The 72,089-nt window shown below is 35.1% G+C and overlaps 1 pseudogene; it reads right to left on the minus strand.

Annotated features, from left to right (window-relative positions):
- Positions 1-19,148: 19,148 nt before the first annotated feature.
- LOC124975366 (cyclin-dependent kinase 17-like) lies at positions 19,149-52,994 on the minus strand (annotated as a pseudogene).
- Between the last annotated feature and the right edge of the window lie 19,095 nt (positions 52,995-72,089).

Genomic DNA, 72,089 nt, shown 5'->3' on the forward strand with positions numbered 1-72,089 from the left:
ATATTAAAATAATTACACCAAATATGCCACCATCACTATTCACAAATAAAGTTAAAATAAAATATTTGAAATTCACCTAATATTGTTAATGACAATAAACTACAAGTTTTACTGAAAGAAATGGTAGGACCCCTGAATGTTTTACAGTGAATGTCAGGAAACAATTAAGCTATGACTATTTTCATTATATATAAGGCAAAAATTTACATGGCCATTTCAAAATATACCAATTAAGACTTAGTTTTTAAGATGCACTAAACAATGTTCCTTACAAGTAAACACAAAGGTTTAAAAACACTTTGCCAACACCAAAGTATGTTTATGATGTTCAAGGAGATGCATAATTAAAACTGTAATATTTAGCATCTCTGATAAATAGATAATTCCTCATAATATTTTTAACACAAAATCCTCTTAAGTTCTCATTTCTCTAATTTTAGTTTCTCATGGCTTATTTCAAAATACATGACAATTTTTAGCTGAATGTTATTGAATGTTTCAGTGAATGTTACTGAAACAGCCCCCAAATGAAACAAACTGTTCCCCAATGAAGTATCATCCTTGTTTATAAAAAATGTATTTAAGACAAGCAGGACTTTTCATCTTTAAATGGACTCATATGGTTAAGTTTGAACTAAACTGAAGCACAACCTAAAGTAGGCAAGTGTATTCATATACAAATATCAAATAACATGCAGTGGACATTTCTAAAATGAGAAATAGGTGAAAATACTTATTTTGGGGGCTTTAATTTATTGGTGTTTAATGTGACAATCCAAAACTGGCAGATATTCACTTGATTGAATCAACTTGTCACATGATATCCTAAACATAATGTACTTATCCATCTCAGCTACCTTACTTGCTAAAGTTCAGTAAGAAATTATGTTCATAAGAGTGTTCAACATGGCTCACTTATTTTACTGTTAAGCAAACTACATATACATTCCAGGAAACACTGCAGTTTAATTTTAAAAACAAACAAAATATGCAGTAGAAAGACAACCTGTGAGGAGAAATGGATGCTTTCACACCAAATACAGCCACTGCAACTTGTTCAGGCATTCAATTTTTGTGTAAATAAACAGGTAATAGTTACTTAGCAACAATGATTCCACAATAAGTAATGCACTGTGTTTCTCAGTTCTGCACAAAAAATTGCAGCTACAGTTACATTGATAGCTGTAACCTACTGTCTCTAATGGCAGAGAAGACCTTAAAAATGACTGTACAAAAAAGCATCACACCATGACAAATAGAAACACAATCTACTGTATGTCTAAAATAAAAACAGTCCACTGTGAAGAGGAGAGTGTAGACAAATGGAGATCCCAAGTCCACCAAAAGAAAAAATTGCCTCCAGATCTGAGTCCTTGATTAGTAAGAAAGGCTGGGAACTGGGTTTGACCATGGTATCAGACAGTATGCTGTGTTCTTTTCTTCCCATGTCCTAAAATACAAATTCATTTTATGAAGGCAGTTCAACATTCAGCTTTATTCTATGCACAGTATTTAGTGACTCCAGGAAGATAATATTCCCACCAGCAAAGCTCATATTCCACAGTAAGTGTGATCAGCACTATGTTAAATGACCCTTTTGGTAATGGGGTCAGTCTGCAACTCTTATGCTTCAAGTGATGACACTGATGACTGGGGAAGCACAATATGTGTCTTCTGCCTCAGGTACCAGGGATGGCATGTGCAGTGATCAAGCCAGGTCACTTGTAAAAGATCTTGTGCCATCTGCAGTCTTCAGGATCCCTGATGTGACTGACTCAGATTTCTCTCTCAAGGTTTACTGAACTGCCCATATCTTATAGAAAAGTGACTATACTATGTGCAATGTTGAACACACACAGTTGTGGAATGCACTGTACATTAGGTTTTTAGATGTATTTTTAGTTGTTCCTGGACCTTTATTTTATTTATTGATATGTGGTGCTGAGAATTGAACCCAGTGCCTCACACATGCTAGGCAAGTACTCTACTACTGAGCTACAAACCCAGCCCTGTACATTAGCTTTTACATCAATAATTTTACTCATCAACTTATAAACCAAAAGCTTGGTTCCACACAAAAATTCATAATCAACATGTGAAATGGCTTATGACATACACACCTGCCTCTGGGTAAGAAGAATTTCAAAACCCCAGGTCCTGAACAAACTCCCACAGCCCCCCACTTTCTTCAACTCTGCTCATCCCAGGCTCAGTTCAAGAGGAAGAGGAGCTGGCCTCCAGATGGAAATCTCAGGTAGGTGTCCCACCCTGCCTCGGACATGGCCCAGCAAGTTCTATTCCATGTGGCACATGTAAAGAAATAAAGTTTGGGTCCACCTGACACCCACGCCAAGGTCAGATGCCATTGGGCAGAGCTAGCTGTCCCGCTTGACCCCAAGCCGAGGTAGGACGCCATCTTGGAGGTAGTTGACCTGTTTGACCCCCACATCAAGGTTGGACACCATCACAGAGCCTGCCCTCCTGCACCCCACTGCTGAGGGCAACTGCACTTGCCTCTGTGCTGACTCAGTGCATCCTTGCTGGGGCTCCCCAGCTTCTTTGGAGGCCAGTGCAGGCATTTTGAATTATTCCTGAGTGCCTGGCCATTATCATCGGAATTGCGACTCCCTTTCTGAGATAACTGGAGACCATTTTGACAGGACTAGGGATTCAAAAGAGGAGGTATTGATAGACTCAGGACCACTTCAGAGCAGACTAGTGAGTCTCTCCCACTGGACAAGACTTTCTGGAAGGGTCAGTATTCCTGAAATGCAGTGAACTTCATGGAGTAGAGTTGCCCAGTGAGACTCCCCCACTGAAGCCATGAATACAGACAACTGGGAGCATTGTAGAGGAGCACTGCCCAGCAAGAGGCTTCAGCACAGAGCAAGGGACCCAGGCCTGGGCAGTAGGTCCAGTCCCCAGGGAACATTGTAGAGGAGGGCTGCTTAGAAAAAGAGTCCCTCGCAGGGCCAGGACTCCAGACGAGGTGGTAGTTCCAGACGCCAGGGAATGTCACAGAGGAGGGCTACCCATCAAGCATCTGAATAACAGGGCAAGGCTCCCTGGCCCAGAAGGTAGGTCCAGAACCCTGATAACATCACAGAGGAGGGCTGCCCAGAAGAGTAGTTCTGGACCAAAAGGAACTTCTCGGAGGAGAGCTGCAGAGCGAGATATCCCCACTGGGTGAGTCTTCCCCACCAGGTGAGACTTTCCCACCAGGGTGGTAGAACGAGAGACACAGGCCCAGACCAGCCATGCCCCAGCCTGCAGTTTAGTCCCCCTTTTGACTGACCATCAATCAACAAGTGGAGGTTCCTCTTCCCACCAGCAGAAATTATACCCCACCTGAAAGCCACCACCCCTAGCGGGGCAGATTCCTTGTGTATCACTGCATTATCAATTTCCTCCAAGACTTCAGGCTACTGAAGGCTAGGAGGTGAGTTGCTGTACATCTACAGGGATACTCTAGGTCAATAGAGTTTCTGTAATAGAGAGGTAGATACCTGACCAATATGAGAAAACAAGGGAAGAAAATGTCCCAAATAAACTAGATGCTACATCAATAAAATCCAATGACAGCATTGCAGAAGAAATGTCAGAAAGGGAGTTCAGAATGTACATAATTAAAAGGATCAGAGAAGCAAATGATGAGTTGAAAGAGCAAATGCAGGCTTTGAATGATCACACAACTCAACAGTTAAAAGGGCAAATACAGGAAGCAAAAGATCATTTCAATAGTTAGAGATACTGAAAATAAACAGACATAAATCCTTGAAATGAAGGAAAGAATAAGCCAAATTAAAAACTCCACAGAAACCATAACCAAAAGAATAGAAAACCTGGAAGACAGAACCTCAGACATTGAAGACAAAATATTTAATCTTGAAAACAAAATTGACCAAAGAGAGAAGATGATAAGAAATCATGAACAGAATCTACAAGAATCATGATATATCATGAAAAGATCAAATTTAAGAATTATTGGAATTGAGGAAAACTTAGAGAAGCAAACCAAAGGAATGAAGAATCTATTCAATGAAATAGTATCAGAAAATTTCCCACATCTGAAAAACAAAATAGAAAATCAAGTACAAGAGACTGAGAGGACTCCAAATATACAAAATTAAAATAGACCCACACCAAGGCACATTATAATGAAAATACCTAACATACAATATAAAGACAGAATTTTAAAGACTATGAGAGAAAAGAATCAAATTACATTCAGAGGAAACCAATACGGATATCAGCAGATTTTTCCACCCAGACCCTAAAAGCTAGAAGGGCCTGGAGAAACATTTTTCAAGCTCTGAAAGAAAATGGATGCCAACCAAGAATCTTAAACCCAGCAAAACTTACCTTCAGATTTGTCAACAAAATAAGATCCTTCCATGATAAACAAAAGCTAAAGGAATTTACAAAAGGAAAGCCAGAATTACAGAACATTCTCATCAAAATATTCCATGAGGAAGAGATGAAAAATAATGATGTAAATCAGTAAAGGGAGGAACTACCCTAAAGGAATAGCCAAATAAAGGAGAAACCAAATCATGTCAAAAAACAAAAATGAGTAAAAGATGGGGAATCAAATCATATCACAATAATAACCCTGAATGTTAATGGCCTGAACTCATCAATCAAAAGACATAGACTAGCAGATTGGATTAAAAAGAAAGATCCAACCATATGCTGCCTGGAAGAGACTCATCTCATAGAAAAAGATATCCACAGACTAAAGGTGAAAGGATGGAAAAAAATATACCATGCACATGGACTGAGTAGAAAAGCTGGAGTATCCATCCTCATACCAGATAATGTTTACTTCAAGCCAAAGTTAGTCAGAAGGGATAAAGTAGGACATTACATACTGTTTAAGGGAAGCATATATCAGCAAGACATAATAATCATGAATATCTATGCCCCAAATTTTGGATCATCCATGTACATCAAACAAATCCTTCTCAATTCCAGAAATCAAATAGACCACAATGCAATAACACTAAGTTATTTTAAAACACATTTCTCACCACTGGATTGATCTTCCAAACAAAAATTGAACAAAAAAACCATAGGTCCCAATTTCACAATCCATAATTTAGACTTAAGGAACATATATAGAATATACCATCCAACACAGAGTGAATACACTTTCTTCTCAGCAGCACACGAATCCTTCTCTAAAATACACCATATTTTATGCCACAAAGGAAATGTTAGTAAATACAAGAAGATAGAGATACTACCTTGAGTTCTATCAGTTCATAATGGATTGAAATTAGAAATAAATGCTAGAATACAACCAGAAATTACTGCAAAACCTGGAGAATAAACAATACACTATTGCATGATGAATGGATAACAGAATACATCAGGATGAAAATTAAAAATTTCTTAGAGGTAAATGAGACCAAAGATACATCATATCAAAATCTCTGGGACACTATGAAAGCAGTACTTAGAGGAAAATTTATGTCATAGAGCCCATTCAATAAAAGAAGACAAAAAACTCATCAAATAATTGACGTAATACTACAGCTCAAAGCCATACATAAAGAAGAACAGATCAACACCAAAAATACTAGAAGACAGAAAATAGTTAAAATCACAGCTGAAATTAACAAAATTGAAACAATAGAAAAGTAGACAATAGAATAAACAGTAGAAAAATAAACAATAAAGAAACAAGAGAAAAAGTTGACACAATAAATAGTTGGTTCTTTGAAAAAATAAACAAAATTGAAAAATCCTTAGCCACACTAACAAAGAGAAGGAGAGAGAAAACTCAAAACACAAAAATTCGGAATAAACAAGGAAATATCACAACAGACACAAGTGAAATACAAAACATAATTAGAAGGTATTTTGAAAATCTATACTCCAACAAAGTACAAAATCTTGAAGACAGGTTTCTAGAGACATATGAATTACCTAAACTGAACGAGGAGGACATACACAACTTAAATAGATCAATTTCAAGTAAGAGTAAGAAGAGTTCATTCCAGTACTTCTCAAAGTATTTCATGAAATAGAAGAAAAGGGAACCCTCCCAAGCTCTTTCTATGAAGCCAATATCACCGTGATACCTAAACCAGAGACATATCCAGGAAAGAAAATTTCAGACCAATAGCCTGAATGAACATTGATGCAAAAATTATCAACAAAATTTTAGCAAATCGCACACAGAAATATATTAAAAAGATAGTGCCACGTGATCAAGTGGGTCTTACCCCAGGAATGAAATGTTGGTTCAACATCTGGAAATCAATAAATGCAATTCACCATATGAACTGGCTTAAAGTCAAGAATTACATGGTTATTTCAACAGATGCAGAAAAAGCATTTGAAAAAATAGAACATCCCTTCATGCTCAAAACACTAGAAAAAATAGGGATAGTGGGAACATTCCTTAACATTGTAAAAGCTATCTATGATAAGCCAAAGGCCAATATCATTCGAAATGGTGAAAAACTGAAAGCATTCTGCTTAACAACTGGAGCAAGGCAAGAATGTCCTCTTTCACCACTTCTATTTAACATTGTCCTTGAAACTCTAGCTAGAGCAATTAGATAGACCAAGGAAATTAAATGGATAACAAGAGGAAAAGAAGAATTCAAATTATCCCTATTTGCTGATGATATGATTATATATTTAGAAGAACCAGAAAATTCCACCAGAAAACTTTTAGAACTCATAAATGAATTCAGTAAAGTAGCAGGATATAATATCAATACTCATAAATCTAATGCATTTTTATACATAATTGAAGAATCCTCAGAAAGAGAAGTTAGGAAGACTACCCCATTCACAATAGCTTCAAAGAAATAAAATACTTGGGAATCAATCTATCAAAAGAGGTGAAAGACCTCTACAATGAGAACTACAGAACAATAAAGAAATTAAAGAAAACCTTAGAAGATGGAAAGATCTCCCATGTTCTTGGAGAGGCAGAATTAATATTGTCAAAATGACCATACTACCAAAAGTGCTATACAGATTCAATGCAATTCCAATTAAAATCCCAATGATGTACTTCACAGAAATAAAGCAAGCAATCATTAAATCTACCTGGAAGAATAAGAAACCCTGAATAGCTAAAACTATTCTTATCAGGAAGAGTGAAGCAGGGCATATCGTAATATCAGAGCTTCAACTATACTACAAAGCAATAGTAATGAAATGGCACGGTATTGTTACCAAAGTAGAAAGGTAGATCAATGGTACACAATAGAGAACATGGACACAAACCCAAATAAATACAATTTTCTCATACTAGACAAAGGGTCCAAAAATATGCAATGGAGAAAAGATAGCCTCTTTGACAAATGGTGCTGGGAAAACTGGAAATTCATTTGCAGCAGAATGAAACTAAACCCCTATCTCTCACCCTACACAAAACTCAACTCAAAATGTATCAAGGACCTTGGAATCAGAACAGAAACCCTGCATCTTATAGAAGAAAGCGTAGGCCCAAATCTTCAATATGTTGGCTTAGGATCAGACTTCCTTAACAGGAGTCTCATAGCACAAGAAATAAAAGCAAGAATCAAAAACTGGGATAGATTCAAACTAATAAGCTTTCTCTCAGCAAAGGAAATTATTAGCAATGTGAAGAAAAAGTCTACAGAGTGGGAGAAAATCTTTGCTACTCATACTTCAGATAGAGCACTAATTTCCCGAAAAATAAAGAACTCAAAAAACTCTACACGAAGAATACAAATAACCCAATCAACAAATGAGGTAAGAAAATGAACAGACACTTCACAGAAGAAGATCTACAACCAATCAACAGATATATGAAAAATGTTCAACATCTCTAGTAATAAGAGAAATGCAAATCAAAAATACCCCTAAGATTCCAACTCATTCCAAATAGAATGGTGATTATCAACAATACAAGCAACAATGGGTGTTGGTGAGGATGTGGGGAAAAAGGTACACTCATACATTGCTGGTGGGTCTGCAAATTAGTGAAGCCACTCTGGAATGCACTGTGGAGATTCCTTAGAAAACTTGGAATGGAACCCCCATTTGACCCAGCTATCGCACTCCTTACACCCAAAGGACTTAAAATCAGCATACTACAGAGATACATTCACATCAATATTCATACCTACTCTAGTCACAATAGCCAGAATGTGGAACCAACCTAGATGTCCCTCAATTGATGAATGGACATAGAAACTATGACATATATATATATATATATATATATATATATATATATATAGTATATATTATATAACTTATATATATAGTTATATAGTATATATTATATAAATTATATAATTATATGTATATATATATTCATATATATTATATAATTATATATTATATATTTTATATTAATATATATTATATGTATATATAATGGAATATTACTGAGCCATAAAGAATAATAAAATTATGACATTTGCAGGCAAATGGATGACATTGGAGAATATCATGCTAAGTGAGATAAGCCAATCTCAAAAAACCAAAGGATGAATGAGCTGGCTGATAAGCGGTTGATGACACATAATGGGGGTTGGGAGGGAGGCAAGAATGGAGGAAGAAGTGTCTGTATAGAGGAGAAAGAGGGGTGGGGGAAGGAAAAAATAACAGAATGAGTCAAAAACTATTACCCTAGGTAAATATATGATTACACAAATGGTATGCCTCTAGTTCATGTACAGAGAAACAAGATGTATCCCATTTGTTGACAATAAAAATAAATTTAAAAAAACAAGGATTTTGCAACTGAATCTCTTTCAAAGTGAATACTGACACACCTAAAATGCACAGACAAAAGTCATTAGGTGAAGGTCAATATTATTAAAAACATATATGATCCAACTATAAAAGAGCATTTTAGGTTTCAAGATGGCGGACTAGAGGGCAGCTGCATTTCATGTTGCTCCAGGATGCAAGATTCAAAATAGGAGATAGTGAGAGACTTGGGACCAACTCAAAGCCGCTGGGTGAGTCTCTCCCATTGGGGAGGTGTCCTGGATGGGGCGGTAGCCCCGGAACGCAGGGAACTTTGTGAAGTAGAGTTGCTCGGCGAGACACCCCTCCCCCCGCTGGAGCGGTAAACACGGACAACTGGGATCATCGTAGAGGAGGCGGCTCAGCACAGCGCTTGGACTCGGAGCTGGGTCTCCGGGTGGCTGCCTGAGGAGGAGCTGTGTGGCGAGCTGTTTAGACCCAGAATGACCGCTTCTGAACACCGGGGGGCTGCCCAGAGGAAGAGGAGTAGCACGGCGGGTCGCTTGGTCTAGGAGTGACTGCATCAGAGCTACAGGCGGTTGCCAGAGGAGATGTGTGTCGAGCTGTTTGAACTCAGAACGATGGCTCCAGAACACCGGTGGCCTGCCTAGAGGAGGAGCACGGCGGGTCGCTTGGTCTAGGAGTGACTGCATCAGAGCCACAGGCAGTTGCTAGAGGAGGAGAAGCGTGGCGAGCTGTTTGAACTCAGAATGACCACTCCTTAACACCGGGGGGATCCCTGGAGAAGAGCAGAAGTGCAGCCGTTCACTTGGTCTAGGAATGACTGCATCAGAGCCACAGGCAGTTGCCAGAGGAGGAGGCAAGTGGTGAGTTGATTGGACTAAAAGTGACCGCTCCTGAACACCGGTGGCCTGCCTGGAGGAGGAGCGTGGTGGGTCACTTTGTCTCAGAGTCACCGCTCCTGAACACCTGGGGGGCTACCCCGAGGAGGAGGAGGAGGAGGAACAGGGCGGGTCACTTGGACTCGGAGTGACTGCCTAGGGCTACGGGCGGTTGGCGGTAGGAGGAGACGCGAAGTGAATTGCTTGGGCTCCTAGTGACTGCATCGGAAACCCGGCCGCTGTCTGGAGGAGGAGGTGTGTGGCGGGTCTCTGGGTATTGGAGCTATTGTACGGGGCTCCAGGTGGCTACTCAGAGGAGGGGCCACATAGCCAGGCGATTAGGTGCAGAGCAGGGTCCCAGAAGCTAGGTGGGTTCTGGCTGGAAGAGCCGCACAGAGACACGCCTAGGGGCACAGCGAAGTTTACAGGACTGCGGGCAGATTCTCTGGGAGAGGCAGCCTAAGGAGACTCGCCTGCGAAGGGTGAGGCTCCCAGGCCCAGGGAGTAGGTCCGGGCCCCTGGGAATGTTGCAGAGGAAGATAGCCCAGCCCAGGCAGTAGATGTAGATTGAGGGGAACCTCTAGGAGGGGAACTGATCAGCAAGACGTCCACAGCGAGTGAGTCTTCCCTGCCAGGTGAGGTTTTCCCACAGGGACGGTAAAACCAGAGACACAGGCACAAACAGGACTTGCCTCAGCCCGCAGCCTAGTTTCCCATTGGCTGACCATTGGTCAACAAGTGGAGGCACCTCTGCCCACTAGCAGGGAATATACGCCACCTGAGGGTCACCACCCTAGAGAGGCAGTTTCTTCGTGGAGCTCCACATTATCAACTTCCTGCAAGACTTCAGGCTACTGAAGGATAAGAGGGGATATACTAGCAATCTTCAGGGACATTAAAAGTCGATAGAGGAAATCTGCAATATCTTAATGACCCACCAATTCCTGAACAATATGAGAAAACAAGGGAAGAAAATGCCCCAAACAAATCTAGATGTTACATCAATAAAATCCAACGACAGCATGGCAGAAGAAATGACAGAAAGGGAGTTCAGAATGTACATAATTAAAATGCTTAGGGAAGCAAACGATGAGATGAAAGAGCAAATGCAGGCATTGAATGATGAGATGAAAGAGAAAATGCAGGCATTGAATGATGAGATGAAAGATCAAATGCAGGCATTGAGTGATAGCACCAATCAACAGTTAAAAGAGCAAATACAGGAAGCAAAAGATCATTTCAATAAAGAGTTAGAGATATTGAAAATAAACCAAACAGAAATCCTTGAAATGAAGGAAACAATAAACCAAGAACTCCAAAGAAAGCATAACCAATAGGATAGAACAGCTGGAAGACAGAACTTCAGATATTGAAGACAAAATATTTATCCTCGAAAGCATAGTTGAACAAACAGAGAAGATGGTAAGAAATCATGAACAGAATCTGCAAGAACTATGGGATATCATGAAAAGGCCAAATTTGAGAATTATTGGAATTGAGGAAGGCTTAGAGAAACAAATGAAAGGAATGACTAATCTATTCAATGAGATAATATCAGAAAATTTCCCGAATCTGAAGAATGAAATGGAAAATCAAGTCCAAGAGGCTTGTAGGACTCCAAATACACAAAATTACAACAGACCCAAACCAAGGCACATTATAATGAAAATACCTAACATACAAAATAAAGACAGAAATTTAAAGGCTGTGAGAGAAAAGAACTAAATTACATTTGGGGGAAACCAATACAGATATCAGCAGATTTTTCAATCCAGAACCTAAAAGCTAGAAGGGACTGGAACAACATTTTTCAAGCTCTGAAAGAAAATGGATGCCAACCAAGAATCTTATACCCAGCACAACTTACCTTCAAATTTGACGATGAAATAAAATCATTCCATGATAAACAAAAGCTAAAAGAATTTACAAAAAGAAAGCCAGCATTACAGAACATTCTCAGCAAAATATTTCATGAGGAAGACATAAAAAACAAAGAAGCATATCAGCAAAGGGAGGAATTACCCTAAAGGAACTGTCAAATAAATGAGGAACCAAGATGTGTCAAAAAAGAATAAATAAATAAATAAAATTTTAAATATGAACCAAATGACCGGGAATACAAATCATATCTCAATAATAACCCTGAATGTTAATGGCCTGAATTCATCAATCAAAAGACATAGACAGGCAGATTGGATTAAAAAGAAACATCCAAAAATATGTTGCCTGCAAGAGACTCACCTCATAGAAAGAGATACCCATAGACTAAAGGTGGAAGGATGGGGAAAAACATACCATGCACATGGACTCAGCAAAAAAACTGGAGTATCCATCCTCATTTCAGATAATGTGGACTTCAAGCCAATGTTAGTCAGAAGGAATAAAGTAGGACATTTCATACTGCTTAAGGGAAGCATAAATCAGCAAGATATAACAATCATAAACATCTATGCACCAAACAGTGGTTCATCCATGTATCTTAAACAAATCCTTCTCAATTTTAGAAACCAAATAGACCATAACACAATAATACTAGTTGATTTTAACATGCCTCTCTCACCACTGGACAGATCTTCCAAACAATAATTGAACAAAGAAACCATAGATCTCAATAACACAATCAGTAATTTAGACTTAACAGACATTTACAGAATATACCATCCAACCAAGAGTGAATACACTTTCTTCTCAGCAGCACGTGGATCCTTCTCTAAAATAGACCATATATTATGCCACAAAGCTAATGTCAGCAAATACAAGAAGATAGAGACACTACCTTGTATTCTATCAGATCATAATGGATTGAAGTTAGAAATAAATGAAAGAGTAAAAAACAGAAATGACTCTAACACCTGGAGATTAAACAATATGCTATTATATGATGAATGGATAACAGTAGATACTAGGAAGAAAATTAAAAATTCTTAGAGGTAAACAAGAACAAAGAAACATCATATCAAAATCTCTGGGACACTATGAAAGCAGTACTTAGAGGAAGATTTATTTCATGGAGCGCATTTAATAAAAGAAGTAAAACTCAAAAAATAAACGACCTAACACTACAGCTCAAAGCCCGAGAAAAAGAAGAACAGACCAACACCAAAAGTGGTAGAAGACAGGAAATAGTTAAACTCAGAGCTGAAATCAATGAAATTGAAACAAAAGAAACAATACAAAGAATTGACAAAATAAATAGTTGGTTCTTTGAAAAAATAAACAAAATTGATAAACCTTTAGCCACACTAACAAAGAGAAGACAAGAGAAAACCCAAATCACTAAAATTCAGAATGAACAAGGAAATATCACAACAGACACGACTGAAATACAAACATAATTAGAAGCTATGTTGATAATCTATACTCCAAAAAAATAGAAAATTTTGAAGACATCAACAGGTTTCTAGAGACATATGCATTGCCTAAACTGAACGAGGAGGACATACAGAATTTAAATAGACCAATTTCAAGTAATGAAATAGAAGAAGTCATCAATAGCCTACCAACAAAGAAAAGTCCAGGAACAGATGGGTTCTCAGCCGAGTTCTACAAAACCTTTAAAGAAGAGCTCATTCCAATACTTCTCAAAGTATTCCATAAAATAGAAGAGGAGGGAACCCTCCCAAACTCATTCTATGAGGCCAATATTACCCTGATACCTAAACCAGACAGAGACACATCTAGGGAAGGAAATTTCAGACCAATATCCTTAATGAAAATTGATGCAAAAATTCTCAACCAAATTTTCGCAAATTGCATACAAAAACATATTAAAAAGTCAGTGCACCATGATCAAGTGGGTTTCATCCCACGGATGAAAGGTTGGTTCAACATCAGGAAATCAATAAATGTCATTCACCATATCAATAGACTTAAAGTCAAGAATCACATGATTATTTCGATACATGCAGAAAAAGCATTTGATAAAATAGAGCACCCCTTCATGCTCAAAACACTAGAAAAAATAGGGATAGTGGGAACATTCCTTAACATTGTAAAGGCCATCTATGCTAAGCCCATGTCTAATATCATTCTAAAAGGTGAAAAAATGAAAGCATTCCCTCAAAAAACTGGAAAAAGGCAGGGATGCCCTCTTTCACCACTTCTATTCAATATCGTCCTTGAAACTCTAGCCAGAGCAATTGGACAGACCAAAGAAATTAAAGGGATACGAATAGGAAAAGAAGAACTCAAACTATCCCTATTTGCTGATGATATGATTGTATACTTAGAGGAACCAGGAAATTCCACCAGAAAACTTTTAGAACTCATAAGTGAATTCAGTAAAGTAGCGGGATATAAGATCAATGCACATAAATCTAAGGCATTTTTATACATAAGCGATTTATCTTCAGAAAGAGAAATCAGGAAAACTACCCCATTCACAATAGCTTCGAAAAAAATAAAATACTTGGGAATCTATCTCACAAAAGAGGTGAAAGACCTCTACAATGAGAACTACAGAACACTAATGAAAGAAATTCAAGAAAACCTTAGAAGATGGAAAGATCTCCCATGTTCTTGGATAGGAAGAATTAATATTGTCAAAATGGCCATACTACCAAAAGTGTTATACAGATTCAATGCAATTCCAATTAAAATCCCAATGATGTACCTTACAGAAATAGAGCAAGCAATTATGAAATTCATCTGGAAGAATAAGAAACCCAGAATAGCTAAAGCAATCCTTGGCAGAAAGAGTGAAGCAGGGGGTATTGCAATACCAGATCTTCAACTCTACTACAAAGTAATAGTAACAAGAACGGCATGGTATTGGTACCAAAATAGAAAGGTGGATCAATGGTACAGAATAGAGGACATGGACACAAACCCAAATAAATACAATTTTCTCATACTAGACAAAGGGTCCAAAAATATGCAATGGAGAAAAGATAGCCTCTTCAACAAATGGTGCTGGGAGAATAGGAAATCCATATGCAACAGAATGAAACTAAACCCATATCTCTCACCATGGGCGAAACTAAACTCAAAATGGATTAAGGATCTCGGAATCAGACCAGAGACCTTGCATCTTATAGAAGAAAAAGTAGGTCCAGAGCTTCAACATGTCGGCTTAGGACCAGACTTCCTCAACAGGACTCCCATAGCACAAGAAATAAAAGCAAGAATTAATAACTGGGATAGATTCAAACTAAAAAGCTTTCTCTCAGCAAAGGAAACAATCAGCATTGTGAAGACAGAGCCTACAGAGTGGGAGAAAATCTTTTCTAATCACACTTCAGATAGAGCGCTAATCTCCAGAATCTTTAAAGAACTCAAAAAACTCTACAACAAGAATGCAAATAATCCAATTGACAAATGGGCTAAGGAAATGAATAGACACTTCACAGAAGAAGATCTACAATCAATCAACAAACATGGAAAAATGTTCAACATCTCTAGTAATAAGAGAAATGCAAATCAAAACTACCCTAAGATTCCATCTCACCCCAATTAGAATGGCGATTATGAAGAATACAAGCAACAACAGGTGTTGGCGAGGATGTGGGGAGAAAGGTACACTCTTACATTGCTGGTGGGGCTGCAAATTAGTGCAGCCACTCTGGAAAGCAGTGTGGAGACTCCTTAGAAAACTTGGAATGGAACCACCATTTGACCCAGCCATCCCACTCCTTGGCCTATACCCAAAGGACTTAAAATCAGCATATTACAGAGATACAGCCACATCAATGTTCATAGCTGCTCAGTTCACAATAGTCAGATAGTGGAACCAACCTAGATGTCCTTCAATTGATGAATGGATAAAGAAACTGAGGTATATGTATACAATGGAATATTACTCAGCCATAAAGAATGATAAAATTATGGCATTTGCAGGCAAATGGATGAAACTGGAGAATATCATGCTAAGTGAGATAAGCCAATCTCAAAAAACCAAAGGACGAATGATATTGCTAATAAGTGGATGATGACACATAATGGGGGGTGGGAGGGTTTAGTGTTTGTGTTAGAGTTAGGGTTAGGGAGGGGGCAAGAATAGAGGAAGGAAGGACTGTATAGAGGGAAAAGAGGGGTGCGAGGGGTGGGGGGAAGAGGAAAAATAACAGAATGAATCAAACAACATTACCCTATGTAAATTTATGATTACACAAATGGTATGCCTTTATGCCATGTACAGAGAAACAACATGTATCCCATTTGTTTACAATAATAAAAAAGAGCATTTTAAAATTATATAGAGATCCAACATAAACACATTGCACTTATAAGTCTATATAGCCCTGCTCAAAGTTTTTTTTTTTTTTTGACTATTTTCAGGATGAAACCAAAGGAAGTAATCCCTTTTCAGAACCCTTCCCCAAACTCTGCTTTAAAGCATCGTGCAAGCAGGTGTTTCTCTGAAAAAATAAAAAAATTTAAAAAACCCAAAAGAACAAAAAACACATGGTATTTGTTCCAGAACTTACTGGGTTGGGAGACCTCATAAAATGCATTACCAGGTTTTTATTCTCTCTGTCCTTTATTGTTATTTCACGATGGCATAAAGGTATCAGGTCCTCAGACTACCTTCAGATTTTTAGTGAAGAACATTGAACAGATTGGTGCTACTACCTTAAACTGAAATTTGGTATTAATAATGCAATATAATTTTTTTAAAAAGCACCTGTAATTTGTTTCTCATTTTCAACCTCTGTCAGAAGGTAGTCTTAAATTTAAAAATATCCTGTAAATGCTGAGTAAAAGTCTAAAGTTTGTCTTATTCAATTTGCTTTTTTCTGATTGCTATATAAATCTCAAAGTTTTCTTTTAATATTATTCTAGGTTACTACAAATTTAATGCATTCCACAAGTCAAAATATTCAGATCAATTTTACTGGGAGATTTAGACTGATCTGGATGGAGCTGTGAGAAGAAACTTCAACTGAACTGCTGACATTCAGGGCATTACACTTTGTTGTGGAACCACAGTTTATATTCTTCAAGTACAAATTATGTCAGTTAAAGTTGAACAAAATACATATGTGTCATATAATGTAAGCATCAGAGTCAAAAGTTTACTTATAACACTTAGGTGTTTTGTGAGTAAATAGAGAACAATTCTGTAGAAAGCAAAACAAAAATGTATCATGATCTTTATGGTACCAAATAAGGCATTAATTAATGCTTTCTTTCTGGGAATAGGAGCTACTTAGATAAACTGTAGAATTCTAATACATAGGTTCTACACTCATTTTATTTACAACTCAATGCTACTTCATACATACTTTACTAATTTTTCCTTACTGAATTATATAATTAATATGAAAAAGGAAATGAGAAATTTAATTACATTAGGTTCCAAAATATTTAAGAACTGTGTGTATTATTATTTGTATGGAAATTTTGTTGTGGCAAATACTTTAAGAAATTAAAAAGAATCATATAATTTCTCCCATTTTCATTAAAACAAATACTTGGGTATGTGTTAATTAGAGGCTGTGGTTTAAATTTTGGAAATTTGAAGTTCTTGAATTGATCATTTGAAGAAACACCTGGCCAAGTTTCCTGAGTTGGAGTTCCTGAATTAAAAAAATAAATAAATATACATAGAAATTTATACATATTAATGTAAATTATCCTTATGCACATATATATAAGCATTACTGAGAAAGGGCTTTAGAGAACATTTTACACTTATTAGATATTTTATTTCAACTGAAATTAAAATGATGGAAATTATAAAGACTTATGGGTTGAAAGGGGCAAGACAGGAAGGAGGACCAAAAAATAAGGAGACTGTTGTGGTAATTTGGGAGATGATTGTGGAATGAGCTAAGGCATAAGGTAACAGGGATAAAGGTAAACAAATAATTCAACACTTTCTAATGCATGAAGCAGAGACAATATGCAGATGCAGGGTGATATGTGTGTGTGTGTGTGTGTGTGTGTGTGTGTGTGTTTGTAAGAGAAGAAAAACAAGGAGGCTCAATGTAGAGACACTATCATCTAGGAGTTGTGTGAATATACAGGAATTTAAGACAGTCCTTCCATTAAAATCTCACAATCTAGCAAATATTTAAAAATTATGTAATATCTAATTTTAAATATTAAAATGTTATACAGAAAGTAAAATGACATGATTGAAATAGAAAACTGTACAGTGGTTCCTCAAAAAGTTAAAAACAGAATTATTATGTGATCCAGCAATTCCACTCCCAGATCTAGACCCAGAAGTAGTGAAAGCACAATCTTGAACAGATAGTTGTATGCTCACATTCACAGTAGCATTGTTTACAGAAGTTAAAATACAGAAGCAACTCCAATGCCCTTTGATAGATGAATGGATAAACACTTTGGCATGTATGTAAATGTCTGAAAAGAAAGTCCTCATGACACATTCTACAACATGGATGAACCCTGAAGACATTATACTAAGAAAAATAACTGAAATAAGTAAGTTACAAAAAATATTGTGTAATTCCTTTCCTGTAAGGTACTCAGTAAATTTCAGTGACAAAAAAATGGTGATTTTCAGGGACTGCAGAAAGGGGTGGAATAGGAAGTTGTCTAATGGATACAGAGTTTCAGCTTTGCCAGAAAGATAAAAGTTCTGAAGACAGAGATAGGGGGACAATGATGCAAACTTATTTAAGGTCTGAAAACTATACATGAAACTTGTTAAAATAGAAAATTTTATGTTATATACATATTATTGGAATTTTATAAAGAGAAAAATATGTTACACAAAACAAGATTTTATAAAATTGCTCAAGACAATGAGAGAAGTATATGACTTGGTACATAAATACAGAAAATAAATGCAACCACCAGTCAGAGGAAGAAATTGCACCCCAAAGCTAGGTTGTATTCAGGAGAGGATTTATGAAAAGCTTTGTTTAGAAGTTTATGAGGTCCAGACTCCAGTTAGAGCAGCAGAGCAGGCAATTGGGGTATTAATATGAACACAAGAAGCAAAGATGGGAAAACCCAGGTTTTTCTGAAGTATAGTGAATAGGCCATTTAGCTAAAAGGGGATATTTGCATTGAGAAATAGTTTGAAATTGTTGGAAAAAGTATTCACAGACATTTTATGGAAATCTCTAAGTTCTGGATTAAGAAATACACTTTATAGCTTAATAAGTGCACTGGCCACAGAGGTATTTAAATTGGGGAATACCAAGGTCAACGTGATGTTTGAGAAAGATGGTTACAGTATTTTGATTATTCTTTTTAGAACAACTTAAAACTGGTAGATTTTGATGAATATTAAATAATGATAAAATAATTTTGCATTCAAATACTGTGTCAATCAATACTTTTCTGAGTTTTTTTACATGTTAATTAATTTGGCTTTAACATTTTGTACAGAACATTAAAGTAGTTGTTGTTAAATATTTCCATTTACTTAAATGTGGAATCTAAGGCACAGGCCAGTGATTTGGATAATGAAATTGATATTTAAACATAGATAATCTTGATACCATACCAGAACTCTTATTCACTGCTTATGCTGTGGCTCCTTAAAATTACAACTCTTTTAAGGTCACTATTAGTATGCCCTGTTTTATCAGCTACATGATATCAAAATTATAAATGTAGTAATTTTGCATCTGTATATATTTACAACTTGTCAATCTGTTTTGAGTACTCTGCAGAACCAAGAAGCGCATCAGGTAGATGATACCATAGTGTGATAATATCACTTGAGTAGATCTTGTGGGAACTGACATGGATCTGGCTAGTCCTTAATAGGGAAAAGAAAACAAAAAATTAAATATACTGAAATCCATTAAAAATATAGAGAATTTCTTAGTTCCTATCCTCATCATGACTTCATTCACAGGGATACTGAGATGGCTACTCAATGGCATCTTGAAGTTTCAACAAAATTGATTTTATGAATTCTGCTGAGCACCTGTGGTCTTGGGCCAGCATATCATTATATAATTAAATTAAATACAATAATTCTGAGACCACAAATTTTTACATACTTTTATGTGCTTAATGTACCTGGTATAAGGTGTAGATGTTTAGTTTATCTTAAAGAAAGTTAAAAATGTTTTCCTTTTGTCCATAAGTCAAAGTGCCAGAATTATTTTCTAGCTGAAATTAAATTAATCTAAAATAGGTCAGTGACACTGAGATACACAATTTTACTTGCCACAGTTATAAGCTTTTATCACCTCTAACCTAATTCTAACATTTACTTCCTATACTATTTTTATTAAATATCCTGAAGTCATTAATCTATAATCCAGTTGAGTTTTACTGACAATTTCCTTGCAGAAATCCATTCAGAAAAGGTTTCCATGGAAGAGAAATTACAATGTATTCTGTGCTCTTGTTGTTACATGTATAATTTTAGACTAAGAGAGACCTCATTGCTTTTGAGTATTACTAATTGCTGTAAATAATGTAAAACATTTCCCATTCCTTTGTCAATTTAATATGGAATACACTAATTATCCAGAAATGAAGACTAGAGTTCTCAACTTTATCCATCATTTGTACTAGAGTTATTATCTCTAAACCTCTAAATCCTGATCTCATGAAGAAGGAGCAATTTTGAAAGGTAGATTAAGAAAATAAATTTATTTTTGCCATATATTTTATTTCAAACAAGAGAATTTTTTAAGGCTGAGATTACTATTACATGTAACTTTATATGACATAAATTTATATATCTGATTAAAATATGAAAAATATCAAAAACTTAAATCAATACTTTATTACATGGGATAAAAATTGCATAAGCAACACCAGAAAGTTAAATCTTGGCCAATGGTAACTGGAATGATGCTGACACCATTTTATTTATTATCAATTTTACTATTAATCTCTCAGCTTTGAGAAACAAGTATAACAAATTATTTTCTATAATATTTGATAATTAATATGATGGGAGGTAGCTTTCTGATTTATCTTTCAGATGCTAAGACTGAGTTATATGGAGGAAAAGAACAGAGCTATAAATTTGCTTATCCTACAGCTTTGCAAGTTTCCAGTGGTAGTTCCCCCAATACTTTATTCTCCTGCTCCTGAGAAGATCATGAACTAGCATGCTTGTCCAAATAGGTTTCTGGTCTACAACCAGAATTTTGGTATTGGTATGACATAAAATAAATAATCTCTTAAACTCAACTAACTGTCACATGATTCTACACAAGTCAATTTTTATCATTATAGAAAATGACTATATTGTAATTCCTAGAGCTCTGATTTTCATTGGTCATGAAAAAAGGGTAGAATTTTCAGAAGGATCAAGAACAACTAACAGTATGAAGAATCAAACTGAATTGACTCTCACTTGTAGCCCCAAGTGTATTTATTATGCAATAAAATAAATAAATAACAAAAGCAAGAAAGCTGATTATATTATCTCATGGAAAAATCAGAATTTTTTTCTCTCTCTTTTGTTTGTTTCTTTTCCTCTTTTTTTATTACTTGGGATTTAACCCAGGGCCACTTTACAACAGAGCTATTATTTTGAGTCAGGGTATTGCTAAATTGTTTAAGGGCTTTGTTAACTCTATGAGGCTGTTCTTGATTTTGCAATCATTCTCTCTGTCTCCCAAACCACTGAGTTTGTACGCATGCATCAATGCACCTGGCAGTAATCAGAATTTCTTACTGACCTCTGAGCAGATAAAATTTGCTTTCCTTCCTTTAAAAAAATTAGAGGCAAAATTTAAAGCACTCAGATAATTCCCAGATAAAAGTGGATTTTTGATGGTCCTTGACATTTCTTTGCATTTCAAATACTCACAAATGTTTCTCTTTCACAGCCATTCATTTTTCAATTTTATCAAAGAATAGTAAATGCAGTTTGACAAAGAGAGAAGGAGGGATGCGGATGATTAAAAGGGAAATAATGACAAACTATTTTAAGAAGACTGTATAATCTATGCAAGCAAATGTAAATAACATATTTTTTGTTTAAACATAGTTGGCCCCCTCATTTCCTTTTGAAGGAAGAAATAAAAATAAGAATTTATGCTTCAAACAAATAGCAAAACACTAAGTGGGTAGAAGTATGCAAATTGCCAAAGATAAATTCACCATTTAAAAAGTAAATTTGTATAATAACCTGAACTACTCATACTTGTAAAATTTAGTGATATTTTCCAAAAGTGAATCTACTGGAATAATTTGTGAAAAATTATAAATGCAATTTTGGAAAACTTCATGGGTTTTTGAAAACAATTCTACTAAAATATTCTAGAGTAAATAAACTTCAAAGCTAATCTACAAAGTTTTCCCTTCTAATAGAAACAATTTGCTCAAAACAAACAAACAAAAAAACATGTAATTTTGTTTTACTCTGAAGTTCCTTAAAATAAGATTGCCTAAAATTTAAATAACTATTTAAAAATTAAATTACTAAGAACATTATAAATGCAGTCTTTGTGGCAAGCATATAAAGGGACCCCCTTTCCGATGTGGATTTTAAATTCTTGGGTCTTGGAACTCATTTTAAGTTCTTAAAAATTATTAAGGACCCCAAGTATTTTTACTTTTATAGATTATTGCTGATGTTTGCCATAAAATATGAGAAAAATTAAAACATTTAGTTATGCATTAAAAACACCTCTCATGTTAGCATGAATAACATTTTTAAGAAACACTTTTTTTCAAAAAATTAATTATGAATGGTCTTTTTTAACATTTCAATAAATTTTTGAGTCTATTTTGATAGAAGACAGCTGTATTCTGTATTTGCTTTTGCTTTCTATCTATTGTGATATGTTGCTTTACTCCATATCATAACATATCATAATATATATAGCTATATGAAGAAAATCAGATCTCACTGATATGAAGTGGGAAAAGAGAAACATTTTAATAGTATTTTCTAATTACTGCAGATGATATTCTTTGATATATTATTATTAGATTAAGTTATTCCTTCAAGGTTATATGGTAACTTAAATTATATCCATAAATTATTCATACTTTTGTTAAAATTCACTGGTCTATATTGCACTTTAAATTAATCTTTTACCAGGCATGATTATATAATATGAGGTGCTGATAACTGGAAAAATATTTATTCTTGAGTTATAGATTGAAATTTTTAATTTTTATTCAAAATTTATAAAAACCTCTATTTTTTAAAATCACAACTGACCTCATCAGAAAAGTTACTAAGTAGTGGGAACATATTAAGTTTAAAGCAGAAGATCAAAAAATTCAAAATATAATTTGCATTTTTAAACCTAAATTTTAGTATTGGCAAGAAATACCTGCAGTTGATTTCCTTGAAGTGATGAGATCAATTCATTAATTTGAAGAAAAATCAGCCAAATATCTAAATCTGAATAATCACAGTTTTTCTGTTGGTCATTTTTGGTACAAAAAAATGTTGTTCCATGAATGAAAAAGGGGGGCTAGTTCAGCTTGCAGCCAAATAATCACCCAAAAACTTTTCCTTGAGATAACTGTAGTATTTCTGTGTGCAGTCCATGTTCTTTTATATAATTCCCATTTCATTATACATATACAACACAAAAGTACTACTCATTTACTCAAGGATAAAAATTTAATAAAATTAATGTATTTTACTGCTTGGAAAAAAATTTAAGTGTAACTGATACTTTGTCTCTAACAATGTACAATGGTGAAGAATGCCATGATATAATTTGGTGGCACTGCCTAAACATATACTAAGAAAGAGCAGTTTTATCCTTATTGCTTCTGGATCAATAGTGCAAATATTAACACAGGGAAAAAAGCAAATAGCATTTAGTTCACTTCTGAAAATATATTTTTACCTCAGGACACTCCCTGAAAGGGTATCAGAAACCTGGAGTCCCTGGGCCACACCTGGGAACCCACGTCTTTTTGTATTTGTTACTAACAACCAACATAAACCATCCACAAAATTCTGTCAATTGTTGTTCAGTGGGATCAGAGAAAATTTCCAAATTCACATGAAAGTGATAACATATTGTGACAATGGCTTTTCTTTTATACCTAACCACCTGGAGGAATTTATAAATATTTAATCATTCTATACCAAATTCTGCTAGCTTTAAATCCTGTTTTTCATTAATGAGAAGGCTTTGTGGTTTCAAGTATCAATGCAACACCATTCTTCTGTGGCAATAAGTTAACCCATGTAGAATTTGGTATAGAAACAGCTACAAAAGCAAAAAAAGTAAAAATTAGTCTTACAGATATCAAGATAAACTTTGGTATTAGCATAAGCTATGGTAAGTAGAAAAGCAACTGACTTAGAATAGTAAAAGAAAAAAAAGACATTGTAATATAAAGCTGCTCCCCCACTCCTTATGCTGCATTTATTTCCCTGCCTCCCAATTTCTTGTTGCTCTCCCTACTATTTCCACTGTAGCTATTTCCTCACCTCCAAACTCCTTGTCAGTCTGTGAACATCCTAGCTAGCTATTTGTTCATCAGTCAGCTTGCAATTATCCTTCTCCATTATTGGTCCCCTATTAGCCAGGCGGAATTCAACTGCTTAAGGATAGCTTCCCCTGCCATCTTTTCTCATGCTTTCTCTCTCCTACTCACTTTCTTTCTGTCTCCTCCTGGCTTTTTACACTCTCTCTTGCATGCACCCTTTCTCTTTTCCTTTCATTTTCTCTCTTACCCTGCAGGGAGACACTATGTTTGCTTAATTAATCCTCTTATGTCAATTTCCATGTCTAGCATGGTTTTCATAGGTTTCTTACACACATTATATCATCTTAAGGAGTATGCCTTTACCATTTTGAGTTGTTTTCTCAATTTTAGTTCATATTGTTCAATTGAAGCATCTATCATTTGTGTCAACAGTGTCATGAAAATAAGTATTATAAATATAACAATATTTTGTTTTCATAGCAATAGTTCATTTATTACCGAAAGCAGCTTAAACAGACATATCCTCTATACTACTAAAGTTTATAGTTTGGTTATAAAATTCCAGTATGTTAGGCAAACACAGGCACTTATTCCCTTAAAAAACAATGTGATCTGGGTTAATACCTTTAAATATGGCATTGGACTTGGTGGCTTTATGTAAATTCTCAGATTTCAGAGAGAATAGGGCTGCATACCTTGGCAAATTATGGGTTATAAAAATAACTCAATCATCTTTTAACATCTACCTCCTGGATAGTTTAATTTTAGCAATTCCTACTCAGTTTCAAAATCAGCTGTGATTCAAAAAGGGGTAATGCACTCTACTGCTCTGAAAAAACCAATTTCTCTAAGGCTAATGGTAGAGGTATTTTGTGTATTGTGATGAAAAGGGAGATGTGGAACACATCTTGATTTTGTGGGCTTACCAAAAATAACCTAAAGTACTGAAGACTCAAGAATTACCTTCATTTTACTTGTAGATGAAAAGTGACACCTTAATACCAAAAATAAGCCAAGGCAGCTGATGATGAATGACAGTTTTGCCTCTGGTGGTTTTTTGGAGGAGTGTAGTAGGGATTGAACTCAAGAGCTCTCTATTTCAGAGCTGTGCCCCCAACTCTTTTGCATTTGAATTCTGAGACAGGGTCTCATTAAATTGCTCAGGCTGGCTTCAAGTTTGTGATATGCCTACCTCAGTTTCCCAAGCAGCTGGTTTGTGGGTTTGCACCACCATGCCTGGCCTGAATAAATTGTAAGCTCTGAAGTCTTCAGACTTCACATATTTATTTGTTTTGAAAACTCTGAAGTTACTACTTTAATATACTTCTGTTGGGTTGCTTTGGGGTTTCAGTGGTGAACACAGCTACCTTTCAGTATATTTCTATTAAATTTTACATTTGGAAAACACTAAATGCGATTTTAACAAAAAATAAAATATTTTCCAACTATTTAGACCTGACTTAAAAGACTTCTCAAACCTCTGTTGAATTATGATAATTAAAGACTATTTACTTTCCAAATTAGTGCTAATATAAAAGCAGAAAGAACCAGCATTTTAAAAACTGAGAAGATGTACAAATAGCTTCACAACACCTTGCAAAGGAAAATATAAACTATGATGAAAACAATCCTTATGAAATGTATATGGAAATACTTGTAAATGCTTGTTCTAAAATTCTTAGCAATGTGCTAGCCATATGTTCAGACCTCTCTTTCAATAACAGAAACTGGCTTCCCTTTATATTTACCAAATTCACTATTTAAAAAAATGTGAGTTTGAAGTTACTAATTTACCATCTACAGAATTATAAAGGTCTCAAACACACAAGATGGGACAGTCTATTTTCAAAATAGGTTTCTATAAACTGTTGAACTTTGTACAAATAAAATCTTTGAAAATGTAAAATATACCACTCAGAACAATGAAGTCCATAAGAATACAAGTATGTCAAGTGCTTTTATGTATCTAATAATTTAAGGGTTCCTTCTGTATCTGATTATTATAGCAAACTTCTTCAGCATTATTTGAATTCTGAGATGTACTGCAAAAACACAAGTATATTACTATTCCATCTGACATTATAGATAGTTACTTCAAACAAAGAAATCACAATACCTACATGTTTCTGGCCTTACTTATAACACTTATTCATAATTCATAACCCTGAAAAGTCACTATTATTATATAATTTAATACAATTTTAAATATACCAGGACAGTTCACCATTTAAAGGTGGCCTTTTGCAAAATGTACCGATCATTTGGATTTTTTCAGAAAGTAAAATATACCTGCAGATTTATTCTACACATGTTGGACAATCAGTTATAATGTGAAATAAAATATCAAAAACATTTTAGAAGACTTATAAAATAAAGCAGTTTTACAAAAAGGTATGATCCCAGGAAAGCTATAGGATAATAAACAGAAGTTGAGTAAAAAAGCCAATCAGAAAATTCCAAAGATTGGTTAAAAGGTTGATATATTTCACTGTGCAATCTAGTTCATTTTCTTTACACTTTAACATTACACAATAAACATACCTTTACATTGTGCATATTCATGATGATCCCACAGTAATCTATGTACTGTTTTAGCTCTTTACCATGAACAAGCACAGCATTTTACTACATGATAACACAGTTTTCAGAATGCATGGCTGATTAACTTAATAGTAATTAAGTTTTTAAAGACAATTGTCAAGAAAAGATACATAATGCACCACCTAATCTATTTAAATACCAATAAATAAACAACAATGGACCTGGGGCTGTTAAAAATGTCAGACTTTCTATTACTAAGGAAAAATTAAATACTGAGTATTTTTTAAATGGTTACCAGATGCTCAAGGACCAGAGTCAAAGGTTTATCTGGGTGAACAATGTCATGCAAGGTTACTATGTTTACATGCTTTAAATCCTTTAAGAGTGAAACTGTAAAACAGAAATGAAAGCCAATTGTTTAGTCTGTGGAGGTCCAAATTTTATAAAAACTTTAAGTAAGTTTAGCATATAAACCAAGTGATATAATAATCTCAAGTTAAAAACAGCAATTTGTCAAGGGGATGAATGGTAGAAAAACTGAAGGTATCAACTTTTACCATTTTTATGATTTTGAGTTTGACAGTATAGTACCTAAGGTCAACTCTAATGTTACAACTCACCATCTTATGTTTTTTTTTTTCTTAATGTTAACTGTTTGAGACTCTGGGATTAATTTATATACAGTTCAAGGTAGGTTTTCTTCTGCTATATTGCTAATCAGTTGCCTCAAACATTATTTATCTATTTATTTATTTGTTTTGATACCAGGGATTGAACCTGAGTCACATCCCTAGCCCCTCTGCTTTTTCTTTAGTTTTTATTTTAAGGCAGGGTCTAGCTAAGTTGCTTAGGTACTCACTAAGTTGCTGAGGCTGGCTTCAAACATACCATCCTGCCTCGGCATCCTGAGTCACTGGGAATGAAGGCATTTACCACTGTGTCTGAATCAAACCAAATTTGAATAATTCAATTTTTAAATAAAATTGTATCATGACATATTTTTATATAGCTCATTTATTTCTTATATTTAACATATGCAGCTAATTTACAGTTACCATCCTTCCCATGTACCAATATGTAAAATTTCCCTATCAGATAATTATCTATGTCAGTACTTTTAATGACTTCATAGTATTTCAATATACATTAAGAATATTAATTTCTTTCTACTGAATGTTAGTTTTAGAAATAATTTTAATGGTCTAATTATATCTTCCAGTCACTTTTTATTTCTCTCTGCTTTATTTTTTATAATTACTATTATAGAGTTTTGGTTTTAAAACAGTCTAAATAAATTTACTTTCTCTTTAGCTGTACTGGGTGTGCCTTCTTCGTGTTCCAAACAGATCTCTTTTAATGCCATCAAATTCTCTGTCAGCTTACTTCTTCCTTTATAAACTGTTGCATATGTACCCTATAAACATATTTTGGAAGAACAATGAAGAACAATAAAGAGCCCTAACTGAATTTCTAATTTCTAAGCACGTTGAATTCCATCTTGCAAAGAAAACTCCAGAAAATCCAGTATTAGATTTTCTTATGACAAAAATGACTTTCAGTTACATGCACATAGCTTCCATGTTTTTATAAGACCGAACAGTGCCTTAAAGGTATAAAGCAAGAATTTAATTTACTTTTTTGTGCTTTATTTCAAATTAAGATTTGGATCAATAGTATTAAAATAAAAGGTGCTTTCCCTGTAATGGTATATGAATACTTAATGACACTGAGCACATTAAATGAAAGAATAATTATACTGTTAAATCAAAAACATTGTTTTCAGGTTTCCAAACTTTTCAAAATCTTTATACATTAATTCTTTTAAAAAGAAAAGAAGCTTCCCTATCAACTGTCTGTTATTTTCCTTCCTGCTATTTATTATTTATTACTTCTATCTTTTTTATTTATTACTGTTTATTTATTATTTTTTACTTATTATTTTCTTGCATTTATTACTGTGGAAGATGGAATGTTTCAAAATTAGTAGCATTTCAGGTAGTGACAAATTCAAGAAAAAGCCACATTTTAAGAATTACTTACCCTTCAATGAAATGTTTTTATTTCTAAAGTTATTTTTCAGAAATTTTAACTCATGCAATTTTCCATGACAGCACAGACAGAAGACTGGTAGGAGGCAAAAAAAAAAAAAAAAAAAAAAACAACAACAACAAAAAAAAACAGATGCCTGTCGTGTTACCAAGAAAGCAAAATATTTTGTGTTTTAATAAAAGATTTTCAGTCTTTAAAAAATACTCATTTCCTCTCAAACTGATAGAATACTTTCAAGAATTGAAAGTTTCAATCCTCCTAATTTTGTTACCTTTTCAGAGCAAGATATAATTGTTTGGACAATCATGTTCACAATTTTGTATGTGAACACTTAGATGATGTATACACTTAGATGATGAACAAGAGAGTCTTACATTTTTAAAAGAAGAATTTACTTACCTTTCCAAACTTTTCCAATTTTATGTAGGTTTCCATTTTCCCAAGCCCAATTTCTAACTGCAAGTAAAACTATGATAAATTCAATATTTATTCTTAAAATTTTATCTCTTCCTCAACTTCTAAAACTCTCCAATTATGCAGTGTTTAAGAATAGAAAGAGTTGGTTACAGTCAAATTGTTGAACATTGATCAAGTTTTAAAATATACTTGATATTGGAATATTGAAAGGGTCAAAAGCATAAGTATTTATAATTGAAATAGTCAACCTACCTTTCATATGGATTGGATAATGGTCTGCAGTGAATGCTTTGTTTTATTTCAAGGCCCCAAATTTAAACTACCACAGACTTAGATTTTAAGATACTAAAGAATTTGTAAAAATTACTATTTGATTTTCCTTTTAACTAAATCATAAAATAATTTTCTGACTGATCTTTGAATTCCTATGGAGACTTGAAACCAACAAGATGCTATTTGTTTTCAGGTTCTCTGACCAAAATACAATTAAAAAGAAAACCAATTTACATTCTACTATAGATCAGGAAACATGCAAACACAAAACCAGCAATGTAAATCTTATTATTTCCTCCTTAAAAGCTTTAAAATTGAGTTCCCAAACCCTTCATTTTAAACCTTAAACTCACTGCTTTTTTTGCATTGAGTCAATAAATGGAGTATATGGTATAAATGTGGAATATATCAAAATATGTCACAGAAACTCAATATATCCAATGTATATTTTAAAAGAAAATTTTAAAAAGTAAGCAACCTTAACACCAAAATTTTGAAAAAAAAAAAAAAAGTACAAACAGGTAGAAAATAAAACTGAGGGAACAAAATTTAAAAAATGGTAAACAGAAGAATAAGAATTTTCTTAAAAGTGTTTTCTAGAATCCATTTGCAATAGTAGAAGATACAATAATAATCTAAAAATGATTTATTTCTTGCATAGATGATGCTAATGTCTTTAAATAAAAAGCTAGTTAAAGGATATAATGCAGAATTTCAGTTTTATAGGTATATAAATCATATTAAATTCTTAAAATATTGCATTGTACTCTAATCCTAGAGAATCAAATATACATTTTTTTCTGGAGTTGTCAAATAAAATAAAACTGATACTTGGTGATTAGACTTGGCATCACTTACCACTTTAGACAAAACAATAAACTTTCCAAACTTGAATGACCAAAAGTAGAAAAAGTCCTGCAAAGAAATTGTTTTTTTTTTCCTTTTTCTACAATGACATACACCAAGTTAAAATGATATAGAAAACTGCAGGTCCAACTAAGAAGTGCTTAATTCAATTTTTGATAAACTAAAACTCTACTCATAGATATTATATTACTATATGACTAAAGAAGTGCTTCTTTTTTTTTTTTTACCTTTTCTCTTCATATATATGTTTTTCATGAAAAACATTAAATTAGAGAATGGAAGTTTAGAATCAGCATATACTACCTACCCAAGTACTCTCTTGTATGTAAATAATTATTTAATAAGTTCTTGATTTCTACTACCAATAGCTGTGCAGAATAATGAAGCAAAACTACAAGATACAACACTATCCAGAAACAAATAAAGATGTTTTTACCCCAGTATGGATAATGAGGCCAACAGCCCACAGTTTGGTACATGAGAGTCTGATTAGAATAATTTTTCACTGTATATAAAAAGTGATGTTTACAAGGTTAACAAAACTATGGTAAAATGACATTATTTTATTATACCTATCTGTGGAGTTCAGATGTTTAAATTCACAAATATGGAACTACTGCAAATTCAACTTGAATTTTAAGTTTTGGGTCTTCTTTTACTGAGAGAAAATAACACTACTTTGAAAACAAACATAAGCCAATATGAAAAAAACAATGAATATCCATGAAAAAGTTATATAAAGTCATTGTCTATAATGATGAGAGTACATGAGAAGACATGACTGTGATCTAGAAACATTTTCTTCTCAGTAGTAGGGAAATTTTCTTACTCATGTGTATATGTTTAGTGAATATGAGAATGTCCTGCACATGAAGTACACATTGGTCTATTGTTGATCTTCACAAAACAATGGAGTTTGCTTTAAAGATTATGTAAGTGAAAAAAATAGATTATATAAGTGTGCAGAATATAAATTAATAATTTTAAACATGAAAGATTACTATACAGTATAAGCAATGACTTGTAAAGTATACATGAAAAATTTAAGACTACAAGAACCACTCTTCAGAGAATAAAATTTAATGACATTAGAATATGCTAAAAACCTGTTTTTCTTTTAAAGAGTAACAGATTGGTAATAATTAACTGTGTATTTCAGCTAGTGGAAGGGATTGTGAATGTTCCCAACACAAAGAAATAATGAATATTTAAGGTGATAGATATGCCAGTTACACTCATCTGTTCAGCACACATATACAAATGTATTGAAATGTTAGTATACCCAATAAATATATAAAATTATGTGCCAATTAAAAATAAAATTATATATAAATAAAAACAATTAACATACTGTAATTATGAAGTTAAATTTGAATAATCAGTCTCTAATATAAACAGCACCACTGAAATCCACCCATGCAGGAAAGTGGAGAATTCAAATAAAAGGAAGTTACGTTAGTGAACTGTCAGATCCTAATGCAAAGAGTAAAGCATACTGCAATACCCATTTTAATAATTTCCAATCTTAAGGATTTAATGATCACACCTGAATAATAATTACTGTAATTAATGAATTTTTAAAAGGAATTTTTAGAAAAATTTGCTTGCATTTATATCTGTTGAACACAAGATTAGCAATAGATATAATCGCTAGCTTATTTACATGCTCTCCAGTGGAAATTATTCAGAGGACAGAAGAAAAAACTCATTTATCTAACATCTACCATGCACAATGTTAGGTGCTGAGTATACAATGAAGAAGGCAGACATGATCCCTGCTCTCATGAGTTCAAAATCTAGAATGAGTTGCACCTTATTTTGAATATTTTGAAATTTTAAAAGTTGCATAAAAATAGAAATAATAACTAAAGATTACAATGAACTTTATATTTTAATGTAATATAAAAACTCCCTTTTTAAAATTCATTTTTATTGTAAACATTGGGATATATCTTGTTTCATTCAAGTTTTCTCTGTACAAGAAGTAGAGGCATACCATTTGTGTATTCATACATTTACCTAGGGTAATAGTTTTTGATTGGTTCTGTTATTTTTTTCATCCCCCACACCCTTCCCACCACCCTTATCTCTCATTACAGTCCCTCCTTACTCCATTCTTGCCCCCCTGCCACTCCCCTATATGTTTCATCATTCGCTTATCAGTGATATCATTCATCCTTTGGTTTTTGAGATTGGTTTATCTCACTTAGCACGATATTCTCCAAATTATCCATTTGCCTGCAAATGCCATAATTTTACTATTCATTATAGCTGAGTAATATCCCATTATATATATATATATATATATATATATATATATATATATATATATATATCACAGTTTCTTTATCCATTCATCAGTTGAAGGACATCTAGGTTGGTTCCACAATCTTGCTATTGTGAATTGAGCAGCTATGAACCTTGATGTGCCTGTATCTATAGTATGCTGATTTTAAGTCCTTTGGGTATAGAACAAGGAGTGGGATAGCTGGGTCAAATGGTGGTTCCATTCAAGTTTTCTAAGGAATCTCCACACTGCTTTCCAGAGTGGCTGCACTAATTTGCATCCGCACCAGCAATGTATGAGTGTACCTTTTTCCCCACATCTTCACCAACAAATATTGTTGCTAATATTCTTGATAATCGCCATTCTAATTGGGGTGAGATGGAATCTTAGGGTAGTTTTGAGTTGCATTTCTCTTATTACTAGAGATGTTGAACATTTTTTCATATATTTTTTGATTGCTTGTAGATCTTCTGTGAAGTGTCTGTTCATTTTCTTAGCTCATTTGTTGATTGTGTTATTTGTATTCTTCGTGTAGAGTTTTTTGTGTTCTTTATATATTCTGGAAATTAGTGCTCTATCTGAAGTATGAGTGGCAAAGATTTTCTCCCACTTTTTTGGTTCTCTCTTTGCATTGCTGATAGTTTCCTTTGCCGAGAGAAAACTATTCAGTTTGACTCTATTCCATTTATTGATTTTTGCTTTTATTTCTTGTTCTATTGGACTCCTGTTAAGGAAGACTGATCCTAAGCCAACGTGTAGAACATTTGGACCTACTTTTTCTTATATAAGATGAAGGGGCTCTGGTCTGATTTCAAGGTCCTTGATCCATTTTGAGTTGGTTTATGTGTAGGGTGAATGATAGGGGTTTAATTTCATTCTGTTGCATATGGATTTCCAGTTTTCCCAGCACCATTTGTTGAAGAGGCTATCTTTTCTCCATTGCATATTTTGGACCCTTTGTCTAGTATGAGAAAATTGTATTTATTTGGGTTTGTTTCCATGTGCTATATTCTGTACCTTTGATCTACCTGTCTACTTTGCTAACAATACCATGGCATTTTTGTTAATATTGCTTTGTAGGATAGTTGAAGTTCTGGTATTGTGGTACACTCTGCTTCACTCTTCCTGCTAAGAATTGCTTTAGGTACTCTGGGTTCTTATTCTTCCAGATGAATTTCATGATTGCTTGATCTATTTCTGTAAGGTACATCATTGGGATATTAATTGGTATTGTATTGAATCTGTGTAGCACATTTGGTAGTATGGTCATTTTGACAACATCAGTTCTTTCTATCCAAGAACATGGGAGATCTTTCCATCTTCTAAGGTTTTCTTTAATTTCTTTCTTTAGTGTTCTCATTATAGAGGTCTTTCTCCTCTTTTGTTAGATTGATTACCAAGTATTTTATTTTAGTTTTTTGAAGCTATTTTGATTGGGGTAGTTTTCCTAACTTCTCTTTCTGAAGATTCATCACTTATGTATAAAAATGCATTGGATTCAAGAGCATTGATCTTATATTTTGCTACTTTACTAAATTCACTTATGAGTTCTAAAAGTTTTCTGGTGAAATTTCCTGATTCCTCTAAATATATGATCATGTCATCAGCAAATAGGGATAGTTTGAGTTCTTCTTTTTCTATTGGTATCCATTTAATTTCCTTGATCTATCTAATTGCTCTGGCTACAGTTTCGAGGACAATGTTGAATAGAAGTAGTGAAAGAGGGCATCCCTGCCTTGTTCCAGTTTTTAGGGGGAATGCTTTCAGTTTTTCACCTTTCAGAATGATATTGGCCATGGGCTTAACATACATGAACTTCACAGTGTTAAGGAATGTTCCCACTATCCCTATTTTTTCTAGTGTTTTGAGCATAAAGGGATACTGTATTTCATCAAATGGTTTTGCTGCATCTATTGACATAAACATGTGATTCTTGACCTTAAGTCTGTTGAAATGGTGAATGTTATTTATTGATTTCTGAATGTTGAACCAACCTTGAATCCCTGGGGTAAAACCCACTTGATCGTGGTGCACTATCTTTCTAATATATTTTTGTATGCGATTTGCTAAAATTTTGTTGAGAACTTTTGCATCAATATTAAGGATATTGGTCTGAAATTTTCTTTCCTAATGTGTCCCTGTCTACTTTATGTATCAGGGTGATATTGGCTTCATAGACTGAGTTTGGAAGGGTTCCCTCCTCTTCTATTTCATGAAGTACTTCAAGAAGAATTGAAATGAGCTCTTCTTTAAAGGTTTTGTAGAACTCAGCTGAGAACCCTTCTGGTCCCAGACTTTTCTTTGTTGTTAAGCTTTTGATGACCTCTTCTATTTCATTACTTGAAATTGATCTATTTAAATTGTGTATGTCCTCCTCATTCAGTTTAGGTAATTCATATGTCTCTAGAAACCTGTTAATGCATTCGAGAATTTCTATTCTGTTGTATAAATTTTCAATATAGTTTCTGATTGTGTTTTGTATTTCAATCATTTCTGTTGTGATATTTCCTTGTTCATTTCACATTTAAGTAATTTGGGTTTCCTATTTCCTTCTCTTTGTTAGCATGGGTAAAGATTTTTTTTTTCTTTTTTTTATTGTAAACAAATGGGATACATGTTGTTTCTCTGTCTGTACATGGCGTAAAGGCATACCATTTGTGTAATCATAAATTTACATAGGGTAATGTTTTTGGTTCATTCTGCCATTGTTTCCCTTCCCCCCCTCCCCTCCCACCCTTCCCCTCCATCTATACAGTCCTTCCTTCCTCCATTCCTGCCACCTCCCTAAACCCAACTCCAACCCCAACACTAACCCTTCCCACCCCCCATTATGTGTCATCATCCACTTATTAGCAATATCATTCGTCCTTTGGTTTTTTGAGATGGGCTTATCTCACTTAGCATGATATTCTCCAGTTTCATCCATTTGCCTGCAAATGCCATAATTTTATCATTCTTTATGGCTGAGTAATATTCCATTGTATATATATACCACATTTTCTTTATCCATTCATCAATTGAAGGACATCTAGGTTGGTTCCACAATCTGGCTATTGTGAACTGAGCAGCTATGAACATTGATGTGGCTGTATCTCTGTAATATGCTGATTTTAAGTCCTTTGGGTATAGGCCAAGGAGTGGGATAGCTGGGTCAAATGGTGTTTCCATTCCAAGTTTTCTAAGGAATCTCCACACTGCTTTCCAGAGTGGCTGCACTAATTTGCAGCCCCACCAGCAATGTAAGAGTGTACCTTTCTCTACACATCCTCACCAACACCTTTTGTTGCTTGTATTCTTGATAATTGCCATTGTAATTGGGGTGAGATGGAATCTTAGGGTGGTTTTGATTTCCATTTCTCTTATTACTAGAGATGTTGAACATTTTTCCATATGTTTGTTGATTGCTTGTATATCTTCTTCTGTGAAGTGTCTATTCATTTCCTTAGCCCATTTGTCAGTTGGATTATTTACATTCTTGGTGTAGAGTTTTTTGAGTTCTTTATAGATTCTGGAGATTAGCGCTCTATCTGAAGTATGATTGGCAAAGATTTTCTCCCACTCTGTAGGCTCTTTCTTCGCATTGCTGATAGTTTCCTTTGCTGAGAGAAAGCTTTTTAGTTTGAATCTATCCCAGTTATTAATTCTTGCTTTTATTTCTTGTGCTATGGGAGTCCTGTTGAGGAAGTCTGGTCCTAAGCCGACATGTTGAAACTCTGGACCTACTTTTTCTTCTATAAGATGCAAGGTCTCTGGTCTCATTCCGAGATCCTTAATACATTTTGAGTTTAGTTTTGTGCATGGTGAGAGATATGGGTTTAGTTTCATTCTGTTGCATATGGATTTCCAATTCTCCCAGCACTTGTTGAAGAGGCTATCTTTTCTCCATTGCATATTTTTGGCCCCTTTGTCTAGTATGAGAAAATTGTGTTTACTTGGGTTTGTGTCCGTGTCCTCTATTCTGTACCATTGATCCACCTTTCTATTTTGGTACCAATACCATGCCGTTTTTGTTACTATTGCTTTGTAGTAGAGTTGAAGATCTGGTATTGCTATACCCCCTAGCATGGGTAAAGATTTATCAATTTTGTTTATTTTTTCAAAGAACCAACTATTTATTTTGTCAATTTTTCTATTGTTTCTTTTGTTTCAACTTCGTTGATTTCAGCTCTGACTTTAACCATTTTCTGTCTTCTACTTCTTTGGGTGTTGCTCTGTTCTTCCTTTTCTAGGGCTTTGAGCTGTAGTGTTAGGTCATTTATTCGTGGATTTTTTCTTCTTCTATTGAATGTACTCCATGAAATACATTTTCCTCTAAGTACTGTTTTCATACTGTCCCAGAGATTTTGATATGATGTTTCTTTAATCTCATTTACCTCTAAGAATTTTAATATTTTATTCCTGATATCTTCTGTTATCTATTCATCATGCAACAGTATTTTACTTATTCTCCAGGTGTTGTAGTAGTTCTGTTTTTTATTCTGTCATTTATTTCTAATTTCAATCCATTATGATCTGATAGAATACAAGGTAGTATCTCTATCTTCTTGTATTTACTAACATTACCTTTGTGGCATCAAATATGGTCTATTTTAGAGAAGGATCCATGCACTGCTGAGAAGAAAGTGTATTCACTCTTTGTTGGATGGTATATTCTATAAATATCCATGAAGTATAAATTATTCATTCTGTTATTTAGATCTATGGTTTCTTTGTTCAATTTTTTGTTTGGAGGATCTGTCCAGTGGTGAGAGAGGTGAGTTAAAATCACCTAGCATTATTTTGTTGTGGTCTATTTGATTTCTGGAATTGAGAAGGATTTGTTTGACTTATATGGATGAGTCACTATTGGGGCATAGATATGTATGATTGTTATGTCTTGTTGATGTATGCTTCCCTTAAGCAGTTCAAAATGTCCTTTATCCCCTCTGACTAACTTTGGCTTGAAGTCCACATTATCTGATATGAGAATGGATACTCTGGCTTTTTTGCTGTGTCCATGTGCATGGTATATTTTTTCCCATCCTTTCACCTTTAGTCTGTGGGTATCTTTTTCTATGAGATTAGTCTCTTGCAGGCAGCAAATTTTTGGATTATTCTTTTTAATCCAAACTGCCAGTCTGTGTTTTGATTGATGAATTCAGGCTATTAACATTCAGGGTTATTATTGAGATATGATTTGTATTCTCGGTCATTTGGCTCATTTTTTTTTTTTTTTGACACAACTTGGTTGTTCCTTTAGGGTAGTAGTTTCTCCCTTTACTGATTTACATCAATGTTTTTCATCTGTTCCTCATGGAATATTTTGCTGAGAATGTTCTGCAGTGCCAGCTTTCTTTTTGTAAATTCTTTTACCTTTTGTTTATCATGGGAGGGTTTTATTTTGTCAAATCTGAAGGTAAGTTTTGTTGGGTATAAGATTCTTGGTCGGCATCCGTTCTCTTTCAGGGCTGGAAAAATGTTGTTCCAGGTCCTTCTAGCATTTAAGGTCAGGATTGAAAAATCTGCTGATATCTGTATTGGTTTTCCCCTGAATGTAATTTGATTCTTTCTTATCACACCCTTAAAAATTCTGTCTTTATTTTGTATGTTATGTATTTTCATTGTAATGTGCCTTGGTGTGGGTTTGTTGTAATTTTGTGTACTTGGAATCCTATAAGCCTTTTGTACTTGATTTTCCACTTCATTCCTCAGATTTGGGAAATTTTCTGATATTATTTTATTGAATAGATTGTTCACTTCTTTGGTTTGCTCCTCTAAGCTTTCCTCAATCCTAATAATTCTTAAATTTGGCCTTTTCAAGATATCTCATATTTCTTGTATATTCTGTTCTTGATTTCTTACCATTTTCTCTGTTTGGTCAACTATGTCTTCAAGATTAAATATTTTGTCTTTGATATCTGAGTTTCTGTCTTCCCGGTGTTCTATCTTATTGGTTATGCTGTCTATGCAGTTTTTAATTTGATTAATTTTTTCCTTCATTTCAAGGATTTCTGTTTGTTTTTTTTCAATATCTCTAACCCTTTATTGAAATGATCTTTTGCTTCCTTTATTTGCTCTTTTAACTCTTGATTTATGTGATTTTTCAATGCCTGCAATTCTTCTTTTATCCCATTATTCAATGCTTGCATTTGCTCTTTCATCTTCTCATTTTCTTCCCTGATCATTTTAATTATGTACATTCTGAACTCCCTTTTTGACATGTATTCTGCCATGCTGTCATTGGATTTTATTGATGTATCATGTAGGTTTGTTTGGGACATTTTCTTCCCCTATTTTCTCATATTGCTCAGGTAGATGCCGCTCTAGTAGTGAAACTCTGGGATATTGCAGATTTCCTCTATTGACTAATATTGTCTCTGTAGATTTCCAAAAACTCACCTCTTAGCCTTCAGTAGCCTGAAGTCTTGGAGTAACTTGATAATGCGGTGCTCCACTAGGAAGCTGCCTCTCTAGGGGTGGTGGCCTTCAGGTGATGTATATTCCCTCTCGGTGAGCAGAGGCACCTCCACTCATTGACTGATGGTCAGTCAAAGGGGAACTAGACTGAAGACTGGGGCATATCTGATCTGGGCCTGTGTCTCTGGTTCTACTGTCCTGGTTAGAAAGCCTCACCCAGCAGGGATGACTCATCTGGTGGGGAAGTTTCACTGGCAAGTTCTCCTTTGAGAAGTTCCCTTGGGTCCAGAATTACCACCTGGACTGGGAAGCCCTCCTCTTCAATGTTCCCAGGGGTCCTGACCTAATACCTGGGCTGAGGAGCCTGGCCCAGCTAGGGACTCCCTTGCTGAGCAGCCCTCCTCTGCTATGTTCCCTGGGGACCAGAGCTACCACGTGGGCCTCAACCCTCAGTCTGTGTTGAAGACTCTCACTGTGCAGCCCTCCTCTGCATTGCTCCAGGTTGACTGGGTTTTTGGCTCCAGCAGGGGAGTCTCACTGGTCCACTCTACTCCATGTAGTTCCCTGCATTTTGGGACTACTGCCCCATCCAGGGAGCTCTACTACTGGAAGAGACTTATCTGGTGGCTGTAGTTGGTCCCGAGTCTCTCAATACCTCCTCTTCTTGACTCCTGGTTCTTGTCAAAGGTCCTCTAGCCTCCTGTAGGTGTCACAGGAAGGGAGCTGCCCTTCCAATGATGATGACCACACCCTCAGGAATAATTCAGTATGCCTGCACGAGCCTATAAAGAAGCCTCTGGCTGGCTCCACCATGCAGGAGAGCTGTCTCATCTGCCGGTTTGCTCCACTATGGTGACAGACCTCAGAGTGGTGGTTGGGCAGAGTCACTCAGTGATGGCATCTGTTTTTGGCCTGGTGTTTGTGTCAGTTGGCTACCTGCCTCCTAGCTCTGCAAGGCAGGTGGGTGGGTGCTCACCTGCTCCCTCCAGAATGCAGGTGACCTGACTCACCCGCCAGCTCGCTCCATGACTGTGACAAACCAGTGATGGCACTGACCTTGGTGCAAGGGTCAGGCAGGGTCACTCAGTGATGACATCTAGCTTTGGCCTGGTGGTTGGGCGTGTTGGCTGCCTGCTGCCTAGCTCTGCAAGGCAGGTGGGTTGCGTGCCCTTCTGCAACCTCCATGATGCAGGCGGCCTGACTAACCTGTCAGCTCGCTCTGTGACTATGACTGACCAGTGATGGTGCTGACCTCAGTGCCTAAAATCTCTCTTAATTCTGCTTTCCAGACAAAAGATGATCATTTTTCTAAGAAAATACTTTACTTTTTGACAGTCCATGAAAATTCCTATTCAGATAGCTCTTACAGGAAAAGCACATTAACACTAAAAAATACATACATAAGACATATTACAACTTGTAATTGATCTTCCTGTAATTCAGTGTACTTTGTAAGCAGTGGTAAGTGCAACAAGAGACTTCTAGGTCACTTTATTTCTAGTAACATAATTCATGAATCACAGTCATCAAACTGTATTAAGCTGGAGATGTATTTCCAATTTAACATTAGAACAGGTGAAGAATATGCTGAGGTCCTACAGGTGCCATGTTAAAGGTGAGTATGTATTGAAAAACACTGTGGACAGCAGGAAGTTACTTCAAACACCCATTTCCCTCCCTGTGAGAATTACTGAATTGCTCTATTTTACAGCAATGGATTTTGTTCCTTGACATGTTGGGACAGAAAAGAGAATGAAAACCTCAATTCTACTGGCTATTTTTTTATAAAAATTATCAGCAAAGGAATGAGGAATCCACACAGTGGGAAGAAATAAGCACTTCTAATGTACCTAATCTCTAATTTTAATATAATGATACATGTTCATATATAGAATTTCATTCTATTAATATTACACTTAAAAGTCTCATAAAACCTCTACTGTGTATGCTATTTTTGGAAATTCAACAAAATTGATGAATTCTGACTATTGGCATATGATTTTCCATTAATTTAATATTTAACTATGCTAAGAGAATATTCATTTATTATCATATATAAGTATTGCACAGCACTTCCCAATGCAGTAACCAGTACCTTTAATATGAGATATAATTACTAAATATAAAATGGTATCCTGGATGGGATTCTGGGACAAAAATAGTTGGTAGTAAAAAAAACTAGTGAAATTTAAATAAATTAGGGAGTTTAGTAAATAGTAATGTACCAATATTTGTTTCTTAGTTGTACAAAATGTATTAAAATAACATTCTACTAATAATAGGAATAACTGTGTATGGTAACATTACTGTATTTACTTTCTAATTTCTATGCTTATCTAAAATTAAAAGTTTATTTAAATAGAAAGTCAATGGGAAGGAATGAAGATAAGAAAGGAAGACTGAATATAAAAGAGTTTTATAGGTATAACAGATATTCCAATAACCCTGAGCAGATGAGATGGGACAAAAGGGCAACATGATTGAAAAGAAGACAGTAAGTGTAGACAGATTTACATGATTGTTATTCAGAAAGTGGGGTAGTTTCATGTTTACAGCATTTATTCTATTATGTAGAAGAGATCAAATCTTTGCCTAGAATAAGACAGTACAATATGCAAAACTGAGGGTCCATTGGAGGTAGATGACCATGGATTTATAGATTCTCTCAGCCTTCCTTGTCACTCCCTCCAGCAAAAGTGAATTCTAGGATTCGTTTTCTTAATTCCCATCTAAGATGAAGTGTAAGTTATCCATGGAAACCTGAACTTTTAAAAATATCTGTGAAGAATATTTGTTCTTACACAACTGCTTTCCATTCATTGCTAACCTCACCCTGTTCTTCAAACATAAAGTCTAAGATTCAGACTGATATAATGAAGAATAGACCTCACTGAAGAAAAAAATCTAATTTTAGATACATGATGAATATGACATCTATGTAAATTTGAATTCTAAGTGTGAAAAATAATTTTCCTTTCCCACCCCTTTTCCACTATCCAACTCATTTGCCTACTTCCCACCTTCAAATATAAACACAAGGTAAAGATCTTTCATTCTGAAGAATAATTTTTGATTATTTATTTTAAAAACTCTGCTAAGTAATGTAAATGGTAACAAAAGGGGTGCATGGATAGAAACCAAAATATAGCTGGCATGATTAATCTGAAACTTATAAGCCATCTCAAAATCAAAAAGCATGGGAAATCGATAGGAACAGACAACAATAATAAAAACCCTAATCATTAAGCATTCATAATAGCGTTTCACATAGACTGGAAGAGACAACTATTTTTAAATGACAGCTTTGAGAACTGCATGGTAAGTGTTGGGGATGGAGCTCATCGATAGAGCACTTAGTATGCTGGAGACCCTGGGTTTTTTAATCCTCCCAAAAAGCTGTTATATGGTATTAATTCACTCTTTCCCTCCCAATCAGAACAAATATAATTTAGAATTCATTGAAGTACAAATATTTTATAAAAATTGATAGTCAAAAAAAGTTCTGACTAGAAAATTAAGTGACAAAATATATTTTAAAATGTTTTAAGCAGTGATGTGCAAATCTATAATGATCACAGACTGGTACCAAAATCAAGATGGTTACACTTTGTCAATGTGCTCAGAGTGTTTGCAGAATAAAGTAATTATTCACTTTAGAATATCTAATCAAAGCAGAAGCTTTTGTGAATAATAAAAATCCCATGATATAATATGTCAAAAGGAGATAAATAGTTGTGAGAACCACAGAAGTCATCATCAATAGTTCCTCCCTCAGACACAAATTTCAGCTGGGTACCATGTCCTGACTATCTTCTCTCAGCATGACCTCTAGGGTCTGTGTTCTACTTTCTATTTCCATATGATGGTCACACCATTCTTAATTTGGCATAAGTTTCTAATTCATCTACATCCCTCTTGTCTATCTCTCCCTATATTTCATCATCTCTACTTTTCCTGAAGCTATTATTTGAAAGAAAAATGTGATCTTGTCAGCCCTTGTTTAAATAAACACTTTTATTATGAGGGAGGTTCAGACTCTTTGAATGGATACCTCATGCTTTTTATACTCTGGTTCATCCTATCCTTTCAAATCCTAATTTAAAATAAATTATTACATATTTACCCTTCTTATCTGTTACAATTTTTATGACATAACATACACATTCTGATCTCTGAGTTTCCTGCATGAAATTGCCTCTGCTTAGAATGCTCTTCACACATAGATTTATTTTCAAATTGACAAATTCCTTCCCATCTTTCAAAGACCCTGTCAAGTGCTTCCTTCTCTGAAGACTTATGATTTGCAGATCACTTACGTTTTGCCCATTTTACTTATTATAATGCTTTATATGTATCCTTAGTAGAGGACTGTAGCCATCCAAAAGATATAATATGCAATCATCTAAACTTATGTCAAAGATCAAGTGCACCAGGAAAAGATGTCCTTTCAATAACAAGTGCTAGGACAATTGCTACATTCTAGAATATGTTGGTAAAACATAAAACTGACAAAGTTCCTTTATGTGAGAATTCCTATAAATCAGTAAGGAAAAGGTACAAAAACCAGTAGGAAATAGGCAACAGACATGGGCAATTAATGTACAAAAGAGGACACCTAAATGACCAACAAACATATTTTAAAGTGTTTAACTTAGACAATGAAATGCAAAATAAAGTCACAATGAGACCACTATTTTACCAGAAAAGTTAAAATTAAAAAAGAAAAAGACAGCCTCAATAATGGGCAAGAAGACCAAATAGAACTATCATACACTGATGTTGGAAGTATAAATTAGTACAAGTACTTTGGAAAACTTTTTATATTTTCTAGGAAGTCTGAACATATATGTATAATATAATCCAATATTCCACTCCTAGCTATAAAGTGTTATATATGTTAAGCAAAGAAACATTCACAGGAATGGTTTTAGCACTATCTGATAAGAGTAAAAAACTGACTAGAAGAAAATGACCATCAACAGAATTGAAAAAGTGTAATACACTAAAAAAGTACAATATATTTATACAGTAAACTAGCATGCAACAAAACAAATGAATTATCACTATATGCAACAACATAGATGACACTCACAAACTTACAGCAAAAGGAACCAACCACAAAAAATGCATACTGTACACTTTCATCACATCAAGATACAAAGCATTTAGTACATATGTGTATGTACATACATACAAACCGTATAAATAATATACATTTCCATGTCTTTGTAAATTTTTGAAAACATATTTCTATACTAAATTGCACAAAGTTCAGTGGTTTAAAAAAGAATAATCAGAAAAGAATTATTAAGCATTTTAAAGGTAATTAATAATGTGTATTTATGAGAATTAGAAAGTTCCAGGTATTAAAACATACTCTAAAATCATATGGTCAAAATAGTATGATGCATGCAAGTAAAGCTAATCTTTGGTATAAAAGAGACAGGAATCATGGCTACATGTGAGGGGTATTAAATGAAATAAAAGGTAATAGAAGGGGCTTTCTGGGATTTTTAAAATTTTATTCAACTGCATACTACTCATAGAGCTGTAGGGTTGGTTTGGGTGCTTCACTAGATAATCCATATATATTAACAAATGTTCATTGTATCTAGTACAGAACATCAAAGAAAATATATGTGGTACATATCCTGCATATCTAGCATATATCAATAAAAAATACCAAAAATGAAATACAATATAGCTTAAATCTCATTCCAATATGCATGCATGTTAAGGGTTCCAATAAATCCTAAAGAATGGAAAATGATAATACCCAGAAGGTTTACATAATACTAAGTTAAGGGCTGGCATTTTAGCTCATTGACAGAGCTTGCCTAGCTTGTGAAATTTTGGAGTTCATTCCCATAATTGCCAAAAATTAAAAGGTTTACATTCAGATAATAGAAAAAGCAGATATGATGATGCAGGTAGGATACAAAAACTTACTAAGAAAGCTCTATGACACCTCCAGCTCAATGGTTGATGAAATGGTGGACTGTTGGTGATCTGCAACTTTTCCAGATATCCATCAGGTATTCTGATATCTGCAGGTAGGGATAACCATTTATTAAAATCCTACAAAAAGAAAAAAAAATAATCAAAACAAAAAAGAAGGGCATTTGACTTTTGATTCATGTATGTTAGAGTATTATAATTTAGCAAAAATTAGCTGAAGTTAACTGCAGTTTAAAAGTTACCTACATTGATTATATACAATATATTGAAGGCAAAACATTTACTAGTGTAAGCAAAGGTATGCGATGCAGTTTTCCAGAAATGATTTAAGACAAATGAAACTCAGTTATTTTGGGGTCATTGCATTAGTAAATTTATCTTGGATTTACTTTAAAATTATTACACCATATGGTAGGAACATGCATATACAACATGTGATCAATATAAATAATTAAACAAGTAGATATTGTTTTAAATACAACATGTGGAAGAAAATTAAAATGTTTTCTTTTTGCTGTTACTAGAAGTAAAAGTCGTTCTATTTCATTTAACTGAAGCCAGAATTTGGGACAGGCAGTTAGTGTAGAAATAGGGTATGGGGTCAAATCCAGGAAATGGAAGTCATAAAAGCCATCTGCCTTTGGAAGTTGGAGAAGGCCCCAGGGAGAATGGAATGTTAATGATCTCTGGAGCCCAATGATTAACAAATTTACCTGCTCTTATCAAGGACTGCAAGCAAGGAGCTGCTAATTAATGCCTCCTGGGCCCTTGCCTGGTTGAATCACTTTGGCTCTTCCTGTGCCCCATCTGCTTCTCACTTTATTCATCTCACCTGAAAAACCAGGCCTAGTCATGCAGGCAGGAAGGAGATATAAGGGAGGAGAGAACTGAAGAACAAAAGAGACCTTCACATATAAAAGATGTAGTGTGCCCTCACTTCTTAGGACTTTAGAACATTGGCCATGGCCCCCTTCTACCTCCAGGGAGAACTCTGTATTATTACCTTTAAATAAAACCTGCTTAATATGCTTTTCTTGGTGTGCTTCTCTAGAGTTCAAACTTCAACTTTAGAGGAAGTAGGATTCACTGCCGGTAACTGGCGATAGCATAACTATAGAATGTGAGCTGAGACAAACTTCAAGGAGAAATTTGCTTCTATCATCACATCAAAAAATGTAAATTGTATAAAAAGAAATCCTTTTAAAATAAAATCATAAAAAACAAAAGAGATAAAAAAGGAACTGTGTACATATTTACTGAAAGAAAAAAGATGTAAATACAGATATATACCATATTTGAAATGGTTAGCCTAAACAAGACAATAGTGGTTATAACCATATTAATTTTAATATTTTATATGATCAAAATCAAATACCAAGATTTTCCAGGGTCCAGCCCTAGCAGGAGTCCATAGGTTCCACACTGGTAACTGGGTGGGGGGAGACAGCGTCGGCGATGGATGGAGAATGAAAGACACAGACTCTAGTTCTGGTGCAATCACTCCCACTTTATTCTGGGGAAGGCTGGGCTTTATATACATTTTTTTCAGGCTATAATGGCAGCCTTGTGGTTAATTAAATTAGTTTCCAAAGCATAGGCAGAAATTGTTCTTAACAAAGAACCGAAAGATTATGAGAAAACAGTAACCTTACAGATTATCCTTACCTAATCACAATTATTTTAAGAATATCTAACTACACCAATGAGCTAATAGAATGTTTATTTCCTTAGTATCTAAACTCTATGTGACCTAAGACTATTCTTATTACTCTCGCGGTTAAAGCTATAGACAAGTAATCTCATGTGACCATCTCTTCTAGGTCCATCTGGTTAATATCTAAATTGCTGAGTTAAGGGCTATAGGAGGGCAGTGGTCACAATGGTTCTTGTGGCCACGTTTTTTTTTTTACTGAATAGATTACATTGTCTTATGTAGCTCTTTTTTCCAGAACAGGGCATTGTGCACCAACTTTTATTATAGGGGTGACCTATTCTTTGCAGGAAGGAAGGAATGTTGTGAAACCTTATTCTTTTACCTTACCACCACACATAAACAAAACCATAGTTAGGATTTAACCAGCCTGTTGGAGACAAAGGCAGATCTATATCTATTTCCTCCAGAGGCTTTCAGGGACTCATTGCACGGTTGCAAAATTATTTTTAACTTTGTTAGTGGTAAAGACCCACTGTCTTTCAGATTGTAGGTAATATTTTCTGGAATTTTTGTTGCATTCCCCTCATCCCCTTAAGCAATCCATTCAGACTGAAATGAGTAATATATTATCAGAAAAAAACACCATGCTCTGGAGCAAAACATCCGGCAATTCCCTTTAGGATGAGCCTTTACAAACATCCTCCAGAGGATATTTTTCAAGCACTGGATGGAATTCTGGATGCCCCTGCAGCTCCCCCTTTTTTATTTTGTAAAGTGAAGAGGCCTTCTTGAATTTTTATTCTCTTTACTAGTCTGAGGATTACTCCGAGGATGATTGGAAGACAAAGAATTAAAATTAAAATACATACTCCAATCAGGCCATATTGTAATATTGTATTTAGGAACATACTATTAAATATAGTTGTTTTTATATTATGAAACATTTGGGAGGCCAAATTATCTGCTGAAACAACTGAGAGATGAGCCTGACTTAATATTCTTATTTGTAGTTGTAAAGTATTGATATCTGGTGCTATATTAGTATTATTCCAAACTCCTTTAAGGTGAGTTTTAACTTGTTCCCAATTAGTATTATTATCAACTTTTAAGGGAGTATTACAAATCCATTTATAGCTAGCATGACATCTAGTAGTCATTCTAGTTTGAATATTTTGAATCTCATTTCTCATAAAGAGAATAGCTTCTTCAAGAGCATTAATTCTTTTTTCTAATTTTTTATCAATTTGTTCTTGTGCCGCTAAAGCCACAGAGACATTATGAGATAAATCATTTACGTGTGAAGCAGTATGAATTTCCTATACAAGCACTGTGTTCGAGAGAGCTAAAGGAGTGATTATACTGATTAAAGCTGTTATTTCTAGGATCACAGCTGCAACAAATCTTTTTGGTCTTAAAAGTTCATTAACTGTTTTTAAAATTTCAACACCTGGGTTATCATACCAAGATTCTGTAAGATTAACTGGCAATATAACATAATTAGGCTGATGTACAATTAAAAACACCTTTAAATCTTAAGATATGGTTGAATTAATACAATTAGAACACAATCATGACAATACATGTTATATGCTTCCTTATTTTTAGTGATATTGAAATTATTTATGGTACACATAAGAATAGCATGAGGAGCATTTATACAAGCACATACTGCAAAGTCATTAGGTTTACTTAACTTAGGTCTTTGTAATAATACTATAATAGTAGCTGCTAATAGTTTATACAAGTCAGGAAAGTAGGAGAATTAGCATTTATAAGGTCACTCCAATAGATGGGAGTTACCCATCCGGGAATAAACCATCTATGAATAGGCTCATTGGTAAGAAAAGGGTTAAAATTAAATTGTAACGTTTTATTCTGTCTTGTCTTTAACCAAAGTTTATAATCAAAATCAGGAGAAGACACAGAATAATTTGTAATAGTGGTAGCAGAGCCTTGTGGCTTAAACTGTAATGCAGTATGATGAAAACCACATTCAAACCATTTTGGGAAATCTGTTTCTAAATTGAGTAGATTCCAAGGTCTGTCTTTACGATTGTTAAAGTCATCACACAGTTTAAAAGGAGGTGGTAAAGCCACTGAACTATTTCTATCATTATAGTTAGCATATCCAAGTGAGGTTATCTCTAGGGACCATATATCTCTTTTGTTGTCTTCTTCTCCTGGAGAATCAGTAATGTAAGTCCTATAACTTAAAGGGAGACATCCCAATGGCACATGTAGATTATCTGTACTAAAGCACATTGGTGTCTCTCCAGTAATTTCATGAAATGTAATTGTAGATGCTATTTTATGTGGTATTAAAGAATCTGAAATTCCTCCAAGTAATTGAGGCTCATTAGTAAATACTTTAATATTAGATCTGCTCCAAGCAGTTGGATGCAGTAAGGGAGGATTTGGAAAATGGATCCAGTAAGCTTTCCCTTCATTATCATAAGCATGAATAGGCAGTACCTGAGTCAAAATGAGAGCAATCAATGCCAAAAACAAAGCCTCTGGGGTTTTAGGTTTTCCAGAGCTGTTCACCGTGTGTTCAGCAGCAGGAGTCAGGTGTTTCACTTGTTCCCAAGTCAGCAGGTCTGAGTTGCGAGTTGTGGATGATTGTGCAAGATGCAACTTTTTCTTCTTAAATACTAGCCTGTTTTCATGCATCTGATTGGGTTGGTAAGGGATCCAATACTTTTTGTTCTCCTTTGAATAGGGTTCATTGCAGTGATGTATCAATCTGTCTGGAATCCACAAAGGCGTGTCAGCATCCTGTGGAAATACACAAGCATAGCCTCCTCGACTGGATGTCAGCAAGACATCAGGTCCTCTCCATTACCAGATAATAAATCTTTCCATTTTACTAAACTTTGTTTTGACCTTTTACTTTCCCAATGTCACATCATTGCAGTATTTCCCTCCTTGTCAGTATTTGGATGCTTTAAAACAAATAAAACATGTTGTAAAATATGATGTGGGGAAGAGTATTTAAGCTCTCCCTCTTTTAGCTTATTTATTTGTATTTTTAATCTTTGATGGTTCCTTTCTACTATTGCTTGTTCTTGTGGGTTATAAGAAATTCCTGTAGAATGAGAAATATTAAACCTGGAACAGAAATCTTTAAATGGTTTTGATGTATAAGCAGGAGCATTTTCAGTTTTTAATTTTTTAGGCATTTCTAAAACAGAAAAACAAAGGAATAAATGTTGAATCACATCCTTGTAGGCTTCCCCAGTTCTGGCTGAGACCACAATAACATGAGAAAAGGTATTGACTGTAACACAAACATAAGACAATTTTCCAAATTCTGATATATGAGTTACATCCATTTGCCATAAGACATTAGGTAAAAGTCCTCGAGGATTAACTCCCATCTGTGGAGAAGGAATAAATTTAGGACAAACGACAATTTTTAACAGTAGTTCTAGCTTCTTCTCTAGAAATATGAAATTGTTTATGTAAGGCAGATGAATTTTGAATTTTGATTTTTGTGTGATATAATAGCTTCTTCTATAGCTGTTAAAATAACAATTTTTAGTTAAGTGATCAGCATGAGTATTCCCCTGAGTAAGGGGACCAGGTAATCTGGAATGTCCCCAAATATGACCTAAAAAAAAATGTGAAGTTCTATTATGAATTAGATATTGAAGTTCTTGTAGCCTATGTATAATTTTAGATGAAAAGGAGTTCATTGATGTGTCTTAAGTTGGAAACAGTTTAACAATGTATAGTGAGTCTGTGTACAATATAAATGGTTGAGGAACAGTCTTGAAAGCATACATGACTGCTTCTAATTCAGCTCTTTGTGCAGAAGTTTCTTGTGTCCATTGAACTGTGGGTTGAGAATTAATTATTGTAACTGCTTTTCCATTTGATGACCCATCTGTAAATATTAACATAGCATTGTTAATTGGAGTTGAGGAGCACCATTTAGGAAATATTATTTCTGTTTGAAGTAAAAAATGTAGTGAAGGATTATTGGGCAGGTGGAAAGAAATTTTTCCTGTAAAATTTAGAAATGCAATAGCCCATTGATCATCAATTTGTAATAATTGTTCAAATTGATGTCTTGTGTAAGGAATAATTATTCCATGCATTTCACAAGCAAACAATTCTTTACTCCTAAATCTGGCCTTTAATACCAAAGAAGCTATCATAGTAGGATAAAACATTAATATTTTCTTTCCTGATACTGGTAAGTGTATCCATTCAAGGGGATCATTTTGCCATAAACAACCTCTTGGAGTATGTTTTGTTTTTAGCACAATAAAAACCCAAGGCAAGTTATAATTAACTTGTTGCAAGTAGTGTATTTGAATTGTAATTTCAACAACTTGTAAGGCTTGCTCTTCTTCTTTAGTTAATACTCTACTTGAGTTAGGATCTGAATCACCCTTTAGTATTTCAAACAAAGGTTTTAAATCATTAGTTGATTTGAATACAGTTTAAATAAGGTCTAATGCAATTTATATCTCCCAATAATTTTTGAAAATCATTTAACGTTAATAGTTTGTCTTTTGAATTTGTAACTTTTGAGAGCTGACACAATCTGTTTTTATAGTTCTTCCTAGATAATTATAAGGAGGTTCCTATTGAATTTTTTCAGGAGCCACTATCAGACCTCACCTCTGTAAATCTTTAATTAAATCCTGTAATATTATTTGTAACAAATGGCTTTGAGAATATGCAATCCATATATCATCCATTTAATGAATCATATAGCAGTCTGGATACTTTTGTCTACAATTAGTTAAGGCTTCATCTACAGACTTTTGACATAATGTAGGACTATTTTTCATTCCTTGAGGTAATACTTTCCAATGAAATCTTTGATAAGGCCTTTGTAAGTTAGGTGATGGTATATTAAAAGCAAAACACCATCTATCTAGTTTAGCTAAAGGAATAGTAAAGAAGAAATCTTGTAAATCAATGACTATGATATGATGGCCTTTAGGGACAGCCACAGAAGGAAGGAGGCCAGGCTGAAGGCCCCCATAGTCTCCATTTTATTAACTGCTCTTAGATTCTGCAGTAATCTCCATTTTCCTGATGTTTTCTTTGTAACAAAAATAGGTGTATTCCATGGACTATTAGATGGCTCTATATGTCCTAACTGTAATTGTTCCTGTACTAATTTTGTGGTTGCTTCGAGTTTTTCTTTTGATAAGGGCCACTGTTCCACCCATACTGGTTGGTTGTCCTTCCAGATAATTGGGTCAGCCTGCCTGGTAACAGAGGCCCCTATAAAAAAGGTGTACTTTCTTCCTGTTCATCAGTTAAAGTGATATTAAGTTGTTCCATTAAATCTCTTCCCCATAATGTAAAGGGGAGAAAAGGAATAATATATGGTTGAAAAGTCCCAGTTTTTTCTTTGTCTCTCCAATGTAACATAACAGAGCTTTTTGCCACATTGGAGGCTAATCCTAGCCCCACCAAAGTAGAAGGGGATTTTGTAGTTGGCCAGCTAGGAGGCCAATCATGAGCTGCAATACAAGTTATGTCTGCTCCTGTATCTAGAAGTTCTTTGAATCTTTTGCCATTTATTTCTATAGCTTTCATAGGTCTTTATTCTGAAATCTTTTGTACCCAGGCCACAGTATTAGTTAATACAAAACCCTCTTTCTTTTCTGGGGCTAGTACTTGATTTGGAAGTTTAAGATAGGGTATTAACAATAACTGAGCAATTCTCTGTTGAGGAAAAATCTGTACTGTCTTATATGGGGGATAGACCATAATTTTTATTTCCCCTAAATAATCTGAATCTACTACACCAGGTATTACCTGGATTTCTGCTTTTGCTAAAGAACTTCTTCCTATTATTAGGCCCATATGTCCCTCAGGCAAAGGGCCAAATATGCCTTTTGAGATAAAAGTAACCTCTGATTCTGGAGTAATAATTAAATGCTGAGAGGAAGGCAGATCTAATCCTGCACTTCCTGGGATTCCTCTGGCCAGGTCATTTAATTGTTGTCCTACAAATGGATTGGGGTATACCCAATTATTTAGAAGGGCCTGTGGAAGGCCCCTCGTCCCATTTTTTTGGATAAGATTCATTGGCTTGAAATCCTGGATAATTTTGCCTTGCCTGTTTTATAGGAGGCATGTTTGAACCTCCTTGTCCTAGTCCATTAAGCAAATGGCCATCTTTACGAAATCTTGATCTACATTCCCGAGCCCAATGAAATACTTTTTGACATTTAGGACAAATTGCTTTAGGAGGAGCTCCAGTTCCCCCAGCAATATTCTGAGGGACCACTGGAGCTGGCACAATTGGATTCTTAGGATTAGGACAATCCTTAGCAAAATGCCCAAGTTGTCCACAAGAAAAACAATTACCTTGAGGTCTGCCAGGATGACCAACAGGCCTAGGAGCATTAACATTTTGATTAATACCTTTAAGATATTGTGAATAAGTTTTTCCTTGTAAGGTAGCAGCCATAGCCATTCCTTGAATATGAGCTGGTCTCCTGTGCATACAGGTTTTAATATAGTCTGAAAGAGAGCCAGTTCTTCTAATTGGTCTTAATAAGGCCTGGCATGTAGGATTTGCATTTTCAAAAGTCAATTGATTCACTAATATTTCAGCTGCTTCTGAATTAGTAATGATTTTATAAATATTTTCCTCTGATTTTGCTAAGAAGTCTTCATAAGGTTTCATGCTACATTGTTTAATATTACTAAGAAAGGTTGTAGGAACATCAGCGGAAGGCAATCACCTCCATGCCAACTGAGCAAATTAGAAATTTCCTCTAAAACCTTTCTAGGAAGTTTAATTTGTTCTGCAGGAGTAATCCAATCCCCTGTTTCTGTTAACTGTCTTAAGGTTATTCTATTTCTTCTTCTGTCCATCTGTGATTGTACAGAGGCTTTTGCTAATTCTTCATATTCTGTCTTCCAAAGTAAATACTGCCCTGGTGATAAACACGACTTTGCGGTTTGTTGCCACTCAAAAGGCGTCAGTCACTGTGAGTTCACATTTTCCACTAACTGCAGAGTATAAGGGGAAGTAGGCCCTAAATCTTTTACAGCTGCTTTTAGTTCTTTTAACATTTTAAAAGAGAGAGTCTCCCAATGAGGCTCTTCTCCCTCATCTACTGCCTATACTATAGGGCAACAAATACTAATATCTCCCTGTTTTTGTGCCTCACTAACAGCACCTAGAAACCCTACCTTTTGGACTTTCCTTTTTATTTTATCTGAGGGTTTAGGAAGGGCTGGCACAACAGGAACAACCAAAGGTGGATCCTCATTATGATATCTGAAAGCGGCTTCTTCCAAGTCCTCCTCATCAGACGGGGAGAGTTAGCTGATCAGGTAGACCTTCCTCCTTTTTCCCATCTTCATCCTCATCTGATTCACTTTCACTTTCACTCTGAGTTTCCTCTGTATATTTTTTAACTGAGGCTGTCAGCAAAGGCTTCTTTTCTGAAGTTTCATCCGGTGATCTTACCCTTTTACTTAGCTGCTCACTTTTATGTCTAGGGTCTAAACAGTCCCTAAAAAGATTCCACAACACAAAAGTGTCAGTGGGGACTCTTTCATTGCCATATAATCTATGATGTGCATGCATAGCATCGCCTACCATTTTCCAGGTTTTAACATCTAAAGTACCCTGTTCAGGAAACCAAGGGGCACATTCTTGCACAAAATGAAAAATCTTTTTAATTGAGTTGTCCCTACATGTGTTCCTCTTTTAGTAAATAAGTGCTTAGTAATATCAATAAATAGTGCTCTTTCTTTGCTTTCACTACCTCCCATGGTAGGTGTTCTGTCTATACCTGCCTCTCCTTTCTCGGCCATCTCTACCAAGGGGTCCATGGCACCCCAGGCAGGATCCTGGCTGTCTCAAAAAGGAAAGAAATTAATATTAATAAATGGGGGGTTTACCTGAGTGCCCCACATTGGGTGCCACTTGCCGGGGTCCAGCCCTAGCAGGAGTCCATGAGTTCCACACTGGTAACGGGGTGGGGGGAGACAGCATCAGCGATGAATGGAGAATGAAAGACACAGACTCTAGTTCTGGTGAAATCACTCCCACTTTATTCTGGGGAAGGCTGGGTTTATATACATTTTTCTTCAGGTTGTAATGGCAATCTTGTGGTACATATTAAAGAAGTTTCCAAAGCATAGGCAGAAATTGTTTTTAACAAGGAACCAAAAGATTATGAGAAAACAATAACCTGCAGATTATTCTTACCTAATCACAATTATTTTAAGAATATCTAACTGCACCAATGAGCTAATACAATGTTTATTTCCTTAGTATCTAAACTCTATGTGACCTAAGACTATTCTTATTACTCTTGAGGTTAAAGCTATAGACAAGTAATCTCATGTGACCATCTCTTCTAGGTCCATCTGGTTAATATCTAAATTGCTGAATTAAGGACTACAGGAGGGCAGTGGTCACAATGGTTCTCATGGCCAAGTTTTTTTACTGAATAGAATACATTGTCTTATGTAACTCTTTTTTCCAGAACAGAGCATTGTGAACCAATGTTTATTATAGGGGTGACCTATTCTTTGCAGGAAAGAAGGAATGTTGTGAAACCTTATTCTTTTACCTTACCACCACACATAAACAAAACCATTGCTAGGATTTAACCAGCCTGTTGGAGACAAAGGCAGATCTGTATCTATTTTCTCCAGAGGCTTTCAGGGACGCATTGCATGGTTGCAAAATTGTTTTTAACTTTGTTAGTGATAAAGACCCATTGTCTTTCAGATTGTAGGTAATATTTTCTGGAATTTTTGTAGCATTCCCCTCGTCCCCTTAAGCAATCCATTCAGACTGAAATGAGCAATATATTATCAGAAAAACACAGCAGAAAAAACACCAAGCTCCAGAGCAAAACATCTGGCAATTCCCTTTAAGATGAGCCTTTGCAAACATCCTCCAGAGGATCTTTGTCAAGCACTGGATGGAATTCCAGATGCCCCCTCAATTGTCCAGAACATATTTTGTTGGGTCACAAAATGAATATCAATAATGTTTGAAGAACTGAAATCATGCAAATGTCTTTTCTATTAGAATGGCTCAAAACTAGAAATAAATAAAAGAGAAAAAGGAAAACTCACAAATATACACAACACTGTCACATCCCCAGTCCTAATTTGTATTTTACTTAGACTTGTCTCACTGATTTGCCTGTGCCTTGCTTTCGATGAGGCTGCTTTGAACTCATGATCTTCTATCTCAGCATTCCAAGCCAATGGAATTACAGGCATGCAACACATCAACCAGCTACTACATACTCTTAACCAAGATTTAAAGAAGAAATCATAGCAGGCATTAGAAAATTCTTTGAGTCAAAAGAAACAAAACACAATGTATTTACACATATGGAATAGTCTGAAAACTGGTGAGAGAGAGAATTATAGCTTCAAATGCTTACATTGAAAAAGAAAGATGTAACATCAAATATGTAAGTCTACATTTCAGGGAATAAACAAATAAATTACTTAATAAATAAACAAACCTAGGAGAAGGAAGAAAATAATAAAGACTACTGCTAAGAAGAGAGACTCAAGAAAACCAAAAGTTGGTTCTATTGATTAGATTAGTAACATTCTTCACAGAATGAGAAGTAAACACAAAATATTTTGAAGTACATGTGAAATATTCTCCAGAACATACTTTGTTGGATTGATGGGAAGAAGGGATTCAAATTACTAAAATGAGAAATGAAAGAGAAACCTTACTACTAAATGTACAGAAACAAAATAATTAGGGGAGAGTAGCATGAGCAACTGTATGCCAACAAGCTGCTTAACAAAGACAAAATGGTTAAATTCCTAGACACACAGACTGCAAAAAACTGAATCAAGAAGAAATAAAAATCTGAAAAGAACTATTACAAGAAAGGGGACTATACCATTAACAGAGTGTCCCATCAAAGAAATGCCTAGAACCAGATATCTCTACTGGTATTCTAACAAACATTTAAAGAAGAATTAACATCAACCCTCAAAATATTGCAAAAGAATTGGAGAAAACATTTCCTAATTCATTCTACAATGCCAGCAATACCGTGCTAACAAACCTAGACAGACTACAAGAAAAGAAAACTACAGTTCATAACCCTTATAGAGGAAGGCAAAAATCCTCAACAAAATTATAGCAGACTGAATTTATCAGTAGGTCCAAAGAAATCAGGCCCATTCGCATTAAATCCCCAACTAAAAAATCTAAAATGATTTGAAATCTGAAAATTTTAGAGCAAATGATGCTACAAACATTTTGGGTATAAAGACATTTCAGATATCATATTTTTAGAGTAGCGTTGGTCAACTAGTAAAACATACACATATAGTACAAAATTCAAAAAGAGCTAAAATCAGATAAACTTCCATTCTGAGCATTTTGATAAGGGATATTCTACCTTTATATATCACAACCAAATGGGATTTTCTCCAGAAATGTGAGAGTGTTTTAACATGAAAATGAATCCTAGGTAATACACACAAACAGTTAAGAAAGCATGACTATTACAAATGATGGATAAAAGCATTTGAAACAGTTCAATACTCTTTTAAAATAAAAATATCCAGTACAATAGGAACAGAAGGAAACTTAATCAACATGTAAAAAAATAAAGCCATAGCTAATGGCATAATCAATGATAAAAAGTGAAAGTTGTTTTCCTAAGATCAGAAAGAAGTAAAGGATATCCTTGTTTTAAGTTCTAGACAGAGCAATTATGAAAAAAAAAGAAAAGGAATCCATACTAGAAAGTAAGAAGTTAACTATCTCTCCTTGCAGATGACATAATCTTCAATGTACCAAATCCTAAAGAATCCACAAAAAGTATTTTAAATTTAATAAACAAATACAGCAGCATGGGACAATATAAAATCAAAACACAAAATCATTTGCATTTCTATATGCAGGAAATGAAAAATTCTCAAACCAAATTGAGAAAAGAATTCCACCTACGATAATATCTAAATCAGAAAAATACTTACAAATAAATTTAATCAATGAAGTAGAAGTCCTGTTCACTGAAAAATGTAAAATATTGCTCAAAGAAATCACACTAAATTAATGAAAAGACAGCTCACATTCACAGCCTGGAAAACTAAATATTGTTAAGAAATGAAGTTTGGATATATGCTAAATATGAAGGAGCCAAAAAATATGCCAAATGAAGTAAGCCAGATATGACAGAAAGATACATTATGACTCCTCTTACATGAAATATACAGAATAAGCAAAGTCATAGAAATAGAGAGTAAATTAAAGTTTTCAGGGCTGGGGACAGCAGGAAAAAGGAATTTTAAAAAATGACTTCAATTTTTTTTGGAATGATGAAAGATAATGGAAATAATGGCAAAAGTACAATTTTGTGAATGTCACTAATGCCACTGAACTGTACACTGGTTAACTGTTAAAATATTGCCACTTAAACAAAATAGACAAGAAAAGAAAAGTACCCATAAGAATAGTTCCAATTCTAACAGATAGATAATTATAACATCATAAGTAGTCTTTCAAACCTAACTTGATAAAGCCTCAGAAAACAGCCACTCTGTTCACCCATAGTGTCACATTCTGTGTGTGTTATCAACACTGCTTGGGAAGAAAACAGAGGAGACATCTTCTCTTACCTTTAAGAACTGCATCAGTTTCTGAGGATTTATAAGAATTCAAGGTTCAATTATTTCTGAGTTTAAATTATCTTCACTGTAGTTTTCAGGACCTGAATGATGCTCAAGTATCAATAAACAAATAAAAATAACACAAACAAACACTTGTTTGATTCCCAAATTTCTCAAGGAAATGGAGAAACATCCCCAGAACATCCTAGGAACAAGAATTTTATAAAACAACTGGATGTATTTCTTCATGATTAGTATGTAAGAATCAAACTTACAGATAACAATAGACCAAAATTGCAATGAAACAATGATATATCCTGTGGAAGTGCAAACTTAAGAGTGCTGCTATATAAAATTACAGTAGAGATTACTAAACAATTGTTCAGCACTAATACAATACAGCTATCAATTTTGATACAGTGACTTCATGGTCTTTCAAAGGAATTATAAAATAAAATTAACCCATTTTGCATAGTTGTCTTCCCCCAAAAAGAAATATGACCCAACAAAATCATATTTTATACAAACATGGAGGTTCTGTTTTTACAAATTTAAAAACAAAATGGAGGAATTTCTAATAATATTTATAGCTTGCAAAGTGCAATATTAATACTAATACCTGTCAGGTAGAAATAAGAGCATTTTGGCAAATCATAGCCTGAGACACCTGCTGGAGACTTGAAGCTCATTGTCAGGTACCTCTCACACATCAGGCTACTGAAGACTGGGAGTTTTGAATACTGTATGACTATTACAGTGTAGATTTTCTTTTTTGTCATTATTGAACAATTTTGTGTTTATATTTCCTTACTTGTCTTCCTCTCCTTTCCTTTTGTTTACATGTTCCTCAGAGTCTCTTTCCCACTTTTTGCATGCTAACAACCAACTTATTTTGATTATATGCTCACTCTTTCTAATATCTAGAACTTCTATATGTTCTTCTCTTATCTCATTAACAACTACATCCTAAATCCCTCCACATCCTCTTTGTCCTCCATTAGATACTGCACACCTTATTGCAAATCTGTTTGTTATACTGAAGATAATAATTGAACTCATTCTGCTTTTTATGTCAATATTGTTAATGACCTCATAGGGGCTATTTGGTCTAGGATTGCATACCGTCTGGACTGGGCACTGCTAATATTGTTCTTCCCCTTAAAGGAAAGGTTTTTGAAACCTATAGGGTCACCATAAGCCTATAGGAGGGAAACTGCAATACCAAAGATCTGCACTGTTAGAGGGGAAGATACATAAACAACATGAAAAAACAAGGGAATAAAATGATCCAAACAAATCTAGATTCTATATTAATAGAATCCAATAACAGTATGGTAGAAGAAATGTCAGAAAAGGACTTCAGATTATACATAAAGATTGATATGTGAAGCAAAGGATGAGATAAGAGAGCAAATGCTGGCAATAAATAATAATATCAATAAGCAGTTGAAAGAGCAACTGCAGGAAGCAAAAGATCATTTCAACAAAGAGACAAAGAATTAAAAAAATGAAAACCTTGAAATGAAGGAAAATAAAAAAAAAAAAAAATCTCAATGGAAAGCATCACCAAAAGACTAAACCACTTGGAACACAGAACCTCAGACAATGAAGACAAAATATTTAGTCTTGAAAATAAAGGTGCACAAAGAGAGAAGATGGTAAGAAATAAACAGAATCTCCAAGAACTATGGGACATCATAAAAAGACCAAATTTAAGAATTACTGGGATTGAGGAAGGCAGAGATACAAACCAAAGAAATGAACAACCTATTCAATGAAATAATATCCAAAAAATTCCCAAACCTGATGAATGAAATGGAAAATGAATTACAAGAGGCCTACAGAACACCAAGTACACAAAATCACAACAGATCCACATCAAGGCACATTATAATGAAAATGCCTAGCATACATAATAAAGATAGGATTTTGAAGGCTGTGAGAGAAAAGCATCAGATTACATAGAGGGTAAAACCAATATGGATATCAGTAGATTTCTCAGCTCAATCTCTAAAAGCTAGAAGGGCCTGGAACAACATATTTCAAGCTCTGAAAGAACATGGTTGCCAACCAAGAATCCTATTCCCAGCAAATTTTACCTTCAGATTTGAAGATGAAATAAAATCCTTCCATGTCAAACAAAAGTTAAAAGAATTTACAAATAGAAAACCAGCACTACAGAATATTCTCATCAAAATATTCCTTGAGGAGGAAATGAAAAACAACGATGTAGGTAAGCAAAAGGAGAAACTACCTTAAAGAAAAATCCATTCAAAGGAGAAACAAGTCAAGTTAAAAACCAAAAATAAGCCCAAATGACTGGGAATAGAAATCATATCTCAATAATAACCCTGAACTTTAATGGCCTAAACTCATCAATCAAAAGACATAGACTGGCAGAATGGATTAAAAAGAAAGGCCCAACAATATGCTGCCTGAAAGAGGCTCATCTCATAGAAAAAAGACATGCACAGACCAAAGGTGAAAGGATGGGAAAAACCCTACCACACACACGGACTCAGTAAAACACCAGGGTTTTCCATCCTTATTTCAGATAAAGTGAACTTCAAGCCAAAGTTAGTCAAAAGGGATAAATAAGGACATTTCATACCACTTAAGGGAATGATAAATCAGGAAGACATAAAGATTCTAAATATTTATGCCCCCCAAAATTGGGCATCCCTGTACATCAAACAAATTCTTCTCAATTCCAGTAATCAAGTCGACCACAACACAATAATTCTGGGTTACTTTAGCACACCACTGTCACCACTGGATAGATCCAAACAAAAACCAAACAAAGAAACCATAGAACTCAATAACACAGTCAATAACCTAGTCTTGATAGACATATAGAGAATATTCCATCCTTCAAAGAGTTAATTCACTTTCTTCTCAGCAGCACATGGAATCTTCTCAAAAATAGACCGTATGTTATGTCACAAAGCAGCCCTTAGGAAATGCAAAAAAAAATAGAGATACTGCCTTTTGTTCTATCAGATCATAATGGAATGAAATTAGAAATCAATGAAAAAATAAAAACCAGAAATTACTCCAACACCTAGAGATTAAATAATATGCTATTGAATGAAACATGGATAACAGAAAACATCAGGGAGGAGACAAAAAATTCTTAGAGGTAAATGAGAATGATGATACAACATATCAAAATATCTGGGACACTATGAAAGCAGTACTAAGAGTAAAATTCTTTGCATGGAGCACATTCAAGAAAAGAATGAAAAGTCAATAAGTAAATGACCTAACATTACAGCTCAAATCCCTAGAAAAAGAAGAACAGAAAAAGAGCAAAAGTAGTAAAACCAAAATTAATTAAAATCAGAACTGATAACAATGAAATTGAAACAAAAGAAACAATTCAAAAAATTGACAAAATGCAATGTTGTTTCTTTGAAAAAGTAAACAAAATAGATAAACCCTTAGGCACACTAACAAATAGAAGAAGAGAGAAAACTCAAATTACTAAAATTTGTGATGAAAAGGAAATATCATGACAGACACCACTGAGATACATAACATAATGAGAAGCTACGTTGACAAGTTATACTCCAAAAAAATAGAAAATACTGTAGACATCAACAAATTTCTTGAAGCATGCTTCTCCCAACCTGAACCAGGGGGACACAAAATTTAAAAAGATCAATATCAAGCAATGAAATAGAAGAAACCATCAAAAGCCTACCATCCAAGAATTGCCCAGGACCAGACGGATTCTCAGCTGAGTTCTACAAGACCTTCAAAGAAGAACTCACTCCAATACTTCTCAAAGTATTCCAGGAAATAGAAAAGGAGGAAACCCTTCCAAACTCATTCTATGAAGCTAATTTCACCCTCTTAACCAAACCAGGCAAAGACACATCAAGGAAAAAAAATCTTAGACCAATATCCTTGATGAATATAGATGCTAACATCCTTAACAAAATACTGGCAAACCATATTCAAAAACATATTAAGAAAATTGTGCACCATGATCAAGTGTGGTTCATCCCTGGAATGCAAGGATGGATTAACATCTGTAAATCAATAAATGTAATCCATCATGTTAATAGACTTAAGGATAAGACTCATAAGCTTATTTCAATTGACACAGAAAAAGCACTTGACAAAATACAACACCCCTTCATGCTCAAAACACTAGAAAAAATAGGGATAGTAGGAACATACATGAATATTGTAAAGTCTACTTTTGCTAAGTCCATGGTCAACATCATTTGTAATGGAGAAAAACTGAATGCATTACCTTTAAAAATGGAAACAAATAAGGGATGTCCTCTTTCACCACTCCTATTCAGCATTGTCCTTGAAATACTAGCCGGAGCAATTATACAGATTAAATAAGATAAAGGGATATGAATAGAAAAAAAGGAATTTAAGCTGTCACTATTTGCTGATGACATGTTTCTATATTTAGAGGATCCAAAAAACTCCTCTAGAAAACTTCTAGACCTCATCAATGATTTCTACAAAATAGCAGGTTATAAAATCAATACTCATAAATCTAAAGCATTTTATATATAAGCGATCAAGTCTCTGAAAAGGAAATGAGGAAAACAACTTCATTTGCAATAGCCTGGAAAAAAAATAAAATACTTGGGAATAAATCTAACCACAGATGTAAAAGAACTCTACAATAAAAACTACAGAACATTGAAGAAAGAAATTAATGAAGACCTTAGAAGATGGAAAGAACTCCCATGTTCTTGGATAGACAGAATTAATATTATCAAAATGGACGACAGCCAGCTTCTCCAGGTTCCAGGAGCGGACCCGCTAGTGAGAGCTTTCTGACCAGAACAAGCTCCAAGTCCTGGAGCCAGCACAGCACAGCATACTCTGGCACACAAGCAGCTTCAGGGACCAGGATAGGGCAGCTAGAGACTTCCCCAAGTAGCCTGGACCCCTGCGGTGGGAGGTGCCTTTCAAGGCTAGCTTCTCAGACCAGACTGCCCAGTGAGAGGTTTTCTACATAGAACCAGCCACAAGCCCCCGAACCAACAGAGAGCTTCGATCCGCAAGCAGCCTTTGGGATCAGGGCAGGGCAGCCAGAGACCTCTTCAGGCAGCTCAGCCCACTCTGGCCACAGGCTCTCTTCACAGGGCGATCCAAGATGGCAGCTTAGAGGGTGACTGCACCCCCAGTCGCTCCAGAACCCAGGAATTAAGAAGGGGAGGCATTGAGAGACTCGGACTGAAATAGAGCCACAGGTGAGTCTGCCCACTGGGTAAAGCTCGGCCCGGGTGGCAGGCCCAGATAGAGGTGGCTTATCGGAGCCAGGCAGGGCAGCTAGAGTCTTCCCAAGGTAGCCTTCCACACTCCGGAAGTGGGCTTCTCCCACACGGCCAGCTGCACGCTGCAGGCCCACAGTGAGAGCCTTTCTGCACAGAGCCAGCTCCAAACCTGTGGAACCAGTAGGGGGCTAGGAGCAGTTTTCTTCGGATACACTGCATTATCAGATTCCTCCAAGACATCAGGCTATTGAAGGCTGGGAGGTGATACACTGGAAATCTACCGGGACACTATAAGCCAATAGCGGAAAACTGCAATATCTCAGGGTCCCACTGACAGCTGACCAATATGAGAAAACAAGGGAAGAAAATGTCCCAAACAAACCTAGATACTACATCAATAAAACCCAATGACAGCACAGCAGAAGAAATGTCAGAAAGGGAGTTCAGAATGTACGTAATTAAAACGATCAGGGAAGCTAATGAGGAGATGAAAGAGCAAATGCAGGCATTGAAGGAGGAGATGAAAGAGCAAATGCAGGCATTAAATGATCGCACCAATCAACAGTTAAAAGACCAAATACGGGAAGCAAGAGATCATTTCAATAAAGAGTTAGAGATACTGAAAAAAAAAAAAAAACTGAAATACTTGAAATGAAGGAAACAATAAACCAAGTTAAAAACTCCATAGAAAGCATAACCAATAGGATAGAACACCTGGAAGACAGAACCTCAGACATTGAAGACAAATTATTTAATTTTGAAAACAAAGTTGGCCAAACAGAAAAGATGGTAAGAAATCATGAACAGAATCTACAAGAATTATGGGATATCATGAAAAGGCCAAATTTAAGAATTATTGGGATTGAGGAAGGCTTAGAGAAACAAACCAAAGGAATGAACAATCTATTCAATGAAATAATATCAGAAAATTTCCCAAATCTGAAGAATGAAATGGAAAACCAAGTACAAGAGGCTTATAGAACTCCAAACATACAAAATTACAACAGACCCACACCAAGGCACATTATTATGAAAATAACTAACATACAAAATAAAGACAGAATTTTAAAGGTCGTGAGAGAAAAGAATCAAATTACATTCAGAGGGAAACCAATAAGAATATCAGCAGATTTTTCAATCCAGACCCTAAAAACTAGAAGGGCCTGGAACAACATATACCAAGCCCTGAAAGAAAACGGATGCCAACCAAGAATCTTATACCCAGCAAAACTTACCTTCAAATTTGACGATGAAATAAGATCCTTCCATGATAAACAAAAGCTAAAGGAATTTACAAAAAGAAAGCCAGAATTACAGAACATTCTCAGCAAAATATTCCATGAGGAAGAGATGAAAAACAATGATGCAAATCAGCAACAGGAGGCGCTAGCCTAAAGGAATAGCCAAATAAAGGAGAAACCAAATCATGTAAAAAACAAATATGAGTCAATTGACTGGGAATACAAATCATATCACAATAATAACCCTGAATGTTAATGGCCTGAATTCATCAATCAAAAGACACAGACTGGCAGATTGGATTAAAAAGAAAAATCCAACAATATGCTGCCTGCAAGAGACTCATCTCATAGAAAGAGACACCCATAGACTAAAGGTGAAAGGATGGGGAAAAACATACCATGCACATGGACACAGCAAAAAAGCTGGAGTATCCATCCTCATTTCAGATAATGTGGACTTCAAACCAAAACTAGTCAGAAGGGATAAAGAAGGACATTACATGCTGCTTAAGGGAAGCATAAATCAGCAAGACATAACAATCATAAATATCTATGCCCCAAATATTGGCTCATCCACGTACATCAAACAAATTCTTCTCAATTCCAGAAATCAAATAGACCACAACACAATAATACTAGGCGATTTTAACACACTCTCTCACCACTGGATAGATTGTCCAAACAAAAATTGAATAAAGAAACTATAGATCTCAACAACACAATCAACAATTTAGACTTAACGGACATATATAGAATATACCATCCAACAAAGAACGAATACACTTTCTTCTCAGCAGCACATGGATCCTTCTCTAAAATAGACCATATTTTATGCCACAAAGCTACTGATAGCAAATACAAGAAGATAGAGATACTACCTTGTACTCTATCAGACCATAATGGATTGAAATTAGAAATAAATGACAGAATAAAAAACAGAAACTTCTCCAATACCTGGAGATTAAGTAATACACTATTATATGATGAATGGATAACAGAAGACATCATGAGGGAAATAAAAAAATCTTAGAAGTAAACAAGAACAAAGACACATTATATCAAAATCTCTGGGACATTATGAAAGCAGTACTTAAAGGAAGATTTATTTCATGAGGCACATTCAAAAAAGAGGTAGAAATCAACAAATAAACGACTTAACACTACAGCTCAAAGCGCTAGAAAAAGAAGAGCAGACCAATACCAAAAGTAGTAGAAGACAAGAAATAGTTAAAATCAGAGCCGAAATCAATGAAATCGAAACAAAAGAAACAATTGGAAAAATTAACAAAATAAATAGTTGGTTCTTTGAAAAAATAAATAAAATTGATAAACCCTTAGCCACACTAGCAAAGAGAAAGAGGGAGAAAACTCAAATTACTAATATTCAGAATGAACAAGGAAACATCACAACAGACACGAGTGAAATACAAAACATAATTAGAAGCTATTTCAAAAATCTATACTCCAACAAAACAGAAAACCTCGAAGACATCAACAAATTTCTAGAGACATATGAATTACCTAAACTGAACGAGGAGGACATACACAACTTAAATAAACCAATTTCAAGCAATGAAATAGAAGAGGTCATCAAAAGCCTACCAACAAAGAAAAGTCCAGGACGAGATGGGTTCTCAGCCAAGTTCTACAAAACCTTTAAAGAAGAGCTCATTCCAATACTCCTCAAACTATTCCATGAAATAGAAGAGGAGGGAACCCTCCCAAACTCATTCTATGAAGCCAATATCACCCTGATATTGAGACCAGACAGAGACACATCGAGGAAAGAAAATTTCAGACCAATATCCTTAATGAACATCGACGCAAAAATTCTCAACAAAATTTTAGCAAATCGCATACAAATATATATTAAAAAGATAGTGCACCACGATCAAGTAGGTTTTATCCCAGGGATGCAAAGTTGGTTCAACATTCGGAAATCAATAAATGTCATTCACCATATCAACAGACTTAAAGTTAAGAATCACATGATTATTTTAATAGATGCAGAAAAAGCATTCGATAAAATACAGCATCCCTTCATGCTCAAAACACTAGAAAAAATTGGGGTAGTGGAAACATTCCTTAACATTATAAAGGCCATCTACGCTAAACCCATTGCTAATATCATTCTAAATGGTGAAAAACTGAAAGCGTTCCCCCTAAAAACTGGAACAAGGCAGGGATGCCCTCTTTCACCACTTCTATTCAACATCGTCCTTGAAACTCTAGCCAGAGCAATCAGACAAACCAAAGAAATTAAAGGGATACGAATAGGAAAAGAAGAACTCAAACTATTCCTGTTCGCTGATGACATGATATATATTTAGAGAAACCTGGAAATTCCACCAGAAAACTTTTAGAATTCATAAGTGAATTCAGTAAAATAGCAGGTTACAAGATCAATGCTCATAAATCCAATGCATTTTTATACATAAGTGATGAATCTTCAGAAAGAGAAATTAGGAAAACTACCCCATTCACAATAGCATCGAAAAAAATTAAATACTTGGGAATCAATCTCACAAAAGAGGTGAAAGACCTCTACAATGAGAACTACAGAACACTAAAGAAAGAAATTAAAGAAAACCTTAGAAGATGGAAAGATCTCCCATGTTCCTGGATAGGCAGAATTAATATTGTCAAAATGGCTATACTACCTAAAGTCCTATACAGATTAAATGCAATTCCAATTAAAATCCCAATGATGTACCTTGCAGAAATAGAGCAAGCAATTATGAAATTCATCTGGATGAATAAAAAACCTAGAATAGCTAAAGCAATTCTCTGTAACAAGAGCGAAGCAGGGGGTATTGCAATACCAGATCTTCAACTCTACTACAAAGCAATAGTAACAAAAATGGCATGGTATTGGTACCAAAATAGACAGGTAGATCAATGGTACAGAATAGAGGACATGGACAGAAACCCAAATAAATACAATTTTCTCATACTAGCAAAGGTTCCAAAAATATGCAATGGAGAAAAGATAGCCTCTTCAACAAATGGTGCTGGGAAAACTGGAAAACCATATGCAATAGAATGAAATTAAACCCCTACCTCTCACCCTACACAAAATTCAACTCAAAATGGATCAAGGACCTTGGAATCAGACCAGAGACCTGCATCTTATAGAAGAAAAAGTTGGTCCAAATCTTCAACTTGTTGGCTTAGGATCAGACTTCCTTAACAGGACTCCCTTAGCACAAGAAATAAAAGCAAGAATCAATAACTGAGATAGATTCAAACTAAAAAGCTTTCTCTCAGCAAAGGAAACTATCAGCAATGTGAAGAGAGAGCCTACAGAGTGGGAGAATATCTTTGCCAACCATCCCTCAGATAGAGCGCTAATTTCCAGAATCTATAAAGAACTCAAAAAACTCTACACCAAGACTACAAATAATCCAATCAACAAATGGGCTAAGGAAATGAACAGACACTTCACAGAAGAAGATGTACAAGTTATCAACAGATATATGAAAAAATGTTCAACATCCCTAGTAATAAGGGAAATGCAAATCAAAACTACCCTAAGATTTCATCTCATCCCAATTAGAATGGCGATTATCAAGAATACAAGCAACAATAGGTGTTGGCGAGGATGTGGTGAAAAAGGAACACTCATACATTGCTGGCGGGGTTGCAAATTAGTGCAGCCACTCTGGAAAGCAGTGTGGAGATTCCACAGAAAGCTTAGAATGGAAACACCATTTTACCCAGCTATCCCACTCCTTGGCCTATACCCAAAGGACTTAAAATCAGCATACTACAGAGATACAGCCTCATCAATGTTCATTGCTGCTCAATTCACCATAGCCAGATTGTGGAACCAACCTAGATGCCCTTCAGTTGATGAATGGATAAAGAAACTGTGGCATATATATACAATGGAATATTACTCCGCAATGAAGAATGATAAAATTGTGGCATTTGTAGGCAAATGGATGAAATTGGAGAATATCATGCTAAGTGAGATAAGCCAATCTCAATAAACTAAAGGACGAATGATCTCGCTGATAAGCAGATGAGGACATTTAATGGGGGGTGGGAGGTGTTAGCATTAGGTTTAGGGTTAGGTTTAGGGTTAGGGATAAGGAGAGCGGTAAGAATGAAGGAAAGAAGGACCGTATAGAGGGAAAAGAGGGGTGGGAGGGGTGGGGGGGAAGGAAAAAAATAAACATCATTGCCCTATGTAAACATAAAAAAAAAATGGACATACTTCCAAAGGCACTATACAGATTTAATGCAATTCCAATTAAAATCCCTATGACATCTCTCATAGAAACAGAAAAAGCAATTGTGAAATTCATCTTGAAGATCAAAAGATCCAGAATAGCCAAAGCAATCCTGGGCAGGAAGAGTGATGCAGGAGGCATCACTATACCAGATCTTAAACTGTACCATAGGGTAATAGTAACAAAAATGGCAAGGTATTGGCACCAAAATAGACAGGTAGATCAATGGTACAGGATAGAAGACATGGAGACATACCCACATAAGTACAGTAACCTCACACTTGACAAGGGTGCCAAAAACTTACAATGGACAAAGATGGACTCTTCAACAAATGGTGCTGGGAAAACTGGAAATCCATATGCAGTAAAATGAAACTATACCCCTATTTCTCACCCTATACAAAACTCAAGTCAAAATGGATCAAGGATCTAGGAATTATACCTGAGACCCTTCACCAAATAGAAGAAAAAGTAAGCCAGAATCTCCATCATGTTGGTTTAGGACCAGACATCCTTTACGAGGCCAACATAGTGCAAGAAATAAATGGAAGAATCAATAAATGGGATAGACTCATACTAAAACGTTTTTTCTCAGCCCAGGAAACAATCAATAATGTGAAAAGAGAGCCTACAGAGTGGGAGAAAATCTTTTCCACACACACTTCAGACAGAGCACTCATCTCTAAAGTTTATAAAGAACTTAAAAACCTTTACACCCCAAATACAAAGAACCCAGTCAATATATGGGCTAAGGAAATGGGCAGACACTTCACAGAAGAAGATATAGCGGTGATCAACAAATATATGAAAAAGTGCTCAGCATCCCTGGTAATTATAGAAATGCAAATTAAAACCACCCTAATATTTCATCTCACTCCAATTAGAATGGCTAGTATCAAGAATGCAAGCAATAATAAGTGTTGGCCTGGATGTGGGGAAAAAGGCACACTCATATATTGCCAGTGGAGTTGCAAAATGGTACAACCACTCTGAAAAGCAGTATGGAGATTCCTCAGAAAGCTTGGAATTGACCCACCATTTGACCCAGTTATCCCATTCCTTGGGTTAGACCCAAAGGACTTAAAATCAGCTTACTACAGAGATGCAGCTACATCTATGATCATAGAAGCTCAATTCACAATACCTAGATTGTGGAACCAACCTAGATGCTCTTCAATTGACAAATAAAGAAACTGTGGTATATATACACAATGGATATTACTCAACCATAAAGAACAATAAAATTATGGCATTTGTTGGTAAATGAATGAAGTGGGAAAATATCATGCTAAGTGAAATAAGCCAAGCCCAAAGAACCAAAGGCCAAATGTTTACTCTGATAAGTGTATGACAATATATAATAATGGAGTGTAGTGGGGGAAAGAGTAGAATGAAGAAACTTAGGATGGTGTGAGGAAAAAGTGGTGGGAGGGGTGGGGATGGAAAAACAGTAGAATGAAACAGACAGTATTACCATATATATATATATATATATATATATATATGTATGATTACATGAATGTCATGAATATACAATGTATACAACCATAGAAATAAAAAGGTGTACCCCATAGGTGTACAATGAATCAAAATGTGTCTGCAAAAATAAAAAGAAATATTTTAATAAAAATGGAAAAAAAATAACTAAAGTGAGTAGTGAGAGCTCTGTGAGATAAGTATGGAGGACAAAAATGACATCAAAATGAGGGACCTATGAGTTGTTTATTGGGTGATCTATATAGTGTGGAGGTAGGACTCCCCAATATAAGTAGGGAGGGCACTGTGAGATTTGTAGTGTAGTTTCTTTCAGGTGTAAAAGTAGGGGTCATTGAAATACATAGGGACAGAACTCTGATATGTGTAGGGACGGCTTTCAGAGGGGTCTGGATAGGTCCTTATTAGGGTGTGCAAAGGGATATGTGAGAGCTGTAAGAAATCCTTATGACTGATTAGAAAGGTTATCTCAGTTTTGTAGGGAGGATCCTCTCAAGGCAAGAGTGAGATGTATCTAATATGACTAGAAAGAATACACTGAGGTGTAATGAGAGTGTTTGTTGAGGATAGTGGATGGAATCAGAGGCATTTTAGGAGGGCACTTATAGGAATATCTGAGGTTTGTACTTATGATGTCTGGAAGTGAATAGGGAGGGTATTTTGCTGGGTAGTGAGCATTATATAGTAGACATATAGGTAGTTTTTTTGAGATTTGTTTAAAGGGCTTTCTAATGTTGTATGGAAGTCTCTCTGAGATTTGTAGGGAGGACTCTTGATTGGGGTGTATATGGATGGTGCTCTTAGGTGAGAATTAAGAATTTACAAGTTGTGTAGGAATGTCCCCCCTGATGTCAATAAGAAGAGATCTCTAAAATGAATGGGGTGGATTAACTGAGTTTTGAAAGAAGAGCACTATGAAGTGGGTTATAGGCACACTGAATTTTGAAAGTAGGGCATTGTGAGGTGTGCAGAAAAGTGGTGTATGGTATTTAGTGACAGTTCTCTAAGATGTGTAGGAATTGCTCAATGAGGTGTGTGGGAAGTATTTCTGAAATGTGTATTGAAGGCCTTCTGAGGTGTTAGGACACCTGTTGTGAGCAGGAAGTGCATTCTTAGTTGTACAGGGAGTTGTCTGTAATGTGTATAGGTAGGTTACTCTGAAGTATAGATAGAGGTCCCCCTGAGGTTTGTAGTTCAGGTGCTCCAATATGTGTTGGAAGTTATCAGGTGTGCAGCATAAATCTCTGTGGGTGTAAATGGTTTTTGTCTGTTTAGGACTGTTATCTTGTTTGTGTACAAGGGCACTTTGATGTTAATAGTGAGATCCATTTGATATGAATAGGGAGAATACACTAAGGTTTGATGGGAGTGTTCTTTGAGGATAGTAGAGGGGATATCAATGTTGTTTAGGAAGGCCAATCCAAGAAGTATCACAAGTGGTCTTTGAGTTATGTAGGTACAGCACTTGGAAGTAATTAAGGAGAAATTTTTGGTGTGTCGTGAGGTCTATCTGAGTTGTGTAGGTAGTGATTGCTAAGGTGTTTAACAAAGGCAGTCTGAAGTTTGAATTTTATCTCTAAGGAGTACTCTTTCAGGTGTATGAAGAGGCTTTCTTTATTGTTTACTTGTTGCTCAAAAACATGTTGAGGAAGCATCCCTAGGGTGTGTATGTATGACACTTTTAAGTGCGTATGAATAGCTTTTGATTTAAATAGTGAGGGATTACTTAGATGTGTACGGAGATGTATTTCAGGTGTCGTGGAAAGGTTCTCCTGTTTCTCTTCATTGCATAGTAGTCTCTATGAGGTAAGTAGGGAGGGTTCATTGATGTTTGTAGGAGGGCCCCTTGATGTGTGGGGGAGGGCCCCCTGAAGTGAGATGAAAGGGTTTACAGATGTGCATAGGGATGGTGCTCTTTTCTGGGTGGAAAAACCTC

The sequence above is a fragment of the Sciurus carolinensis genome, unplaced genomic scaffold (genome assembly GCF_902686445.1).
Source record: "Sciurus carolinensis unplaced genomic scaffold, mSciCar1.2, whole genome shotgun sequence".
Lineage (NCBI taxonomy): Eukaryota > Metazoa > Chordata > Mammalia > Rodentia > Sciuridae > Sciurus > Sciurus carolinensis.